The 72,089-nt window shown below is 43.6% G+C and overlaps 1 protein-coding gene and 1 long non-coding RNA gene across 3 annotated transcripts; one reads left to right on the top strand and one right to left on the bottom strand.

Moving 5' to 3' along the window:
• Positions 1–16,996: 16,996 nt before the first annotated feature.
• LOC134431995 (uncharacterized) lies at positions 16,997–49,493 on the bottom strand. The gene is made up of 3 exons (XR_010031180.1): positions 49,420–49,493; positions 24,554–24,680; positions 16,997–18,660 (listed from the first exon to the last, which is right to left on the bottom strand). It is a non-coding gene; the product is annotated as an uncharacterized LOC134431995 (long non-coding RNA).
• A 1,268-nt stretch (positions 49,494–50,761) lies between these two features.
• On the top strand, positions 50,762–71,094 carry GDNF (glial cell derived neurotrophic factor). Of its 2 annotated transcripts, none has more exons than XM_063180514.1 (3): positions 50,762–50,902; positions 52,111–52,209; positions 68,222–71,094. In XM_063180514.1, exons 2-3 carry the CDS (start codon positions 52,137–52,139, stop codon positions 68,704–68,706), a joined length of 558 nt encoding a protein of 185 aa, XP_063036584.1. In that variant the 5' UTR covers positions 50,762–50,902; positions 52,111–52,136; the 3' UTR covers positions 68,707–71,094. The 2 variants fall into 2 exon arrangements, with proteins under 2 accessions (XP_063036584.1, XP_063036583.1); XM_063180513.1 differs by having other exon boundaries at positions 52,111–52,308.
• Positions 71,095–72,089: the final 995 nt, after the last annotated feature.

The following is a 72,089-nucleotide window of genomic DNA, read 5'->3' as shown; positions in this document are numbered from 1 at the left end:
GCTGGCTTGGGCAGTGAGAATCATGCCTCAGGTGTGAAAAGTTATAATCAAGTTCAACCATCTTTTGTACATTTTTACCATATTGTGCTAAAATTATGTATTCATATTATTATGATATTTAATGTTGTTGCTTATTTGGAAGGGTACAAAAACTAATTTTCTAGCAAAAATACTGTTTTCAAATATAAAGAGATTGAAAATGAGACCTTATCCTTTATTCATGAGAGACAGATGTTATTTTTGGCTTCATAGTTTAATGAATACCATATCATGTTCTTTATAACCTTACACCAGAAATAACATACTTCTAGTCCTCATGAACTTCAAACTATTATCAGTAAAAGCTTCTATTAAAATCCAGAACTTCTCTCAGTTTTCACTGCAAATTCTTTAAGCTGTCAGCTACAGTCCCCATTATGGCAGGATTTTTTTACCCTGAAAAGACATAATCCTCAGCAGTGAGCTAGTTGAGATTGAAAGCTGCAATATTATTCCTATTGTCTTTACTGTATTTAATTTACTTATTTAATGCCTTGATGTATTTTTGTGTTTGCATTTTGGGTTATGGTCTTTTGAAAGTAAAAATACTGTCTGCTTTTAAAAATGCTGTTACACTTCTGTTTACTTTCACTGATTTGGAGCAATGCCCGCCAGTAAGTATGAGCTGAAACTAATTACCATCAGCACAAAATCTCCAAGCTGAACTGGGATGCTGTCAAAAATGCAACCAGAAAATGAATAAAATGCTTCTTGGGAATCACAGATCAGTTTCACCAGCCAGTGACTACAATGAAAAATAAAACCCTGCATACAGTTATTCTTAGCATTTCATTTCTGTATGGATAACTTTCTTCATACAGTAAAAGTTGTGGCCAAATCTGCTTGGTTTAAGCCAGCTACAAAAGATTTTGTAATGCCTGTGTCAGTGCGTACAATAGGATTTTTCCCACTGCATCTAATACAATGGCTTGAAACAAATAAGGCTGTTCTAAGAAAGATCCTTAAAATCTAAAGTTTCAGGCATCTGTCTCGGCTGCATATACCAGAATACAGCAGTATATCTCCCAAACAGAACCACAAAGCCACTCCAAGCTTCCTGGGCCTGAAGTACAAATCAACACAGCTCAGAATATAGGGCATGGAAAAGGTGAAATACCCATGTGGCCTAACACAGACTCAGGCTTTGTGAACAGATCATCTTTGGAGGCATTCAAATTATCACTCATGTTCTCACAGCCACAATAAAGCCATCCTAGCAATTGCAGATCCTGAACACTACAGCTTTCAGCTACAGCAACCTGCTGCTTTAGGCTTCACACAGGAACCCACCAAGAGTGTTGGGGTCAAATTTTACTAGGAAATATCAAGCTGGCAAGGGACATCAAGAAACAGAAGCAGCACTGGATTAAACCAAAAATCAAACTTATGAGCAGACCATGCCTCATATTGCACAACTGGGCAGAGCAGCATTTCCACAGCAGTGGGGGAAGACAAATATCTGGCACTGCAGCTCACGATCAGCCTGGTTACAGCACAAGTCAGCACAAGTCACAGAGCAAAGGGGACGTGATGAGAGCACATCCCATGTTGTTACTGCTCCCACAGAAGCCAACGCTGTTGAAATAAAAAAATAGAGTGCCCAAAACCACATTTCCTCACAGGGCAAACAGAGCTGCTCAATGTGTGGAGCACACCCAGTGACAAAAGCCATCTGCAAAGACTCACAGCAGCCCACATGTACCAAATTCTGGGAACAGTAAGGAGAGCCTCAGTTTACATGGACAAATATAAATTTATGGCAAAGTGTAGGATGACCATTTCTCCTGGGCATCTTACCCTCCTTTGCTTTTATTCTGAACAAAGGAATAGCCACAACTTCAGCCAAAAGTTCCTGCTGCTCTGTATCTCGTTTCTGGTGATAGCCCAACAATCAAGAAAAATAAAGGGTAGCAGTAATACCAGTGATTATTTGCATTTGCTGTACCATCAGTGGGAAAAGGGAGTCAAATGTAAAGTCTGACTTACCTTTAGGAAATCCACACACTTTGAATAATTGTTTGGCAAAACAACGTATCTCTGAATGCATACATGAAACCCAGCAAAGGAAATGAAAGTATTACTGGCAGCAAAAAACACAGGTTAAAGCTGTAGTCAAGTGACCTTAATGCAGCTGAAGAGAAGACAATTTATGATGTTTAGACTACACCAGTGCTGGCATTGACAAATTGTCTAAGTAGGCCAAAAAAACACTCAAAACTTGGGTAAATTTAAATACATCTGCACATGCACATGAACGACTTTGAATGTTTTATTATAATTCCTTTCTTTCCTTTTTTGATATATCATACATAATATAATTCATCCTTCCTGACCACTGACCTGGAAATTTAAATAATAAAATACCACAAAAGGCTTTGAAGTTGTAACATCAGTGAGAAGTGCTCATAAAATATCTTCAAGTTTTATTATTGTTTGTGCTCTTTTATCTTAAAATCATCAAACTGACTTTTTCAGATACCTTAAGACTTCCTTGTGTTTCCTGCACTCTGCTCCTGATGGTCAAGTTTTATCTGAAAAAATAAAAAACACTTTTACAGTTCCATTAAAATTAGATAAAAGAAGCATAGGGCTAAGGTATGCTGATACAGAATAGTTTTAAGTCTCATAAAAGGAAAAAACAACATATTTCTGTAGGTACTGACAAGGAAGAGCAAGATACTGAACAGGCAACACAGTACTGTTCCTTCACAGTGCTGATTTGCATCAGATGATCATTTGTCCCCCAGGTTTTTTTCCTATTACATATTTTCCTTTTATCATAGTGTTCAGAATGTTTGCCGGAAAAATGCAAGGTGCAGGAGCCAAAATACTGTCTGGAGAGCTGGCAATTCCTTAAAACATTTCATCACGCTGTCTCCACTTGGGAGACTTGGGATAAAATTCTTCCCTGGTTGACTGAGCTGATGCAAGGATTAATCTATCAGTATTTTAGGTATTTTCAAAAGGACAAGTTCCATACAGAGTACAGTCCTCCAGAAATCCAATTCCAGAGCCCGTGGCTTTTACTTTTTTAGGGGATATTTTGTAAATAGTATAATAGAGCTGCTCTGCAGACTTAGGTAACTAGACATTAGCAAGGCCTGCTGTGTAGTGCAAAAACTTGTTATGAATCAGTGAGAGGGATCCGTGCTCCTTCAGGACCAGGCTCTAACAGACGGGAGAACAGCTTCAGCAGAGAGAGATTCTGCACACAGTTAGGCACTTAATTCTCAGTCGATTCAGGAAAATGGGGATTACATTCACATGGTGCCACAGAGAGTGAGGCAGAGAGCTCAGAGTTAGAGCCAAATGTGCTAGCACACATTCACAGAATGGAGCAAAGCTGTGCAGAAACCTTGGACCCTCAAACCAGACATGTCCTCAGCATATCATGGGCCTGATAACAATTAAACTGTCTGTGAGGCTCATAAGCAGAATGTGCTGCATTGTGCCAGCCATATTGCTCCTGACTGCAAAGTTACACAGTTCACTGCCTGAGGCAGAACTTAAAAGATTCTACAAGTGCCTCTCAACATCTCTAAGCAGATCCATGTACCCAGGCTTAAGTAAAGGGTAGTTCCAGGACCTCTACTTATGCCGCTCCTTGAACTTGAGTCACTCCAACAATCTGATACAAAACAGCTGGAGCCAGGACTGAGGCTGAACGGAGAGGTAAGGATGGAAGATGGCTGACAAAAGGGGGAAAGCCAAGTCAGTTTTAGGATCTGGGAGAAATTGGGAACTGTATAACTCAGCCACCTGCATCTTTGGAGCAATAGTTCTAAACCCAGAAGCTGTCCTTGATGGATGGACAGTTACTGTGACTGGAAATGCATCCTATAACAGCAGTTTCATACCCTCCCTTGGCAGCTGTCTTTTTTGTTCTATTCCTCAAACAAACCCTTCCTCCTCAATTTATATTTTCGTTCCTGCTCCATCAATAATTACTTCTACCATCCTCATGGATTAACATGAACAATTATGCTGCTTCTACTTGTAAGACTGTTTTGATGTGAGATAGTCAGGTCCCATGTTCCCATCAGTCATCTCTGATTCTCACTTCTTTTCCACACAGGTCTTCATTTCCAAAACATCTATCACATTAGCTGTTCTCCTTTGATCTCTCTCCAGCTTGTCTGGGGCTTTTTTAAAACATGTTGCCCAGAATTGAACACAGGATTATAAATCATGTGTTGACTACAGAAAGCTAGGAAAACTTGCCTCACATGTAATACTCTTGGTAGTTCAATGACATACAAGAGGAGCTATTTTTCGCATTAGTACTACACTGTTTACCTATTCAAATCACCATCTGCTATAACCCCCAGATACTTCTCTAGGGGTTAAATACATATCCCAAAAGATTTCCCTGATTCTATATTTATCTTTACTTATGTGAAATGTGCTATTGTTTGCATTTAGAACTTCACTTGATTGATTCCAGTCTACTTCTACAGTTGTCTTTGATGTGGTATTTTTGACCTGTGTTCTACTGCATTCATGACTCTCTTCAGACTGTTTTTTTGAAAAGGTAATAATGAAGACTCTGAGAAACATTTAAATCCCCATGAGTACAGAATCCTCATACATCAGTATATCCTAGCAAAGAATAAATAGCAATTACTGGTTATATTTGTCCTAACTAACTTTAGTCAGAACACTATGGCACTATAGCTCTGCCACATACCTGAGCTTTTCCTCTAACCCACATTATCTTCTCTTCATTGTCTTATTTTTCTCTGTTAAGATTTCCCTGTTCTCTCTGTAACTGTGGTATTTAAGGACACCAGTAAGTGAGAAAAAAAAAAGTTTTTTTTAATTCTGTGCAAATCAACAGGAAGTGAGTTATTAACCCAAAACTTGGTGTCTTTCAGTACCTGAGCTAACACATGCAAAGCTACCTCCATATCTCTACATTGCAGTTGAGCTTGGAACACACACAAAGGAGCTCTTGTTATCCTTAAGTACAGACACAGAACACAGAATAAAGCAGATTTCTGGCAATCACTGATAGATAACTGAGCTCTCCTAAATTAAACACACCTCCTGCTTCTCTTTCCTCTCATTATGATCACCGCAAATTTAAAGCCTCCTCAAAATAAGAAATTTTGTAAAACATTTATAGTGTTTCATTCTGTATCTGCCAGCAGAGAGGTCCAGCAAAAGAGAGGCTTTGGAGTCCGGACTCTTCTAAAGCACTTGTCATGTTCAACAATTTTCATTTATTTCTGGCAGAGAAAGCTAACTATGAAACCAAGCTTAAAAAGTGAAAGGAGTACTAGCAGATAAAAACAAACATGAAAGATGTCTGCTGAAACAAAGTGTGGAAAGAAGGCCAACTGATTGAAGAGTTTGGGAGTGATGTAAAACTGAAGGACAAAATACTCATGTAGAAAAACCAAGAGGAGAAAGGAAAACAAGCTGGGTCAGTAACACAAACCAGACCTTCACTAGGATCAAAGTCCAAAGCTCTAGGAGACAGATTAAAACCTTTGACAAATAACCTTTAACAATGCTGGTATGACCTGCAATTTGAACAAAGCTGCTCATTCTGGAATGAGGTGGATATGGCTATTGAACAAGAGACATGATGAACAAAGACACTACAGCTGAACAGAGTCTGCACATCAAATTAGATGAGTGTGCTTGAGGTTCACCATGGTAGAAAACAAGATCACTAGCAAGAAACTCATCCTCATCAAGGTTTTGGGTTTTCAGCCCAGACAGGCATATGCTACTAGAGTTTAGGCAATATGCTGTTCACATCTTCAAATAAAGAAAGCACTAAAAATCTCTTTTTGTCCAAGAAGATGTCAGGCATGACATTGGTCATTAGAGACAAGAGAGTCTCAGGATACAAAATAATTCTCACAAATAAACTCCTTGTTTTCGGAAACCAGCAGTGCTGGGTGATTACATGTGTACTTCAGTCATATCCCATAAGAACCTAACTAAATTACAGGATGCTCTTTGTAAAGTTCTGGAAGAGTGAGAAATACTGAATTAATCTAATATACTGGCCTGAAAATGCTACCAAAGAGCTGCATCAAAATAAGTGCTAGGAAAGAAATGTGGGAATTGGACTAGAAACAAGTAAGCCCAAAAGGAAGCACTGGAAGTAATTAACGATGAATGAAATTACTGACTATATCTCTTTAGAAACCTTCCAGAAGAAAAGTCTTTGGCATCAAAGAATAACTGGAGCTGCCAGAACACATAACTTCCTTAATCTTCAAATGGCAGGAAGAGGGACCTCTGGGCATTACAGCTTTCAGTGACAGAAAAACCCTAGACCTCTTCTTAGATATGATATTTTCTTTTCTGTTGTTGCATTTACCCTGCCTACCACTCTCTTGACTACCTCTCCTTTACACCTTGCTCTGATTCACACCCTTTGCTATGTCTCATTTTTTAGCCATTTGCTTTGGAAAAGTCCAATTTAGATAGCCCAGAGTTGTGTCTTAACAATTTAGATAGCCTCATCCAGTGTCTTCAGAGGAAAATAAAAGTTGTGTTGAGTGAAATATTGAGTTTGCCAAGTTCTGTAGTGACTGTATCTCTGTTCCTCTGAGAGTCAGAAACTCAAGAGTCCATGTTTGTTATTTCTATGCTCATTTCTGCCTCCTTCACCTGCTTATCTTTCTTTACTTTTAGAAACAAAATTAGATTTTAATAACGGCAGAAGCATCAAGTCTAACCACAGAACCATATTGTGTGTTCTTTTTCCCAAAGTGTAAAGGTATTTCATGTCAGATTTGAAAGATTATTGAACAGAAGATTTCCTTATCAGTCATCCTTATCAATGAAATTCTATCATCCACAGTTTGAGGGGAAAATAATCTCAAGGAAAGCTTTCTTTAATCTCAACAAAGCTTTCTTCTACTTTCAAATAATCTATCTGTGTCCTTTTCTATCTTTTAAGGTTAAAAAGATTTTGAGAGGCTCTGAGGGATAGCATCCTCACACGACAGCCTTGTGGATTTTAGGCCTGTCCATCCTCAGCAGTGAAATACAGATGTGCCATGGATCCACATAGGTGTAGGCTAAAGGGAAGTGCAGCACCAGTGGTGCTAGCTCAGCCCAAGCACCCCAGGGTGCTGCTGCTAGCCAATAAACACATTAGCTAACCAGCCCTGGCTTTCAGCAGCATCAGGCTCACATGCCAGCGTGGGTTCACGTTAACCCTGTGCTGTAATTGGGGTCTGTCTGCTCTCCTGGGTGTCCCTGCAGTGTTGCAGATCTCTACAGAACAGAGGTGCACAAATTTCTTCCATATACCTGATGTTATCCAGAACCAGCTGCTGCTGTACCAAGAAAAGATCATTTTCCAAACATTGAGAAAGAAGAAAATGTGGGCATTTGCTGATGGGTCATCATGATTGCTACAAATAAGACTCAGCTTTTCTATGTCTCTTCTTTGGATAAATTAGGGGTTTTTTGTAATCAAGAGAGCGATTCTCTGAGGCTGTCCCCACTTTAAGTTAACCTTTAGTTCTGATTCTGTGGTCTTATGTAGTGGCTTTATCCCTGTAATGAAGGGAGCTGCTCAGAGAGGTAGACTGCAGAATCCTCATCCCCTTTTAATCTCAAATTTTATTTCAAAGCATTAATCAATTTCTGACTATCAGAAAAACATAAATTTTCATTTTTATTGCCCTTCTTTTACCAGTATCATCTGAAAGATAAATTCAAAATCCTTCCCTCCTACTTACTCCAAAATCATCTGGAATTAGCCCTCAGAATTAATATCTAAAAATTACAGTGCAGATCAGTGTTCTGCAACACAAGCAACTTTAGGCTGTCACGTATCCTGCACCCAACTCAAAATTCTGAACACCTCCTGACAATCAGGGCAGTTAATATGAAGAAAAAGTCTTTGTAAATGAGTTTATTACTATATTGCATGCATCTTCAATATACGTTGTAACTGTTGCAACCAAGTTATCTCCTGATTTTTTCACCAAAATATCTCATCTACTGCCATGGATCAGTAGACCAGAGGTTGTTACTGATGGTTTTATGTTTGTTTCGAAAGACTGGAATGGATACAGATTCTAATCGAAACCTCACTGAAGTTAAAGAGATTCTTTCCTTTTTTGCATTATTTCTGGAGCAGTGTCATTGCTGTGGCTTTTGTGCTAAGATTTCATCTTTACACAATAGGCCAACAATAAATCTGCTGCAAATAAGTACAATTCTTATGATTTTATGTTGGCAACAAGATTTAAAGCATTCCTTAACATCACAATAATCACTGAATATGATGCAAGCAAACGTGTTTATTGGTCAGGTTGAGTTTCCACAGACTTGTCAGATCCATGTTTTCCAACTTGTGAATCTTCTATCTTTTCAAATTAAAAGAAACAGGGGAAATTGCAGTTCAAGAAAAAAAGATTAGCAAAACAGCTTATGCAAATGTTTCTATGATGCACTTCAACCTACTGAAGGAAGGTTTAGATAGCTATCATTATCCAACTTCAGGAAATAAATCTAAATAGAAACTCAATAATTATATTGCATTATGTTGTACCGTAAGCTCTAAGCTAATCAGAAGATTTGGTTTTTAATGGAAAACATTCCACTGCTGCTTAGGATGTAAATAAGACCATGTGTAAAAAACAATCTCTTAGATGTCACATAAATAGTAAATGGTCTAACATAGGAGATGGAAGACTGAGTGAAGATTTCAGACTCTGCATGACAGTAACCATCTTGTGAAACCTTAAAAAAAACAGTTACCCAGTTAAATAAAAAATTCAGTAAAAGTCAAGGAACTTCTGTGGCATGCTCCCCAAATGGCTGAAAACAAAACCCTCTGTCTTCTTTATTTGTTATTATCTGCATTACATCTGCTGAAGCTATTTCTCTAGCAGAGATTATAAAATACATGAAAGATAGATATGTAGATAGATAGATAGATAGATAGATAGATAGATAGATAGATAGATAGATAGATAGATAGATAGATAGATAGATAGATAGATAGATAGAAAGATAGATAGATAGATAGATAGATAGATAGATAGATAGATAGATAGATAGATAGATAGATAGATAGATAGATAGATAGATAGATAGATAGATAATCACTTTGGAAAACAGCAGAATAATTATAAGCTTCTGCTGTGAATCTTTATGCAGTTACTTTGTTGGTATCCTGAGGATAAGGAGAACAAAAAGAAGAGAAAGAATTCAATTCCTTGATCATCTTTGTGTATACTGAATATTTATATGATGACATTCATTTAAGGCTTCTTCTAGCTGCCTGAAATGGTCATGAAAGTACTAGCTTCCACTTTTTTATAAAATTTGACATATTTATTCTTTTCCCTTAAGTCTCTCAAAAACAATATAGACCAAGGCATTTGAATGTGGTATTGATTTTGTACTGTTACAAGATATAATTCAGTACAGGGTGTGTGCCTTGTGGTCTCTGGTAGAGACAGAGATATGGACTAAAATGTCTTCTGGGCTAACCATTTCAGATGTGGTTCCCCAGCCCTGTGGAAGTCAAGAGTCAATGATACAACTAGTCCCTTTTGTCCATTCTGCATTCATGTCCTCCTGTGTCTGGGGATACTGAAGGACTTGTATTAATATAATAGATTCGCAGAATTATAGAATACACTGAATTGAAAGACAGTGATCACAATCATAGATTTCAACACCTGATTCTCCCCAGGACAGTCCAACAATCACAGCAAGTGCCTAAGAGTGTTGTCCAAATGCTTCTTAAACTTTGTCAGAGCTGTGACCATTTCTGTGGGGAGCCTGTTCCAAGGGCTCCCAAACACCCTCAGGGTGAAGAACCTTTTCTGGTATCCACTCTAAACCTGCCTTGATTCACCTTCGTGCCATTCCCTTGAGTCCTGTCACTGGTGTTAAAAGCAACAAAATGCAAAATGGAGGAAATATGTAAACAGAGTGAAAATAGTATTAAAAAATGCCTACTGGCTATGTGTGTATGTTCTGTGCAAGGCAGAACCTGGTGGTGCAAAACCAGCTCCAAATAATTTGGCCTGAGTTACAAATCCTATTGTGGTGCAGTTATATATAGCTTATTAGAAACCACAGTAGACAAAGTAACTCTGGGTACATATTGCATTGTCCAGTACAGCTATAATCTGAAAATCATTGTGCTGAACTTCACAAATAGCACTCACCCAACCAAAGATAACATTAGGAAACACAAAAAAAGGAGTGGAAAATAATGCTGAGTATATTGTAGTGCTGTAACATTTTCGTATGACATGCCCCTAGCTGGAATACTGTCTCACAGATTTATGTCTTTGGCTCAAGAGGATACCCAGGATTTTATAGCCCTAGAGTTCAGTTAATGAGACCTAGGTGACCTGGCTAACAAAACAAATCAGACAGTTCATTGCCCCACAGTCTGACACAGCCTCCCACACTCCTCCTTTGTTTGGGGTTGGAAGGTCGCAAACTGAGACTCCCATACCATCCATTTGATCACATCTACAAGCCTTAAAGTTGTTTCCAGAAGGTCTTAATCACAGTACATTTCAAACATTTAACCAAATGCTGCTTTACATTAAGCTGAACTTGTGAATCGCTTCAGTCATTTCATAACATCTCGCCTTGAAAAATACACACTGCAAATTGACATCATGTCTAGTTTTAAATAGAAATAATAATGGCAACATCTACATTTGTCAAGTCAAATGTCCAGTGTTCCCTGTTGAAAAAGTGAAGATCTTGTCTGTCTACCAAGAACAGAACTCCTGGGAACTCAAATTTCCTCTTTCCCAGGTTATTCCTCTGGACCCACCCAAAAGCCTAGGAAAAATTGTTCAAGACTGTCACTACAACTGCCTTATCTGACCTGGGCAGCAGATTTTTCACTGAGCATGAGGTGCTCAAGCAGGGTGCTCCTTTATCAACACCACGAGTGAGAAAGGAGGTTTCCAGGGACAGGACATCCACTGTATATGTGGGCAAGCTGTGTCAGGTTTTACCACACTCATTGTAAAAAACTTCTAATGAATAGCTAATATAAATTGACAATCCATCAATTTAAAGCCCTTACTTCTTATCCTAACACCACAGGCCCTGCTAAAAAATTGTCCTTGTCTTTGTTATCGGCCCCCCTCAAGGTGCTATCCAGTCTCCCCAGAATCTTCTCTTGAAGGTGCTATCCAGTCTCCCCAGAATCTTCTCTTCTACAGGCAGAACAACCTCAGTGCTCTCAGCCTGTCCCCAGAGAAGAGGTGCTCCAGCCTCCTGATCATCTCTGTAGCCCTGGACTCACTGCAAAAGGACCACATCCTTCTTATGCTAGCTACACCAGACCTCAATGCTGTGCTCCAGGTGGGGTCTCACAAGGGCAGAGCAGAATGGGAGAATCACCTTCTTCAATGCTGCTCTGGGAGCAGACCAGGACACATCTGACTTTCTAGACAGCAAGTTCACACTGCAAGTTCTGAACTTTCTAGACAGCAAGTTCACACTGCAAGTTCATATCCTCTCATCCACCATAGCCCCAAATTCATCTCCTCAGGGCAGCTCTTCAAACATTCACCCCCTGGTCTGCATGGATACCAGGGGATCCTCAAGTGTTCCATGGTGTCCCTCCACAGGACAACTTTACTTCTTTTGATGTGCTGTAGCCCAGACCAGCTCGTGCCTGGCCCTGTGCCTGGCACGGAGCCCTGCACGTTTGTCAGTACCAGCCATCCCAGCCCAGCACTCGTGTCAGGGGGTCGGTGTGCTCAGCTCAGAGCGGTGATGGTGACGGGAAGGCCTGTGCAGCCCTGCCCACCCTATGTGTGCCTCCTGTGTCAAGGACACTCTGCTGCAGGCTGTGCATTCCTTGGTGCCCTGGATGGGCGATCACCAAGTGAACTCCACAGGCTGGCTGCAGGCCCCAGAGAGCGCTCAGGCACTGTCCTCTCACCTCTCAGCCCCCAGTGAGCGGCTGGGGGGCTCCTGCATGGGGAAGTATCAGTGGGCATTTTCTAACGCCTCTAAGAGTATTAAAAAGCCGCCACAGGGCTGCATGCCTTCCTAGTGGGAATGGGACTTCTCGACCATTCTTCGTGTGCATGTGGGTCTCCTGCAGAAAAACCCACATCTCTCTTCCTCCCAGCAGTGAGGCAGAAATTCTGTTTCCTATTAACCTTGGAAAAGGCCTCAGGCCACAACCACCCTTCACTTTGGAAGGGGGCTTACAGAAAAATCAAAACTATCAGCCCCAATAACAGAGAGGAAACAGCACTCTGCCAAGTGCAAAAACGAGGAGCAATTTGACAGACTCTCATTTCTACAGTTGCCTCCAGGTGTGGGTGGATGAGCAGAAAGCCACGTGGTGATGTGAAGATTTTGCTGTTCTTCTCTCCCTATTAAAGTCACATTCTGTCAGCCCAATCCTCAGATCTTGGGGAAAAGTCTCATTAATTTCATTTTCAGAATATAAAAGAGCAGATAATCACAAAGCAAAACTCATTAGTGAAGTTTAAAAAGGGAGCTAATTTAAGCTGCATTTACTTCTCCACTATGCAACACAGTTCTTAGTCTTACTTGGTTCAGAATCAGGGACAAATGAGGAAAATATTTCCAGCGGTGAAGAGGAGTTTGCAGCATACCATTAAATTTGCCTCTGGCATTCCAAACCAAAATCTTTTGCTTGATGTATACAGCTTGCTGAGGGCTTATCACAGGAATCCCCATGCATGACTGTACAAAGAATTGCTGTGGACCTATATACGTAACTATTTAAAAATGCATGTGAGGGGGTTGTGCAGTTTTCCATTTCCTACGCTGTCTAATCGGAGCTGTGATCCTCGAGGTCAAATTATTGTAGGTAGATCCAATAAGAGAGTTAACCCCCGCAGATCAGGCATCAAATACCTGGCCTCTTAGCATCTGGCTCCTTCTGTGAAATTCAAAACCCAGGGCTGGGTGCTAAGCCTCCTTTCATTGAGCACATGCAGAGTTAGACCTCTCAGAAGGGCCATTCAAGAAAGCACATGTAGAGCGGGAGCCACTTGGAGCTGGAAATGTTAATTGCAGGAGCGTGGCCCGAATTCTTGTACCCTCTCCAGGGCTGCGGCATCCGCCCATGTCAGAGCTCCAAATAGAGCCTGACCCTGCTCCCTCCCACCAGCAGGCAGCTCTCTCAGGGTTCTGTTTTCTTTCTAAAACCCGGGCAGAGCGCTCAGGCAGTGTGGGCACTCCTGCATGTCATGCCTGGAGCTGGTAGCAGGGCGCCAGAGGGAGGCACGTGAGTTCATGGGCTCCTCCATCAGCTGGGGGAACATCTTCTGCCTCCCAAGCAAAGCTGCCTCACTGCAGGTGCCTTGGGTGATGTGAATTGCACTTCCAGAGCTTTCCCTGGAAGGCCCAACCTGTAGGAGGACTCTAGCAGCAGGCCTTGGCACTTTGGGTGTGTACGATGAATATGGGTAGAGTTCCAGCACTTCACAAGAACTGATTTCCTGTTTAAAAGTGCATGCAAGGGGGTTGTGCAGTTTTCCATTTCCTACACCATCTAATTGGAGCTGTGACCCTCGAGGTCAAATTATTGTAGGTAGATCCAATAAGAGAATTACGCTGATATTATCCAAGACTAGTGCAAAATTTCATTTATTCTTTTGGATATCAAATATGCTATCCTTGCAATGAGCTCTCTACCTGTAATGCAAGTTTCCCATGCTTGAAATCAAATGCCCTCTCTCTGAAGTTTGTTGCATAAAAGAATAGCATTTATTGATGATTTGGGACAATTTATCCAAACACTGTGATCCTTTTCATCCTATTGTTCATCCTAAGTTTCGTCCTTTTCAATTTTTTCTTGCCAGTTGTACAATTTTCCCTTTTGATCACATACACACACACACACACACCTGTGCAATAACTGTCACTGTTTTTAAACAGGAATATATTTTATTACATGTAACAGAGTTGAGTTACAGCTAACCTGTCATAAGATCTGAGTTAAAAAAAGGAAGACATATTTTATAGTGATATTTGCTGTTAAACGTATGTCCTTAAAACATATCATTTCTTATGAAGAAATGTTTCTTATAGCAGGGAAATTAATTTTCATCAATATTATCTCTGAATTTGAAATAAATAATAAAAGGACATGGTAATCTTTTTGCAAAAAGTGAACTACATGTCTATCAGAATTGATGACCGCAGACATTAGTGGTAAAATACTGCTCTGAATTGTGACTCCAACATGTATGTATGGTGACATCATATTTCTGGTTTTTACGTTTGCTTTGAGCACCTGCACCCAAATTCCCTACTGTGAAATCAGCCGAAGTTGATGTAACATAACAGATAATTATATTTAGGGTTAGAAGAAAAATGCTGAGATTCAGATTACATGGCAGAAAATAAGAACTCCCATTAGATCTGAATAATTAAAAAAAAAAAAAGTTGACTTTTAAAGTCTTAGGGCATGAAAGTAGATTACTGAGAGACCTTTTTTGCTTCAGAAAATACTACTTAAAATTTCTAAGTGTTGCTTCACTGGAAAAAAATCCTGGAAAGTTCGTGATGACTTACACCCTGCAGCATTTCTATAAAAGAGAAGCTCAAGAAGTTCCACGGAAACCTCAGATGCATAATTCCAAAATAAATTGCATTGAAATAGAATTTAGTAATATATGTTCCCTGACATGTGACAGGAGAGAGCACACTCCTTTAAACCCCATGCTACTTGCAAGTGAAGAGTCTTACTTGTCACAGAGAGGTACTGCAACCTCTTGCTATTAACAAAAAAAAAGGGGGGGGGGGGGGAAGTGAAATTAAAACCAGGGGCAGAATGTGAAGAAAGATATCATTGTTCAATTTGTTATAGCAAGCCCAAAAGGAAAATGCTGGAAAAATCCTGAAACTTTGGAGCACACTGAAAAGACTGCTGGGGCATGGACACAATAACCCTTTAGGCAGAGCAGCCATCTAGAGAGTGTTCCCTGGGGGAAAGATAGGAGACAGGACACAAAAGTTTTGGGTTTTCTCCATGAAGTGGCATAAAAACAAGCTTATAACAGTGGAGCAAATGAAACTATTACGGCCAGCACATCTTCCAGAATAGAAGAACCCATTTTGCCATTGTTCAACCCTTATGCCACTATGAAAAAATATCCAAGTCCTCTTTGCTAGGCAGCTTCCTGCTGAAGTCCTATCAGTTTAATGCTTTCCACTACTCATGTCTGCTAGACTTTCCTTATCTGAAGGCCCCCTTTGACTGAAATGGAATGAAAGAAGAAAGCCAAGATACACACAGGATGTTTCTATCTGAAAAAGTAGGAGCAGGTAGATAACTTCTATCACATACCCAGGCACTGAGCCAAATTTTCAATGCATGTAAACAAGCATAGCTTCACTGAAGCTTGTGGAATCTTGCCAGTAGAAAACTCACTTGAGCCTATCATTCTCTTTACCAGTGCACCAAATTGATATCCTAGGATGAAACCTGAATTGCTTTGGCCAAAAATAGATTTAAAAAAAAAAATCCCAGAAAGCAAAGCTGTTGAATCAATAAGTGCCTGAAAGAAAATCAGATTCCTGAAAGTGTGAGGTCTCATTGTAACTGTGATGTAATCTATTTAATGAATGTTACATTTACCTCCACAAGTTTTAGACAAGGTAACAGGCAATGTTTCTGGGACTGTTAACAAAGTCACAATGCTGTTAACAAAGTCACAATGCTTCCTTCATTCTGGATGAACTAAATGATTGATTCCTTAAAAGTAGGGTTGAATTTCTCGGGACAGCATGGCTAATGCGTTAAAATCACACTTGTGCACCAAAGGCTCACTTCAGATAAATGAGGACAGATCTTGTGTTGAAGTACATTGACCGTGCATCTTATTTCCAGAAAATGTAAGCACGTGTGCAACTCAAGCTTAAATATTGCGTGTCAAATGATCACATATGCTGACAAGATTGCTAAATAGCAAATAGATAAATATATTCGTAATATAAAGGAAAATCTGTTGCATGACTGTAAGCACACAAAGCTTAAAAACAAAGGAAGAATACAAAACTTTATATATATACTAGGTTTTACATATAAAATACGTGACTACCATAATTTCAAATGCTTGGAATTTAAGTCCAGCAGGTCATGATTCTCAGTAAGAAATTTCAATGTGAGGATTAATGGTATATATTATTTAATAATCCACTGTGAATCAGGATGGGAAAATTATACTTCTGGCTATATTATTATAAATTCTTTCAGCATTCATGGGAGCTTTTATTAAAAGAAATTAAATATTTGATGTCTCAGTCTGAATAGACTTTGAAGAACTGCAGTGGCTAAACTGAAATATACTTTATGATCGGTAAGATTTTGGGTTTTCCAGTGCATAGAATTCTGAATACACCTAATCACCTAATCCATACTTATTATATATTGTTGCCCCTATTGCAAATATTAAAACTTGACTTAGAGCAAATCAGTGTGGGAAAACACAAATCAAGTTGTAATGAACTTAAACTATCTTTTTTCATGTACAAGTATGCTATCTGAGCAATATTCATTAGCATCCCTTTCATCTATCTGATATCTGCCTGTTGAAGGTGCAGAAATAGATGCCTAATGGTCTAGCTCACCAGGTCTCCCAACAACTTCCATTCTGGCACAGGGAAGTTTATAGGAGCAAAGGCCTCATGTGTCTTTAGGTTTTGAGTCAGATTTCCAATACAAGGCAGACTGGACTGGGCAATTTTGAGAAATTTGTCCCGTTTTTTTTTTGTCCTCTTACATTGTTATTATTATTTTCATCATAGCAAATTTAACACTTTTTAATAATTTGTGGAATTAATGACACTTTAATTTACATCTCTCCAATCTCCTAAGTACAAAATAATGATCATACTCAGGCATAAAGCACAGGACTTTTCTGACTCTCCCTCCAAGTCCGTTTATACATGTTCTTTTTTCTACTGACATTTTTCACAGAAAATAAATTTCGACTGAATAACGATTGATACTGCAGTTTCCTAGAATAATCTTCAAAAAGGAAAAGGCATTTCCTCCCTCACAAATCCCCTCACTCCATGCACTCACAACATTGTGCTCTGGATAGGATGAAGAAAAATCAGAGAGGATATGATTACTTTACTAGAGAAAGCCTACTCCTACCATGCCAACAAGATATTATAGGTCAAGTCAAGTAAGGTCAAGTGAGTTCTTATCATACCCAAGATCCCTGATTTATTCTGTCAGCTGTTCACTGTCATGCAGCACGATGGGTTGAGTGTCAATATTGAGATAGTGCAAAGCGACTGGGCAGGTTGGTTTGGACTCGGTGGCTGATGTTAGTTTGAAACACACAGTGAGCCCTGCTGGGTGATTATGGACACCATGGGGAGTGTGGGATGAACAGTGCATTAGTACACATAATTTATGCGTGGCGCTTTCTTCGCCTTTAGGAGCACAGCTCCTGGGACAGAGAAGTCCCATGGGTTCCTCTATATGCTCACAGGTGAGGAAACATTAAGGAAGCAAATGAGGAAGAGCTGCAGCCAAACCCACCACTTCTCCTCTCAGTAAACCCAGCCAGGTCTGTCAGAAATACAGCTAGGATCCAAACCCATGAGTTCCTGTTTGCCAGCTTGATGGGGTGTCTTACTAACTCATTGAGGCTACATTTCCAAGGGCCAAATTTCAGCATTTCCATTGAAAAAGCAGACCGTATATGCAGCTTATAGGGGTGGTGTTATGCAAGTGAATGATGGCATCAAACCTGCAACTTTTTTCTTTATACTTTACCTTAATTGGTAGATTTTTATTTTGTCAGTACTATTATTAGCGGTTAGACATATTTGTTTATGCTGATCTTTCTCACTCCTTCTTTATTAATACACATTTTCCGTAGGCAGAACATAAAGCAGAACAGTTGCCAAAATGGATATGATGATTATTGGAACATCCTGAACTTTCTTTGAATCACTAGTTTTTGATAGCCTCAGACTTTATGGGCATGAGTTTCAGCAGTGCAGGAGTCAAGAGCCTCTCCTTGAGAGGCAGCTGCTGATGAATGCAGTCATTCATCAGACATGGAGGCAGAGGTACCACAGTTAGATGCAATAGTTGCATTGCTTTGTATTGCTGTCCAAAATTTCAATTCGTTATAGCATATGAGTACTGGATGTAGACACTTTTGTGTACATAATGCATTTTTGTGCATTAGATTATGCAAAACCAGAATTTTATACAGAGTTTCTTTAATAAATATGGTCACACTTTACTGTAAAACACCATTAACTAGATTATGTAGAAGTTAGGTTATGAAGAAACCTTATCTATTGTGGGCAGAACCATACTTCAGATGAATTAATTGGCAAAACTTCATTGACACCTCTGTATATAACATTCCTTGCTGTGAAAATGTTATGAAGCAGGATTTAAAAAACAGCAGTATGAAACAATCAACTTCTGTCAGTCATATGCCACACTTCTCTTTAAAGACTCTGGTCTGGAGCAATCCATAGCTTATTATGTTTCCACTTCCCACAGTGAATGCCTTTTTCACCAAATTCTTCGATGCCAAAGTTTACAGTTCTTTCTTTCCTCGGTAGCTGTGACAATCCATGAGGCTGGGCTGATGCTTTGATGAACACACCAAAAGAGCATCTGCTCTGTGGACCAAGGGAAAGGGAGAGGAGGTTAAAATAACTGCAAACAGTATGAAAAATTACTTTTGTTTATAGACCTTCATACTATTGTAGCCAAAGGAGCTGAATACTGTCAGGTAAAGCAGATAGGACTTCACAGTCAAGCTGTGTCTTTGGAGCCCTGCAAGTATTTCCACTAATTTCTCTTCAAAGAATTCAAATTCATTTTTAATTTCTGGTTTGGGAACGAATTTCCAGTTTCCATTTCTATTCACTTCCTGAAATACCCCACAATTCATTTTTTTCTGATATGAAACCTATGAAACAACCATGGAAAATCCTGTTTTCAGACCTGCTTTTATTGGTTAGGATTCTGAACAACAGAAACACAGGCACACACATAACTTCAAGCAAGTGAGTAATCCCAGCACTTTGGGCTACACCACTGAAGTGAGTGGGAGTCTTGCCATTGAATTTTATAGGAGCATTATCGGACTGTAAGTGCTTTGCTGGTTCAAGGCCAATATTTTCTCAGACTTTAGAGGAAGCCAGACTGGGCCCAAACTCTACACAGCTTCTCCTAGAAAGACCAAAATAAAAACAAATGATGCTAAGCAACAGGAATGCACATAGCATAGAAGAAAGGAGTGTTGAACACAAGACGAGGGAGCATTACTCATTGTATAGGAGAGAGTGGTGGCAGGTTGTTTGGTTCACAATATCCTTCCCTCCCAGTTTTGTAGACAGAGAGTTTATCCATTTAGCAAACAAGCATCTGTCTGACTGAGATCCAGAGAGACAAATAAGCCTGCCACAGAGCCAGGGATGCTGCACTGGTTAGAGAATAGGCTGTGCAAAACACTGTGTGCACTGTTCATCTGCTTCACTCACCTATGGCAGCAGTGAACAGCACAGACCCCACTACAGGCAGAGCAGACAGCTGCACCCTCCAGCAGAACAAGAATGGCCCTTTTGCTCCTTTAGTCTGTACCTGCAGATCTGAGAGCAGGAGGGGCAGGCACTGCCCTGCGGTCAGGCTCTCTCCTTGCAGCCAGCACCCTCACATCACTGCCACAGCAACCCAAACCACAGCCCAGAAACTCCCACATCTGCCACCGGCAGGAACAGCCTTTCTGGAGCAGCAGCAGCCAAGCTCGGAGCCAGTCATGCTCCAACACCTCTGAAACATTATTTCAGGGAAGTCACGGATTCCTTATTGCAGCGCCATTTGGCTTAATATAGCTCTGTTCAAACTGTGTTAGTGCTATGACACTCCCTTCACATTAAGAATTTCTTCCATATTAGGAGCTGTGTAGACACCTATTTTGTCCAACGTGTTTATTATTTATGTGCACTCAGAGATTGAGATATTAGGTGCATGACCCACTGTGTGCTGTAATGTGTCATCCACCACACGGACACACAGCCATGGCCAGGGATCACACGGCTTCTCTAAACCAGCAGAATCCTGCAAGAACAGTCTCTCAGGCCAGACTCTTGAATTTGGAATAGAGCGACTTCAGGGGGTATTACTTGTTCTAGGAAGTGAGGGGCTTTTTCCCCTCCAGTGGCTGCATTAGAGAATGCCTCCTTCAACAAAACTAGCAGGTATGCCCTTCGGTCCTGTTCTCTTACTCTTTTAGGAATAATTCAGTGACGTGCTGTTACTCCCAATGAAGTCTGTGTGATTATTTTTGTGGGTAAGATTTATTCTTCTAAAGCCACAAAACCTAGACTCTTGGTTTTCTGCTATATTTTCTTCAGTAGGAGAACATTTATTTACTCCACTCATTCCATTCAACCACACAATTAGTCAACTCTTTCAGGCATGTGTATCTTTTTATGAAATAGAAACCAAGTACCAAATGCTGTGTTGTTCCAAGCCAACTGAAATCTATGCTCTAGAGAGCACACGAACAACTCAGCTCCTTTAAAGGCACATACCTTGAATTGCTAACCAGCTCTGGTTAGACCAGAGCATTTTAAATGACAATGTCACATGCAACTTGTGAGTGAGTAAGAAGCTATGCCACTGTGATGTCTCTGGAAATAAGTGCTACTGTTTTCCCTAGGCACTTCATGACCTTGTGTGTTGATCTGAGTCCATTTTCCAGGACTGTAAATAAGAGCGCTTGGAAAAGCTTTTCTGTTCACACATTTGTAGTTACGAGGGAGAACTCCTGAATGGAAGCATGGCATCCATCAGGCAGGCACAGCAGGTGGCACAGGACAGACTGCATTAAGCAGATGCCACAACTGGAACTTCGACAGAATTTTATTACGGCAACAACTGAATATATATTTATCAAAAAAAATTAAATAGAAAAAAGTCATTCCCTTGCACAGTAGTAATCTGGCAAGCTTCCAGCTGGCAATTTTACTGTTGGCGACACAAAGAAGTCACTTTCTGGGGTCACCAAATTTCTGGGAGTCTGCAATTACTTTTATCATTTTATATCATATATGTTATTTTATCATATTATTATATATTATATTATATTATATCATATTATTGTAAGGAATTTTGTTTTAGCTGCTATATGCATCTGGAAGAACTCTTATTAGGTGAAAATGTTTAAGTTGAACTGCTTCATTCATACTATTGTAAAGGCTATAAAGGTTACTTTCTCCCCTTTTTGAGTTTCACAGGTGGTGATATTTTCTGCTATCTCTATTAGCTTCTATTTTTATTATTCTGTTCAGGGTTATCCATACTGAATGATTAAGGAGCAAGTAAGACTACAAATTGGCTTTTATGTTGTCCATCCTGGAATGCATAGAAAAAATGTTGCCAGCAAAGCCTCTGGGCACTGATATGAACTAACTCTAACCCTAAATTCAGAAAAGAAGCCTGGGGAAACTTGGGAAACCACAGACATTCTACCACTTTCACACAAGGAAAAGAAAACCCCAAGATGGAAAATGACATCTGCAGGATAACATATGTGCTAAACATGCTGCCAAAATGAGGAAGTACTAAGTCATCAACACCTGTACTTACCAAAAGCACTAATGCAATTATAGTGAGTGCCTCGCTATTTTAAAAGAAAAACCTGTTTCCCATTTCCCAGAATCACCTTTAGTAATTTCAGACACATAGAAAAGAAGAAAAAATAGAAGCAGAAATAAGTAAATGGGAGACAGCCATGGTTACTGACAGCTTCTGCTGCTTCCATCCTGCCATCTTTATAGATTACATCACCTGCACATCGTTCTCTATGTATTCTATATATAGAATATATACTATAGATACATATCTGCATTTGCAAGGCCAGACACTGACTGGCACAACCTGCCTGGGGAGCTCCCACCCGATATTTGAGAGGACAAATGAAACACAGGAGATGGGCCCATTTCAATGGCCCCATTTCCAGCTGTGATAATCTATTACTAGATTTTCAAACAAATACCTTCTGTTTTTACCAAGTTGGTGCTTGCACTTGGGAGCAGCTGCCTGAAAGCAACTACAAAGATGCCTCGCTGTTGTCTTTCAAATTCCTTCTTAAAATTTATTTTGCTAGTGATGTCAACCAAGAGCTGACAACAGCAAAGTGCTGAGACTGTGGCTTAGCCTCCTCTTCACTCTCCAGGTGCAGCCAGATTTTGTCCTCTGTACTTTTATACTGATCCTCTTCAACGAGGGGCCCTTACTCTGATGGTCAGTAGAACTGAGAAATTAGGATATCTCTTCCTTTCACAATATCCATTTCTCTTCACAAAATATTCGGGGGTTTAATTAAACAGATTCTAGCCTGTCAATGGTTTTTATAATTGCAGAAAGCTCCCTGATTACCACAGCCCTTACAAAAGGGAAAAACTTCTCAGACAGGAATAAGAGGAATAAGACTGAAAACTCACAGATTTCTGACCTGCTAAACAGAGTACTAAAAACTGGATCTACTAAACTATGGGGTCTTCATATAACAAAAGTTAATTTGATTTAATGCAAGATCTATTAATTATATTTTATAAGATTCCTTCTTATAAAAAATAAAGAAAAGAAAAAATATCAAAGGTTTTACCAGTAATTACTCGTTCTCTGAAACTGAAGAAGAGAACCTGTGCGAGGAGGAGGAGGAGGAAGAGAAATTGGAGAGATAAGCCAGGGAAAATCTTGGAAAAAAAATGCAAAGGAAGTGGTAAAGAAAGAGTTTTCAAAAGGATCCTTACACACTTCCCTGTAAACATCTTCCTCTTTGTTATTATTGGCTAAAAACTGATTCCAGCCCTGTAGTACAGCATGAAAAGTTTATGAAGAATTATAAGTCAAAAATTGCAGCGAAGAAAATGCAGAATTTCAAGTAGGATTCAGTCTAAATAGAAACATTTTCCTCTCTGATAGGTTTAAAATTTTGTCATTCCATGGCCTTACTAACACTTCAGCAATGTGGCATTTTGTGCCATACTTAGTAACAGGGCAGGAAGAAGGAGGCTGCCAGTAACAACACTGAAGAAAGGACATGTCTTCTCTCAAAGCATCTGGTGTTCAGAGTTTGTTTAGGACCTCCAGCCAAAGTCCCTTGTGGCACTGAGGCCTTGTCCATCAATGCCATTAGGTTTCTGATCTCTTTGGGGAAGGGAGACTGGCAGTCATGTCTAATCCCTCCCAAAGACATGTTTTCCTATGCAGCCTTTTGAGCCGTCAAGCCCCGAGCCAGACCTTTCTATAGCAACAAAGCACAGTGGGAGTCATGCCTTCTGGAGGCTTGGAAGGGCAGGAAGGGAGACATGCCAGTGTCTCTCTATTTATACCCCCAGAGCCTGTGAGGAGACTGGCGGGGCACGAGGGCCAGGGCCAGCGAGGGATTCCGTGCAGAGCTGGTGTTGCTGGCAGCTCCGGGCCCGGAGTGCTCTGCCCGAGCTAACTGCAGCTCCGTGCAAACTACAGCTCGCGCACTTTGCCAGGGTTTTAAGGCAGATAAATTAAGATATACGGGAAGCGAAGGGATCATGTGTTTTGTTAATCAATACGGACCACATGGTGTTTTCAATGGCTTAGTGAAGCAACACAAAATAATCCAATAATTGCGCAGTTTAAAAAATTCCACATGTTCCAGCCTGAAACAACCGGAAACCCACTGAAGAGGCTACCAAAACTGCCCACAGAAATGGACAACTAAAGGATGACCAGCTGTGTGCAATAAAGGCATGTATTTTATACTAACAAAACCAATTTATTATACAAGGGAAAATATTTATTTGATCTAGATCTGCATAACATCTGATAAATATTTCTTAGTACATCAAGTTTTTCCCAAATGAGTCAATGTTAAGTGTTATTAATGTGCATAAATACCATTTAAAAAATCAGATTTGTTTCTGGAAGCCAGGAAGGGAAAAAAAACCAAACCAAGAACAATCCTTTATAAAGAGAAGAATAACCTGTTTAAAGCATGGCTCAAGATCCAAGAAAAAGAAAATACATTTAATGACAAGACAAATCTGTTAGCATTTTATTGAGATAAAGCAAAATTTACTCCTATACCTTCCAAAATGTGAATATCTGTTAGGTAGGTCACTAGAAACACAGAAAAGTGGTTCTAACTTTACTTTTGGGGCATTTCTTAATTTTCCCCATGGAAAAATATAACCTTTCCATTTCTGAGATGTTTTCAGCAGATTATTTAATTTATATTTCTCTTCTTTAATGCAGCCCAGAGCAGTCAAACCTAATTTTGACTGTCCCATTTCTGGGAGCTTGACTCAAAGAGCTCTGCAGCACCTCAGAACCACTGTATTGCCACACCTCAAAACAGTCATGGATCATGCCCTCATCCTCGACTGCCCTCTGGAGAAAGGCAGGGTAGTGAAAGGTGAAGTCAAATCTGGGTTTACGCCTTTGTGTTGACAAATTTCAGAGAGCTCTGAATTAAGCCCTTAACTGAAATATATTTCTGATTAATTATTACTAACTTACATTCTTCCTTCATGTGCTCATATTTTAGATATTCTCTGGCAGAAACTTGGTATCTCTGATCAGTTGATTCATGAAGTTCATTTTAGTTTTCATTTTTCAAATCTGGCTGAGGGCTGCAGAGTTTTTCCTAGGAAAGAAAACAAAAAGCACTGTCTCTAAAGGGGACCTAGAAAAGTTGCCAATGGATGAGTATGTTGGCCCCATGAGCAGCCCTTATCCTCATGAACAGCTCTTGAAGTTTGGTCCTACCCATCATGCTCCCTGCTCGGCCTTGAACAAGTCCAGAACTACTTGCTGTAAATGCAAGAGTAATAGCACAGCAGTAGACAGATGGAGGCATGATCTACTCCTTATGAGAGGTCTTATTCCAGTCCATAATTGTTAGCAGAAATAATAAATATGAAGCTATTTATTACACAATGTAGCATTTTGTCAACCTAAATCTTTTTCTTTCTTTTTTTTTTTCCTGCTTCATCTTAATTAGTACCTGGCCTTTACCATCTGCTGAAGAGAGATATGACAGCAAACACCAGATTATCTTCACAAGTATCTGATACAGCTAACTGCTTCATGTCAGAATTGCCTAAAATGTTTTTTCTCCGAAGGAAATGATAAATCACAGCTCCTCGTTTTTCAGTACACGTTCCAAGGCAATGGTTTCCAAACTGTTTTGGACCTTGCCCCACTGCTAACTCTCAGCATTGCTTACACGCCATCAATCGCCATTACTGTCAAGCACCCCGCCGAGCTCCCAGGGAGCGTGTGCCAGCTTCGCTCCGTGCCCTCGCCGGCCACCGCGGGCACAACCTCCCACAAACCTGCTGGGAAACAGGCTCACATGCGCACGCCACAGGACAGACACAATCTCCCCTCACATCTTAAGAGGGAGATCTGAGGCACAAGAAAATTTCTATCTACCCTTAAGTCCCAAAAGAGGACAAGGAATAAATGACAGCCCAGTGTTCAGGTGACAGCTCATTGATACTTCCTCTTCTCATGCTGAAAGATTCATGACAAAATGCTTTTGTTTCTGCAGAGCACAGTACAGAGTCATAGAATTATCAAGGTTGGAAAAGCCCTATATTATCAGTGAACCATTAACCTATCAGTACCAGGGCCACCACTAAACTGTTCCCCACCTAGACATTTTTTGAACACTTCCAGGAATGGTGATTCCACTGGCCTGTTCCAATGTCTGACCATCTTCACAGTGAAAAAATTTTTCATAACATCCAATCTAAACCTCCTCTAGTACAGCTTGAGACCATCTTATCTCAACCTGCCCCTTATTATCTCAGAGGAGAGACTGACCCTCCCCTCATTAGACCCTCCTTTCAGTGAGTTATTGAGTGATAAGGTCTCCCCTGAGTCTCTTCTTCTCCAGGCTAAACATCCCCATCTCCCTCATCTCTCCTCACCAGACTTGGTCTCCAGACCTTCCCCAGCTCCATTGTCTTTCTCTGGACTCTCCAGCCCCTCAGTGTCTTTCATGCAGTGAGGGACAGAACTGGACAGGGCTCAAGATGTGACCTCTCCAGTACTCAGCACAGAGGGACAGTCACTGGTGCCCTGCTCCTGCTGCCGACACCATTGCTGATCCAGGCCAGGTGCCTTTGGCTTTCCTGGCCACCTGGCTCATTCCTGGCTCATGTGTGCCACTCTCAGCCAGCACTCCCAGGTCCTTTCCCAACAGGCTGCTTTCCAACTGCTCTGGCAGTACTTTAGTACTGCACGGAGTTGTTGTGACCCACAACAAGCAAAAGTTCAAAAATTGGAAAGCCTCTGGTAGGAGGAGTCTACTGAGGTAGTCAAAACAAGGGTTGAGGTGCATGGAAGGGACATAAAGAGTACAAGTTTATACACCTTTCTCACATCTCCCTGCATGCTTGCAAAGCTCATGCTGAATGTGTACTTTTTTAAACCAACAGGAAGTTTCCAAAGGTGCTGGTTTGTCCCAGATACTCAGCCACTTCAATAAAGCATCATCCCCATCACAGCACTGGCCCCAGCTGTCCCACTCCTGCACACTGTCCCTCGTAGGACTGCACTTTCCCTTCATGGGTCAGTGCCAGCAGCTCCAAAGAGCTGAACAAGACACTTGATTCCCTTGATTCAGTGACCATGAATGTCCTCAAACACCTGGACTCGACTCTCCTGTCCTGGAAATCAAGGGGTTGGTGCTTGAATTCTGTGAAAACAACACTGAAGTCTGCTCAAGAGTCTCAAACCCTCCTGACTGGACTCGTGGAAAGATGAAGGGTTTGCATTATGTGCCTGCTTTATGGCTAAAACCCAATGTTTTTTTTCTATGGTCAATGTCAAAACTTGAAAATTATGTATATGCTCAAAGAGAGGAGACACAGGGAGTTTCTTTACAGCTGGCTGACTGAGGATTTTAACTTTCTGGCCTACAGTCAACAGAGCATCTACCCGTCCTTGTGAAGCTATAAGTGTGTCATCAGGATACCACATGCTTTGATAATTACTCTAGTGGGTATTAAAGTTAATCCTGGGCTGTATAGATCACTTACAAAACACAATAAGTGAACCAGAAATCCTTATGTGAGACAGTAATGAAATCAACGTCTCAAAGTGCCAGCACGTCTTTGACACGTCCGGCGTAAACTGGAACCCAAAATTCCTGCCTAGAGCAGCCAGTCAGGAATCCAACTGTTCTGCGATTATGAAATCTGAGGCATGGCAGAGCAGCTTATGTCAGATCTACTGCACACCCATAAGCCTTAAACCAAGACTTGTGAATATAACCCATGCCTTTCCAGGATTGTGAGAAGGGTCATGAGCAACTGGTGAAATTTCAGACTGAAATAGCTAATGCATCATTCAGTGGACCCAGCTCTTCTTCCTTTAAAGACCAGACACCCATCCCAGATGCACTGGTCCTACCCAGTTATTTTCCCAGCCTGAAATCTCTTGTTCTGCAGAAAGCCTAGAGAAAAAACATTTTAGGTTTTCTGAAACTTGGACTAAGTTAAAGCCACCTCTGTGAGAATGGTGGAGAGGAAAAGTTATCCATCCTTCACACCTTACTGCTCTCCTTTGCTCTGTCCCTGCAACAGCTGGTATATTATCGTGTTCTCACAATAACTTCTCAATATATTTTCCCTGTTTTACTGGTGAAAGTGCCAAGTGAACAAAATAGTAGTTCTCAGTTTAGTCCTCAGTCAATTTAGTCCTCAGTGAACTAAATAATAATAGCAAACAGCTTGTTCCTTTAACACCTCCTTTGGATCAGTATTTTCTCTATCTTCCCCACATCTGTGTATTATTCTGCACTGGATATTATACTCAATACAGAAGGTGGCCTCTAGCACTGGCTAACAGAAGGCACCAAGTATCAATACTAAATATGAGCACCTACTGCCACCACAGCTCTCTAGTGCTGGAACAACACTTAATTTAAAATTGCTTTAAAACTGAAGAACTTTAATAATTAGGTAGCAATACTAGAAAGTAGTTTTATGCATCCTGAGTCATCTGCAGACATGTAATTATCATCTTTGCTTAAAGATCTCCAAGCAGCTGCCTCTGCTGTGCAGGATTCACCATGTGCTCTGGAAACAGTATTCAGTAATAATCCTTTCTGTATCCCCGGTTAGGTGCAAGAACCTTCTCTTATTTTCACATGAAACTTTTAAGTAACAGTGGGTAGCCCAAAGTAGCAGAAGATGTTTGGAGGGTATCAGTTCTATCTGTGTTTAAACTGGCTCAAATCAGCTCCAACATCTTGACCACTGTCTTTGGGGTATTAGTTTTGCCTAAGTCCAGGAAATATAAAATGCTATGACTTAAAGGTAGGTAGGTGAAATTTCCTCAAAGACCAGGAGTAAAATCCTGGGTGCCTCAATATTCCCTACTCCACACGTATGGCTCTTTCTCTGGTCTTATTCTCCCCATAATTAAGCACACAGAAAGATCCACATCTTAAAAAAAAATACATCTCCTTGCTCAAATAAGGTATTTTACAAGAAGAGTGTCTCACCAAGCAAATAAAGAAAACATAGCAGAATCTAATTTCAGGAAAATTATGAGACTTCCTGGGCAACACAAGATGGAACAGAGTTCACCTACCATAAACTCTCTTAGAACCACAGGAGGCAAAGGTCTGTAGGTTTCTGGGCTGTTTAGGTGGCCTGGAAAGGCCCAGGGTGGCCTTGGACAGCCCGCGCTTCAAAGGACGAGAAGAGGCTTCAGATCTTTTCTCGGTCTCGGTGTTTATTAATTGTTTATCTAAAAGATTTTCTCTTGGCCCGACAGAGGTCTGCCCAGCAGCCAGCCATGAGCACACTGAGAGCCCCCGGGGGGGTCACCTATCTTTATACTCGAAATTACGTATACAATATTTATCATTTTTCCCCGATACCTTTTACCCTTATTAACCAGTGCACTTTTAGTAATAACCAATCCCAAAGTGCCAACATCACCACAGAAGATGGAGGCCAAGAAGAAGAAGAAGAAGGACAGGACACGCCCCAATTCCTCCATCTTACTTCTTTAGACCCCCCTGTACAGAAATCCTAAACCCTGTGTTTCATACTATAATTAACTTATCCCTTCACCATTCACCCCAGTGAAATCCTCCCATCCTCATACAGGTGTCGTCTCCCGTGCAGGATCAAAGTCCAGCCACCAGACACTTCTGGCAACATTCCAGGACTCCCGAGCCCCCCAAGGGTGGTCTCGGTCACTCTGCACATCAGTCCTGAGGCGCTGAGATCCCACAAAGGTCAAGCCCAAGCCCAGACTGTGGAAAAGGTGAGAATTTGGAGAGGACACAGCTGTCTGGGCATCAGCTGGGGTGGCTGAAGCAGGCAGTGGCCTTTGGGAGCAGAAGAGGAGATGCATCATCCCAGTGGTGCACCCTGTTGCTGTAGGAGCTAGTAAGGAATTACAATTTCCACCCTAGATTATATACAATGGGTGCATCCACCCTTATCTAGCAAGCAGAAGATGTGTTCTTTCAAAAGTGATACATTCATTAGGCACCCAAGAAGGTAGACCTCTGTTTTTAATGTTTAAATTCTTTTTAAAAAGGAGTGTGATTCCTGATTTCAGACATGGCTCTAAGAATTTAGAAGGTTTGGAGTTTTATTTCTTGTATTTCATATGCAAACAGGAGTTGGAACAGGCTTAAAATTTTCTGTTTGGTTAAGCCTAAGAGTCTTTTAAACCATGTCCCCTGACAGTGTTATTTCCACTGCCTTTAATAATTTTAATCAGGCTGATTATCCTATTCTTTAGGTTTGAAGGGGAGGTAATTCTCAGTGATCTCTGAGTTTCAGTGCCACTAAGACTAAACAGTTATTAATATTAATCCAAACAAGCCCTAAAGCCCCTTCAAACTAAGCTTAAAACCACAGCAAATAGACAAATTAGCAGGAACATTGGAATTAAATGGCTATTTTGGTTAGAATGTCAAACTGAGAGGACAGGAAATAAATCTTCATAAATCCTTAAACGGGAAGTTAAAAGAGTTATGTAGGTAGTTACAAATCATATGAGCAAATTTTTGCCTGCAGCAGTAAAATCAAATTTCAGTTGGATATACATTTTAGTAGTGAAGCAAATTACTGTTTATGTCTAGATCACAATCTCAAGGCTAGCAAAGGCTTCCTCCCTACATTTCTGTTGCATGAACACTAATCGGTTTCCTTCTGCCTCCCCACAGAAATTATAGACTCCAAGTCAATCTTTGACAGAAATGTCTAGCAGTTTGCTCACCCAGATGTACGTGTATGTGTGTATATATATATATATATATATATATGTATATATATATATATATATATATCACAGCTTAATTTCTCTGAAACTTGTCACAAAATGGAACACAAAAATTTCAGTCTGAAGTTAGGCCTGTAGAAACTAAAGAGATTAACCTTGCTCCCCATGCAAGGCTTTTGCAGGAATTTGTAGGCTCAGGACAGCACCAAGACAGATAGCTTTATTTCCCTTCCCAAGAAAACGTATTGTCCTAAATATCAGGCCTTCAGCTTGGTGTTTGCCCTCAGCTGTGCTCTCCACAGTATCTCTGCTGGAGGCTCCTGAAGTGTGAAATATACCTTGGATTTGTACAAGAATTGTACCATCCAGGCAGTTTCCTAAAAACTGCTGAGCCAGAAGTTACTCTAAAATAGTACATGTGATCACAATAAATGCAGTCAAAGCAATAGAAAGGAATTTGTGAAGCCATCTCTGAATCTTCCCCTCTGGAACAGGTGATCAGAGCATACATTTGCTATTACTAACACCTGGTAGAACCTCTAAAAATCCATAATCCACAATTCCCTTGGCAACCACATTCACACATCCACTTTCTCTGGGCTACCTGTGCCAGCGTCTCACCAACCCCACTGCAAAACAATTTGTTCCATATGTCCAATCTAAACCTACCCTCTTTCACTTTAAAACTATCAGACCTTGTGCTGTCACTTCAGGCCCTGATAAAAAGCCTGTCTTTCTTATATGCCCACTGTGTTGGCTGAAGATCCTCTCAGCCTGTCCACTTTTGCCCTTGCCTGTGCACCCTTAGATTACTTTGAGGAAATTATTATTCCCCTCCTAGCTACAACTGTTCTCCTGCGTAGATGTGACTGCGTGTATCCCATCCCTCTCACGCACCACCCCAAAAGTCAAACTCTGATTCATATCCTTTCCCAGGGGCTACTTTAAAAATTCCTGGCCATGATTGCCATGGGAAGACTGTTTGCCTTCAGGCCATGAAAAAAAGTTTTGTTACCCTGTGTATTTTTACATGGTCTGCCTGCCTGACTTTCAGAAATAATAGCAATCATTCACTTTGGGGCTGCTTCATAGGAAAATAGTTTGGCAAAAGTAAGTGCCAAGTGGAAAACAGATGCTAAAATTAGTTGGCTGGTTCCCCAGCCACCTATGGCTCCGTTAGAAGGTGCACATAGCTGGTGTGGTCATCCTTGCAGCACTGGGGCTCTGTATCAGTCCAGCGTAGCCAGCTGCTTCCCTATTTTCTACACTTGTCAAATCAGGGTGCAAATTTGTCTTTCTCAGGGCTAAATAGACAGTGTCCTGAGTTACTGATGACTGAGATCTCTTTCTCCAGTTTTCTGTAAAGGGATGAGTTGTAAAGATCCAAGCAAGACTGGCTCATTTTAAATGAGCCACTCTCCACACGTACACACTTCAATGGGCAACCATGAACTTTAGAGGGATTTTTGGGCAGGCCTGGAACATTATTACTGTATGAAAATTATTTCATAAAAGTGAAATCACACTTGAAAGTACTCACGTCCTCCTTCTCCAGCTCTCGCTCCATTCAGTTGAGTTTTGCGCACAGCAGGAAGTGATTCAGAAAATAATGGTTTTCTGCGGTGACGCGATCTGGAAAAGCACCAACTAAATTGTACCACATCAGTCAGTGCTCACTTACAACCTCCCCAAAGCAGATGCAGGCAGAGGCAAAGCACTCTGCTCTGGAGGAGTTCCTGGTACAAGACTTCACAGGAAAGCAGTAGCATTGATCCCATCGTCTGAAGCCATCTACTCTGGACAATTTTAGTTTTACCCTCTTTATTTAGTGAGGGAGAAAAGACACTCAGCTGACCTCTCGGTAAGCCAGGGAGAGGCTCTTTCTTACCCCTGCAGGAAGGATAAAGCTTTGCAGCATGAGAAACACTGCTTTACTTATGTCCTTCTGCATAAATCAAAAGAAAAATGTTATGCAAATACATCCTACACTACCACAGATATAACCAAAATATAACTTACTATTGGAAGATATAATTTTAGGTCTTGTACTCAGCATATATTAGAACATACAGTTCTGCATATTTTCATCATTTTCTTGATTCACAGATGAACAGCAAACTTCAGAAATGTTATTTTTAGGGGGAAGAGACGCAGACAGACAATTTCACATTGATCTGTAGAAGACAAAAATACATTCATGGCTTTTTAAATAATTATCTAAGTATTACATCTGCTCTAAGTCCACAGTTAAAAGTTAAGGGACAGAACTGCAGTTACCAGTGGCTTCCCAGTAACTGAGGTGACTTACACGGCTTATGCAGGGAGAAGAACTTAACATTTCTTTGTGTTTAGGTATAAGGAAGGAAGGATGCAGGCTCTGGCAGTTCTTTGTACTCATCTACTGCTAAGATCTAGCCCAACAGCCAGCAGCTGGGGCAGACAAGGTAAAAAATCTTCAAGAGTGCCACACATGCAAGCACTGGGTGCCCAGACTGGGATACCACAAGAAAATTACTTTTTCAGCTCATACAGGTCTTTCGTCTGTCTTTGCTCCTCAAGCTACTCTTGGCTGCAATCATAAAGATTATGTCATTGTAGATTTTCATGGAGTTGTCTTTTTCCTCCCAGCCCATTTTTTCATTAGCCTTGTTCGTTATCTACCATCTGTCTCTTCTTTTTCCTCCTGATCTGACTGTTGTGGTTATTACTAGAAAACTTCTTCATTCCATAACAGGCATTTGAACAATTGTCTGCATTATTTACTTTGGGAATTCCAGTAGTCCAAAAATAAAAGGATCAGATTCTGATACTGGCTAAGCTTATGTAAGCCTGGAATAACTCCACTGATTTGAGGAGAATTTGCCTGGATTTACATTGGTATGAGTAAGATCGAAACCTGGCCCAGAGTTTCTATTTCTTCAGTCACATTAGAATTCAACAATCAGGCAACCCTGGATGCTAATAGTTTGACTAAAACTGCAGACGGGGTTTTTCAGAGAGGCTGGCACTTTATGGTCTTTTCCAGCTATGGAATATCAGCTGTCTCTCCCAGGACACTTCTGTTGTGTGAAGAAATTTAAACTTTCAACTTAAATTCCTATTCAAAAGTTAAAGCTGCTACTAAAGAGTTGCTATAATTTTTTAATCAGCAGCCTACTAGTGGTTTGGGCTCCAAATCTCGTGTGTAACAGCTATACACTGGCTGTAGGTTTTGCTGAACTTGCCCTTTGAGGATCACTTGCAAACACCCAAGGGGTGTTTATATCCCAAGGGACACAAACTGGCTTTGCTGTAAATAAGAATTGGGCATTTCACATGTAGCGTTTATTTTGCTGTTTATTGTCAGCAATTCTCTGCACAACACTGAATTCATCTTCTGCATGCAGTTTCTGGCTTCTGCTATTGAGACTTTTGTCCTGTGTTGGCTTTGCTTGTCTCAGGGCGTGCTACCCTGGCAGTGGCACCAGGGGTGCATCACCAGCCTTGCCTTGTGGCTCTTCATCACACACAATTTCCCTGAGGGCAGCAGCAATTTTCCTGCAAGTGCTGGCTGTGGACATCAAGGGCTCTCACACTGCGGGGTCACTATGCACAGCAGGCTCTAACACTGCACAATTGAATGCCACGGAAGCCACTGGAGCACCATCAGACTGTAGGTCAGCAGAGTTTGGGTAGCAGCTCATTCATCCCATTGCATTATGTAAGGCATGGTGGCTGCCCATCATTGTAGCACTGGGTGATAGCCCCCGTAAGAAAATTCTTTTTCTCCCTGCTGGTTTATTCAAAGCACTTTGAAATCAGTGGAAAGCCAATGACACCCTGCAATTTTTATTTTAGCTGACTGGCACAGCCATCTTCAGAGTTTAAATCAAGAAACTTACTGTAGCTGAAACTATCTAAACCGAGATCCATCAACATGGTAATATCATTTTTAGCTTGCTGCCTGAGGGCACATAACTGACATTTTGTCTATATAAAGTATTGGCGTTCCTCATATGTCAGAGTTTAAACCACAGAAAGAATCTTCTGGCAGATTCTAACAGAAGTTCCCAGAGGCAGCTGAAACAGTCTATTATCTGTGCGTGCCTGTGTTGACTAAAAGTTACACACGGGCTGCACTCCACTGTCCAGCAAGCAAGACACAATGCCAGCCTTATCCCTGCAGCACTTCAGAGCAGGAGCATCAGGGCTGCTTTCCCACATCCATCACAGGAGCAGCTGCCCTCTGCCAAGCCCAGCAGGAGCTGCACAGGGAGCATACCCTCACCACAGCTCTGGAAGTTCACCACACCGCTCCAGCCACTTGACAAAAGGAGCTAGGATTGTATGGAGATGGGAGAACACCGTGACAGGTCACCTACCAAATTATTTTAAAATGTTAGGGACTGGTAGAAAATCCATGAAGCAGCTTGTGCTGGAAGTACCAAGTATGCTCCTAACATCTTACACTTGTTTTTTTTTTTATTTTCCATTCAAAGACAGCCTAAGGCCTGGGAGGAGTGGAATTTTTCATCTATACTGGTTTCTTAGGGCTGCTTGAATGAGCTCTTTTTAGAGTTTGGAGCTTGTTTTTCAAATCCTCACTTTCATACTTGTAAAGTTAGGATGTAAATAATAAAAGCCATGCTCTGCTCTCACCAGAGAGAGCAGTGTTTATCCTTGCGCTAGTTTTTATAGGAAGAGCTTGAACGTCTGTTTGCACTAGTAAGTTCTGTGATTTTAATTATGAGAAAACTAGTCAATGTAATGGCTCGTTTTGGCTCTTCCATTTAGAACCCCATGAGATTAAAATGAGCAGAAAGTGTCTGTTTAATTAAGCCTTTCTCCCCAAGTCAAAACAGCAATGTTTTAGAACAAATGGATCTCTGTTATTAAGACCAGGGTTTCATTAAGGTTTTTTGTGTACAACACTTTAAGTCATACCAGAGCTCTAGCTACTGTTCTTCTGGCATTAAAAACAAACAACAAAACAGTCTTACAGTTACCCTGAATTTAATTTAGATACATAATAAATTGTATGTGTGTTCTCAGTGAGGTTTAATGCCAAGAAAGATTTGCCACCACTTAGTCCCTGGCTCATGGTTGCAATCAGTCCCTACAGATAAAGCAGTTAAGAATGTGGAAAGCTTAGCTATATTCACTGGGAGGAGACTAATGCTTGTTTGTGCTTTGCTCCATTTCTTTATATTCATCAGATTCATACCTCTTAGTAGATATCTTGTTTCAAGTTTTAGGCAAACTTGGCGCTGAGAAATTCCTGTTTTACCAGGCAGTTTTCCATATTCTGGTCAAACACCACAGAACAGTGCGATAACTTTTTCTGTAGGTGTATATCCTCACGTGCAATAAAATACTTAGTTGAGATGCACAGCATTTTTCCCATTGTTCAGAGCTGTGGCTCTGTTTTCTGCCTGTTCCAGTATTACATAGCTGCTGCCCTTCCTCCGCAAACATTAAGTTCATCTTGAGGGTAGGCTCAAGTGGTTGACCTATAACAAAGTAAACACACGTAGCTCAATCAGATGAGCTCAACGCATGCTTGTGTGAGGTTGCTTGACAGTCTGGGGTCTGTGAAACAAAATGTGTAGCTGCAGCAGTGCAAGCTGCTCCAGAGGAGAATAGTTTACATGAAGGCAAAGCAGAATTTAGATTAATATCCTCCGGGGTACATTGATGTTGCAACCTAGTCAGGGATCACTCACCTCGCAGAGCTTCAATTCACAGCCCCCAGGGTGGTGAAAACCACGCTGTCTGCTCGCTTGAGCACTCCTTCCTTGCCCATCTTTAGGAACTATCCTGGGCTATTTCCTGCTCTAGTCATGTTCTCAGCAGCACCAAGGCTGGGCACATAAGAGAGGGAAGAAATGAAAGTTCTAGAGGCTGTCCACAGCCCCATCCACAATAAAGGGGAGGTCATCTCCCAGGGTCTAGTAGGAAACACTCAAGTGTAGTTCCACTTTTCTCTCCAAAGCCACTGACTCACGAGCAAAAAAACAAATATAAAAAACTGTAGTAGAATGGATCCACGAGTCACACTAACAGTTCTGTGGCAAGGCTGGAAGTCCCCTGCCCAACCCAGCTTGGCCCTGTGCTCCAGTCCCACCTCACACCCATTCCAGCTGTACCAACCATGTGCCCCTTCTCAGACATTCCCTTCTCCCCCTCCCAGACACCCCAGGTCTGGCTTTGCTCATGCCAAGGGGACTGAAACATCATGGTATTTGCAGCCATGGTAGTGTTCTCCCCACTCCTGTGTCCTCTCCTTTTTCCCTTTCTAACTGTATTCACCTGCAGCATCTGTGCCATGTTGCAAAACTCAGTATACATTTTGGTGCTTTTAGCATATGAAAGTAAAAATTAAAAATTCCTGCACACACAATGGGACAGTTTGAAGAGACAAAATTCAAATTCCGCCTGCATTTAATAGAGAGCCAAATTTTCAAGCACCAGTTTCCTCTGCAATTCCTTGGGTAGGAAACCAAGCACACATGTCACTGTCTGCAAGGCAGCACCATGTCTAAGCACATCAAGCTTAGATGCAGATAAGAATTTACTCCAAGATAGTTGCAAATGAAAGTGGAAATCTCTCATGACAAAACTAATTCCATTTTTTATACGGCATAAGCGATCACATCAGGCTCAAAATTTGTTCACAGTAATTCAACATCCCGTATACTGAGTGATGACTGTACTTCTGGTAAACTTCAAAAGGAAAAGGTCAGTAACTTGTATGGAATAATTATTCCCTGCATGCAGAAAACAGCTGTTTTCACCATCTAGAGTCAGTACATGTCACTGGTCCCTTGTCTGCAGAAGGGTTCCTTCTGTATATAGAGTTGATCAAAATGCAGATGTGAACACCATTCATATCTAAACGGAGCTTCTTTTTACTTTTCATTTCTCTTTTCCTTCAAGAATTTCCCATCACAGTGTAAAATTACTACGATGTGATTGTTGGTGGTATAATATTTCAAACCCACCAGAAGTTAAGATTCCAGCTCAAAAGCGAATCTAAGTTAACTCATTTTTGAAACAGAGCTTTTCTGGCAGGAAACCTTGGGGTAAACCACGGGCTAATGACCACAGCCAACAATCAAGGACTCCAGCTTCTCTAGCACACTCCTCAGGCCTAGCATTCAAGGTCTGACTGAAACGCCTAAAAGAGAACGAATCCTCTCTTCAAACACACAAAACATATTGTTAAGTTCAATACATAAAATAGACAATATCCTAATAGCAGCTATATTGTCTATCTCATCTGCTTCCTATGTCTTTGTGTAGTAAGAGAAGCCTGGCCCAGGATGAGAACTCCAGGGCTCACCCTGCAAAGGGGCAGAGGGTCCTGCTCCCACAGCAGTGGGGCAGAGCAGCCTCTCTCGTGCCCTTCAGGTGCTGTTTATTCCTGCTCTCAACAGCAGCAGTGGTGTGCCGACAGTGTTACCAAAACTGTTTTGACTTGCTGCAGAAGGAATAAACAAACTCACTGGATTGGGAACTACACCTCTCAACAAAATCCATCCTGCAACTCCTGTGGCATTACCAGGCTCCTCTCTGCACTCCTCTGTATTTTAGAGGGAGGGGGGGAACATGGGAACACATGTGTGAGCATGTGCATTATTCTGGAATTTAGGTTCAGAGCATTCAGCAATTCACATTGTCACTGGAAACATAACTGTTGAATTTCTAACAGCTTGGAATCAACTGAGAGTTAAAGGTCAGTTTGTATCAGGTTTTCTCTTTAATGAGTAAAACTTAAGTGCTCAAAAATATGTCTCATCCAAATGAATGTATTAAATCCAGCAGGTTTATTTCAGAGCAGCCATGCTTTGAAAACTGTAAGCATGATAGTTACTGTCCTATCATAAGGAAAACAAAACCCAAGTACTGTCCTGAGGGGTTTTCAGGATTTTATCACCTACACATAAGTCAAACATTCTTTTAAAGGAATTGCCTTAAAAATAGAAAAGTTATTTTAATCAAACTCCTGGACTGCAATATCTTGTCACCTGTGCCCAGCAATAGAACTCTTTTTTCCTTTAATAGCCATTTTTTCTTAAAACATCCTGATCACAAACGACCTTTGGTTTTTTAATAAAAACACAATGGAACAACTTAGTCCTGCTCCTCCTCAGGTCAGTGGGAAACCTGCCCCTCCTTGCAGCACAGAGCATCTCAGCCTGTGCATGCACAGGCTCTGCTCTGCAAAGCCACTCATTTCACCCCCCAAAAGGAGTTCATGGACAAGGGGGGGCTCTCAGCCCCTCTGAGGACCAGGGCCAAGAGATGCTTTCCAAATGATCCACAATAGAACGGCTCGGCATGCAGCAGCCAGCTGACAGACGAGAGTCCTGTGGGAACGGAGCTCTGGGCTCTGATTTACAGAGTGAAAGGGCAGCAGTATCTCTGGCATCTTTGGGCAGAGACTTTCAGGGATGAGGCAGCAGCTGCCCAGTCTGCATAAATTTATGAACGGGTGAGACAAGCAGGCTACTATCTGCTGGCCCTTTGGAGAATGAAAGGTGTGACCAGATTGCACAAAGAGCTCAGGTTCACACCCTGAAGGGCTGCATAGAGTCTGTGGAAAGCAAACTACCTCAAAGGATATACTGAAACCAAATGTAAGCAAAGATGCACAGTAGTGTTCAGTAGTGGCTGGTGGAGCCCTGGAAGCATGTGCAAAACAAATTATGGCAATTTTTTTCTATGCAATAAACCAGCATGAAAGGCATTACAGTTTAAAGTGTCTATAAACAAACTGTTGTCAGGGAAAGGTGCACAGGCAAAATAGCTTTTTGTTAATCCACCTTAGTCTAGAGAATATCTCAACTAAATCTAAAGATACTTTGTGTAAATAGCTATGAGATCTCTTTACTTTTGTTTTGGAGTTTATTTTACTTGCTTTGATATTTATGTTTTACCATGGCACTTTTGTACAAAAATTACTAATTAAATCACCTCAGGCAATAGCTAGGAGATGCAACACTTACTTGACTTGCAAAAATTATCAGATGCTGAATATAATTTAAAAATATCTAATCAAAGAATTTACAATTATGTTGTAAGGAAGACACTTCAGCCAGCTTAATTTATTACAAGATACCCAGACAAGATAAATACGGAATATAGTATTTCAAATGGCAGGGCTGCAGGAAAGACAGTGCTGATACTTCTGAAAAGGTTAAAGTTAGAGCTCATCCCAGGAAAAAACAATGACATTGGTTTTTCAGTGGTTTTCATTGGTTTTTCAATGATTTCATTGGTTTTCTCAACCATTTACTCTTGCCCCTGCAACTATGCTTCTCTGGCAAAGTTTCTTAAGAAACACAACCTAAGAGAGAAGATGGGCAGAAGAGTGAAGATTCCCAAGCAATTGCTGGAAGTGTAATCAAGAGTAGGTTTCCAGATCATCTAGTCACTGATACAGCGTAGAGGAAGAATAAGAATTTTAAAACAAAGCAGCTTACGAATAACACCTAGTACCACACCAAAACACAAAACATTCCTCTGAAAAGCATGAAGAGATGTAAAAGCAGAAGCCCAAAAGACACACAATAACCTGAAGTGTGACTCCCAAAGGAGAACCTGAAAGGCATCAAGGGGATGAAGGGGCTCAGGTGAGCAAGGATCCTTGAGCAAGTCAAGGGGCTTCAAGAGTTTCCACACTCAGGGCAGCAAAAAATTACATTCCAACCCAGAGGAAGTCCTAGACCACAGAGAAAAAAATGTAACTCACAACAAACAAGAGCCAGCTCGTCTGAACACTGTCCCAGGGTCCTTGTGCTGTCAGTCTAAAAAGAGTCATTAGAGACTTAACAATTTTCTACATTTCAGGGACTTAATTACAGTCTTATTCTCTATGCAGAAGTCTAGGATTAGGTGTCTTCCCAAACAAAATACCACGAATACAGCTGCTTACAAAACATACCGTGTTTTACACTAGGGTTTAATATTACCATTAATGACCACAGATGACAGTAAAACTTGCCTATTAACCAAACTTTCAGATAATTTCCAGAAACTAATCAGCCATTTCAGACAGATCATTATCTTTGCAGTCACTCTCCCTCTTCACAGATTGCAAGTCACAGAAAAACTCTTGCATGGAGGACTGCTCAAATTGTGTGTGCCAAGTTAACTCTAAATCTTTCAGGAAAACAGATATAGCTGTGATGAAGCCAAGGGGGTGAACTACTCCCATGTGTTTCTCATTTCCTAGTCAGCACAATCTGCAGTAGAAACACAGAGAGCAGACTGAAAAATGCAGAGTTTGTTTCAGCTTTGGTGCTTGTACAGACACTTATGGGGAGTGCAGCTGCTGAAAAATGAAGGCATTTCTCTTCCCTTTGCCTGTCAGACAGGTGATGACATCCCAAGGAACCTTACCTGAGAGATTGCACACTCACAACACCACTGTTAGCATTTGTCTTCTCTGGTGTCATCGGCTCTGCAATAATTCATTAAACTTGGTGATCATTAAATGCTTTCTGCTACGCTCAGGGCCTTTGCCCTTGCCTTTTCCCATGCACCTGTGCTGCCTTTCCCCTGGAGCCAGGGAGCAAGCCAAGATCCACGTTTCTCCTTAGGCTGTATCTTCTTCTGTGAGGAGCTGCCTGCAAATTTCTGCCAAGAAAACCTGGCAGAACTGAGACCAGAAGAAGCACAACTAAGTCCCTCAGGCCTTTGTACTGTGGGGAACTATGGAGGAAGGAATATCTGTGTCTATATGCGTGTGCAGGGTAGGCACAGAGCAAGGGCTGGACAAGAGGAGCATTTATCCCAGGGCACTGCTCAGAGGCAAACCCTTAGGCCAGAACCCCCTCAGAAATTAGGACAGCAAGTCATTCCCAGCAGTGGAAGTTTTGGGGAGGGAGCGGCTCTCTAAAGCAGAGGGCACTGAGAGTCAAGTGTGTGTGTTTCTGCAGGGATGCAAGTGTTTACAGCAGCCAGCCCAGAATGCAGAACCCATGCTGTGTGTGAAAAACAAGCCCCTGAGGACTCTGCCAACGTCTGTCCAAGCACGGGGAAACAGGTCCTCTCTAGCCTGCCCTCACCCAAGCCTGCTCAGCCGAGATGCCTCCTTCATGAGGCATCTCAGGTCACGTCTGGTTTCCTCCAACACCAGTGACGACACACAAACTGGTGCTCATCTCTCAGGCAGGCCAGATTGCTCCCTGCAGAGGCTGTACCCTTCATGAAATACTGAAAAGGCATCTGGCAAACTGGTTTCTCACTTGGGCATCTAAACTGCCTGACAAAAATTAGGCAGAGGGGAATTAACTCACAGTACCTCTCCTAACGTCTTTGAGTGGGAATTTCCCAAAATAAAGCAACATCAAAAGGGTGAGAGGGTTCAAGAAGATCAGCGTTAAGCATCTGTGTGTATTTACCCTAATTCCATTCCTCTGGTCCCTATCTCTCATCAAAAAACAAAAAAACACTAACAAAAAAAAAAAAAAAACAAAAAAAAAAAAACAAAAAACCTCACTGCAGAGGAAACTCATTAAGGTCTGTACCTTGTTACAAAGTGGGGAATGTGCTAAGGACTATTGGAATTTCCATAAAGGCAACAGAGATGAAATTTTGCGTTCAGGAGATTCAGTACCAAACAGTTATTTGAGTTTGGGGTTTTTTTCTGCGCCTTTTTGTTTTGGAGGAGCATGTAAATGTCACGGATTTGGCTTTGCTCTTTAATTGAAAGGTGGGGGAGGGCAACAGTGCGAGTGTTGGGGTTTTGTTTTTGTTCAGATTAGTGCTTTGTCTTACACTGCCAGCACAGAGGTAAGCGCTGGAGCTGTGAGCAGAGAGGAGTGGCACCTGCACCTTCCATTCCCATGATCCAAGGAGCAGCAACAGCCCTGCTGGCACCTGGGCACGAGCCCTCCCTGTCTCTGATGGAGGCATCATTGAAGAACAAAGGCTGGCAGAGGAGGGGACAGCAGGTTTTAAACACAGAAGGGAAGTTATTAAGCACAGAAGGGAGAAGCAGTGGATGGAAGGGGCACTCAGAGTGGGTGGCAGGGGCTGCTTGCAGCACATGGAGAGAGTGAAACAGGGAAAGCTGCAGGATGGGAAAGTGAGAGCTGCTGTGGCCATCCCAACACTGTCAAGTGTCAAGGAGCATTGAAAGAGCAAAACATCACTGAAATTTTGACAAGGTACTGGGACCAGAATTGGGCTTGTGTCCTGGGTTGTCGGGAAGAGAAGGCCCCTTCACTTCAGGAGCAGATGGTTTGGTACCCTGGATTGTTTCTGAATTAAGGATTCTGTTGATGTTTTGGGATGAACTGGCTTGATGTCAAAAACTACCTTGATCAACTCTTCCCCAGATTTTCCTCATATGTTATACTGTTCTGAAACAAGACTCCTGCTCCTATAGCAAAAGATGATTCTGATGTTTTTTCCTGAACAAACAAAGCAAGTGTTCATTTCCACTTTACAAATTCAAGTCTGGCTTTGAAAATTCCAAGAAAAGAAATTAATGGATCTGAATTAACAGCCTTTAACAGCCCCCACCATAATATCACACGTTCTCCCTGAGGAGACCTGCCAGTTTTTCCCCAGGTCCTTTCTAAAGGTCCTAGAAGAAAAATGCAAAGGGAAACATAATTAAGGAAAGCTGTGGGGAAATTACCCTTTTACTGATTTCCAGCAAAATTAATTCCTTGGGATGTGACCTAATAATTATATAATCTTTATTCTTGCACTAGAGTGAACACATTCCTATAAAAATAAAGGATTTATCTTTGTTTCCATTTCTCATTTCCATTCCCCCAGGCAAACCATAAGTTCTGGAAAGCCTGATACAGACTCTCAGGTGAGATTCTTTATGGAAAGAGTGATGTTGGGAGAGGATCTGAAAACAGGCAGATGGGAAGAAAGGGGTTGACTTGACCAAAGGCAATAATAATTTTGCACAGGAAATAGTTTGTGTGCAAACTGGAGCCATCTCTCATCCAGCAGCACCACGCTGACTCTGGAAGCAACCAATCACTCAGGAAATTGTCACAATGAAGTCAAGGAAGTACTGCTGGAGTAAGAAGAGCAGACAGAGCTCCCAGTATTGATTTTGTATTAACTTTTATGGGAGAAGATACCTCGAAAACTTTGAGGGAAATTTACCAACAGTTATCCAAGAAGCCTTGTAGCATCCTACCATCCCAAGACAGACAATATAATTTTGGGGTTTCTTGCAAATTTTAATGTTTCTGCCAGTTTTTTGGACTGACCACATCTTTCTGGTAAAAATGGCTAATCATACTTGGGATTCTTTCGTACCTTCTCGCATTTTCCACCTTCCACCATGACTCACCTCTACATTTCTCTATTTCAGTTTTCTGTCTCTTCACTTCCCCTGCACAAAAGCAGTGAAAATCTAACTTCAAACTGAGACACGCAGAGATTCAGGAACCAATTCTGCAAGAAGCTTCAACGTGTCTAAGTATGTGTGCTAGCCATCCTTGGCTCAAAGTCAACCCTTCACCTCAGTGCTGAGCTGAGATCCTGACCCTGACCTCCAGACTGACTTCTCTGAAGCTCACACACATCATTGCAGCTCTGACTCTCACTAACTGTGGGGAGCTCAGGGGTGTGGGCAAGATCATGCAGGTACAGTTCCCCCACACTTTTCCTTGCTATGGGAGAGAGGTCTATGTCAAATTCATGCAGAGATTTCATGAAAAACAAGGCAAGAGTGCTCTTACTGAGGGATTGTAAAAGTACCCTGGAATAAATAAAATGTGCCAGTTTGCATTTTCATCCCAGACTACAGCCCCGAGAAATTTTAAGGACTTTTTTTGCTAGCTGCTGAAGATTTTCATATGGGTAAGTTCACAACTTCATAAATCATTGTTATGCTTATTTTGCCCGTGAGCTATTTTCTCTGAATTTGCAACAAGACGTAAAGTTTCTGCTCTGTTATAGTGTAATCATAATTGTATCTTTCTGAACACAGAGACCAAATAAATGCTTCTAGTTTCAGCAGTAGCAAAGTTTTCCCAACATAAGCCAGTATGTTGAAGAAATACAAGCTCATAACTAGCACACAATATAATCAGTTTATTTTAAAAATGAAAAAAACACTACCATAACTCCACATTTGCAAGGAGAAGAAAAAGTATCCATTAATTGTCACTACATGGTGATTCACATATAAGCAAGAAGCTGAAGATTTATAGCCCAGTTGTTCTCATAACCAACCCTAGTGACAATGTCTCTCTGCTCATCCTATCAGAAACATCTGCCTAGCCACCAGAGCTAGGGATAACCACTGCTATCTGACATTCCAGTGGTTTACAAGGACAATGCACTCACAGCTGTAAAACTGCTACAAGCAAACAGCTAAATACTCTGCTGGATGCACCACAGCCATTCAGACTACTCAGATGTTTCCTTCTATCCTTAGTAACAAGCTAACATGGATCTTGATCCAAAAGGATCAAGCTTCTGCTGCTTATCTCATAACATTTGATGGAGTTTGGTGTATGGGTTTTTGAGGCTTTTTTTGGTTTTTTTTTTTTTTTTGACAGCTTTTCCTGGCAGAACTTACAAGCTAAGGAATACTTCTAAAAAACCTTCCTTGTGCCTTGTGCCAGCGCCTGACAGCAGAGCTCAAATACAGAAATACAGAAAAAGCCCTTGGGAGAGAGAATCCAAAGAGTAAAGCTCACCACTTTTGCAAAGTGTCACTGCTGGTTCCACTTCTCCCCCTGCATGGCTTGCTCCTCTTGGCTGCTTTCAGCACAGATTAGTAACCTTCAACCCTGACAAATATGTTGCCCTCATGCTTTTATGATCTCATAATCTCTCAGAAGGTGCCACATTCTGAGATTAAATACACCAGAATCCCAGTAGCAGCATAATAGAGATGCAGCTGTGATTAATGCCAATTAAAACAGTAGCAGCATGTGACAGCTGTTACAATTACCGTTAATTAGCAAGTTTTAAACCCTCTCTTATCAGGCTCCACTTCAAAAGCATGCGACTACAATAGGTCATGAGTTCATGATTCCTTAGTCCTTTGAATGACTTTCTGCCAGAGAACTACTACATGAAAGGCTTTACCAGTAAAGCTTTGCATGATCTGTTGGTATTTCCCTGGAAAATGGCTCGTAAAGAATAAAGGAACTTCAGCTATGGGGCGAATTTGGGCACAGGACACTGCCCAGATGAACTCTTAACCACAGTTTGCTTACAGTGTTGCCCACAGCATGTTAAATTCCACCTATAAATATACAAGTTAAACAATCCGAGTAGGTCTCTACAATAAAGTTGCACAAATATCAGTAGAAAGAGAAGGTTGCTCTTAAACCCTGCTTGCCACATCTCACAGCAATTTTAGAAACTGGGTATCTTCTCCCCTTCTCCCACCACAACAAGAAGTGAGGCCCTGCTTAGGACTTGTTTCCATTGCACTGGGAGGTCTGCCTGAAGCACGTGCAGACACACTGGCTGCACCTATCCCAGGAAAATAAACATTGCAGGGATGCTGCCAGGCCCAACCATTGATGCTATCACCCTGGTAGAACAGTCACTGGCATGCTGGGACCAGGAAACATCATTCCACATAGGTGCAGGAGTCGGCAGGGGCCAGGAGGCACACCCTGCAGCCACCCCCTGTGGCAGGAGTGAGGAGGATGTGGGCAAAAGGCAGCAGTTAGCCCCCAGGCCAAAGCACAGACCTTGGCACTGCTCACAATAATAATTTCAATAAACACTGCAATTAGGGATGGCTTTAACTATATTGCTTGAGCAGGCTATCTGGGCTCCAGCACAAGGTGGGCACGTCTCAGGCCCCAACAAACCTGCTCTAGCCAGGCAGCTGCCACATTTTCACTCCAGTTGTTACCTAAATCAGTGTCTCACCCCTTGCCCACCAGTTAAGTCATGATAATACACATCCCATGGGATGCAGGAAAGGCAGGTCCAGTGTTGGATGTCAGTGCAGACCAGAACAGCCACCCATGTCCCCAGAATGATGAATTCACTACAAGCCTTAATCATCTTAAATAAAAAAGAAAGGGAATTAATCCTCAAAGCTCTTTCAGGCAATGGCCAGAGGCTGCAGGGATCTCCTGCAGGCCTAGGGATGGCCAAGGGCATTGACATCGCACAGGAGCAGGCAGATGTGGCCCACGGCACAGCTGCTTCCCCAGCCTGCAGCCCTTGGTGCCTGTTCCTGGCACTTGGATGACTTCCCAGGGCACTTGCTTCAACAACAGCACCGTCTCCTCTGTTACCAATACCAAAGAAGCCACCTCTTACTGCCTGAGCAGTCATACCGCGACTAGGAAATCATGTTTCATACTTCAAAGGTAACTTAGAAATTACAGTATGGAGCGCTTGACATCTTAAGAGATCTATACATCATGTTGACACATATAAACAAAAAATGAGACCATACTGCATAATATCAAGCAGCTTTTTAGCTTGTTTTAAAAGAGGCAACATTTACAATGTAAAGACACACTTTATTTAGGTCTGAATGGGTCATTTTTCTCTTCCTGCTTTTTTTTTTCCTGACAGCAGACATTCTTTTTTTTTTTTCTTCACCAAAAAGAGTTTTATCTCAAGCAGCTCCAAAACTTTCATGATCTGTATAGAAAAAATAATCAATTCTGAAGTTTTTGTAGTTTTTGTTAGCTTTTAATAGAACTATGGAAATCTTTCAGCAGCTACTTTACTTTCCATCAAGAAAGAGTGCCCAGGGCTCTCAGTAACACTTCTTACCAAGAGATTTGTGCCGGCAGCACAGGGAGAGGCAGGTACATTATTTTGTGATTAAGAACTAGCAGGTTTGCTCTCCATTTATTTCAACCATCCTATTAGTGCAGCGAAGACATCTGCCTAACATTTCCTTTCACTCTGGTTCACGTGAGCTAAATAACACACAAGCTAAAAGAATGGGCTTTCAGCAGCTTTTAATAGCAAGGAAAAATAAACTCCTGCAGTATAATAGATGGACAATCTCTGTCTTGGCTTCATTACCTTCTGTTATTTAAAGAAAATTAGTGGCTTTGCACTGACAAAACCCATGCAAAAGAATAATGTGTTGAGCTCATTTTGTCCAGTATGTGCAGTAAAGTTTCAGTTAATGATCTTCCACTTAAAATATTAGGACTCTGCGTCACCACAAACAGCGTAACCAAGACGTTCATTTCAGCGTGCCAGAGTCCCCAACATTTAATGGAGGCACCACGTTGTTTCCATCCCTGTGCTCCGCTCAGGGTGGGAGCCAGGGAAAGCTTTCTGTGCACAGAGCAGTGGGTGCACACTGCGCTTCCATCCAGCGCCCATCTCACAACCGCACATGGATAATTTTGTGGCAGAGGTAGCACAACCTGAAACAGTATCACTGACCCAAACCAAGCACTGCTTCTTGAAAGGCCTTCTCCTTCTCCTTCTCCCGTCCCCTCTGGGGTGCACACACAGAAACAGAGAAACAGATGCATTTATCAGACTCCTGTGTCCTTATTGTACAGATACCATATACCCTTTTCAATCTGTTTCTTCTCAACAGATTGTTCTCTCATTGTCCCATTTGCTGCCTGCAAAGAGGCTGTACTTCAGGAACTTTTATTCCAGGCACCTATCACTAGATTGTCTGTACTTAAAAAAGTTAAGATTACTTTTAAGTGAACATTTACATTTATGTATAATGCTGTTTAATATTTCTAAAGCAGATCACTTTGGGGAGTATTTTACTCTCCTATACTAAGAAGAAATCTCTTTCATGCAAATTACTCTTTCTTCAAGTGGCACAGCTAGGAAAAAAAATATCCTGAAGTTAAAACAAAATCTAATTCTTTCAGACATTATTTCTGAGTCACAAATCTGTTGCCTCTGCAGATATGGGAACATGGTCCCAAGAAAGGCTGACCACTTCATCACAAATGCCTCATTTAATGGAAGATAGTTGTGAAATTTCCCCTCAGCAGGCAGATGACTGCAGTGATGGAAAAGCCATGCTGCACAAAGGCCCTCACAAGAAATTTTGTGTTTGTCTCTTTGTCTTGTCACCCAACAGAAATTTAGAAGATGCCTTCTTCAGAAATATTTGTCCTGGCAGCCCATCCAGACAACATTCAGCAGACCCCTCCAAATTTCCAATGAACATCTCAAAAACCTTCACTAGTCCCCTGGAGGTCACAGGGATTTGCGCTCATTCCCATTCTACCTGGTGAGTTGATTGCGACCCCTTCTACTGTGCTACAGCCCCTGGCCTGAGATCTCCTTCACCGCTAAGAGCTTGGAGGGTTATGTGCATTTCAGACTGATGGAGAGCAAACAAGTGTTTGTTGGCGTGCCCACGCTTGGCTCTGGAGCCCGCACGCACGGTCCTCACCCCATTCCCTGGACAGGAGAGCAGGGAGGGTGCAAGCGGCGCGGATGGGCTGTGCACGAAGCCTAGAACATGCACCAGGAGCTGGTCTCACTTGCCTTCTGCCTCCTCTCCCTGCAGGGCCTGGGACTTAGGCGGGGGACTGGGAAGAGCGAAAGTCGCGTTCAGCAGACGAGGCGGCGACTGGGAGAGCCGGGGTAAGCACCCTGACGGTGGCAGGGTCCGGACGGGGCTCGGCGCCCCTCTCCCCCTTTCCCCGCCCTGCCGGACCCTCCCTCGCCCTGGGATGCCGCTCTGGCCGCCGTCGCTGCTTCAGGCAGCCATCCATGCCCGCGGGGTCCGGGACGGGCGGCGGCCCCCGAAGGGACGGCCTGGGGGCCGCTGCCCTTCCCGGGAGAGAGAGCCGAGCGGGTGCGCACACGTGTGAACGCACAGCCGTACCCACACACATCCGCACACCCGGGCTGGAGGGCGTACGGAACAAACCCGCAGCCAGGTGTCAGCTTTGGGGGCGGCCCGGCACGGCCCGGCCATGCCCGGCGCGGGTCCCTCCGTCCCGCAGCTCCGGTGCTCGGGACCGACCTGGTCTCCTGCGGGTTTCGCTCCTCCATCCCACACCCGAGAGCCTTCCCCCCACAACAATTAAATACCCAGAAGCAAAGACTGTTTTAAATGAGAAGCCGCGCGAGGCGGAGACAGCGGTCTCCGGACCGCCCGCACAAACCCTGCGCTGCCCAGCCGCCCGCCGCGCTAATTCCGCAGCACCGGAGACATGAGGATCTCATACCTCCGGACAACTGCGTGAGTCATAAATACACGGCGCACGGCTGAAAGTCGACACTGTTTACAGCGACTTTGCCGCGGCCTTCGGCGAGTCCGACCGGCACCGCCACCCCCCGCGCCGGGGCCGGGCTGCGCGGAGGCTCCGCATCCCGCGCCCCGCACTGCGGCTTCCGCGGGGGACTCGCGGCGGTGGCGGCACCTGCGGCCGGCGAGGGGCGAGGAGGGGGCGGCCTCCCCGCCGCCGCCAGCCGTCGGTCGGTCCGTCAGTCCGTCCGTGCGAGCGCGGCGAGCGGCGCTGGGGAGGGACGCGGTGTTGGGTTACCCCGGCCCGGCCCCGCCGCCGCCGCGGGGCCAGCGGGTGCCGCGGGGCTGCGCCGGCGGCCGCGCAGCCCACGGTATGTCGGGCCGGTGACTTCAGCCGGGAGATATTTGGAGGCTCCGCGGGGTCCGGTGCGGGGGGCCAGCGTGTGTTTGGGTCTGAAAGCGAATCAGCGGAGGGCGCGTCACTGCCAAAGGGCCCTATAAATCCATCTGCCGCGCCGAGTCGCCCTGGCAAAGCCCCCGCGTCCGCACGTTCGGCTCCGCGCTCGCTCCGTCCGCGGGTGCGGCGCCCCCCGCGCCTCGCCCAGCCCCGCGCCCCCACCCAGCCCCGCCGGCGCCCGGGGAGCCCGGCGCGCCCAGGCCCAGCCGGAGCGGGCGCTCCCGCACCGGCCCAGCTTCCCGCCGCGCTCCCGCTTGGATCTAAGCTTTCGCCGCGACGGGACCCCGCTCGGGAGGAGGAAGCCTCGCTGCTGCTGCTGCTGCTGCTGCTACCGGCTCTACAAATCCCAGTGCCGGCCTCTGATTCTTACAGCAGGCTGAGGGGGGGGTGGTTCGATTTTTATTTTTTTTAATCATTTTCCCCTTCCTTCCTCCGCTGGGGTGGGGTTTTTCTTGGTATTCTTTTTTTTTTTCTTTTTTTTTTTTTTCTTTTTCTCCCGCCGTGGTGTGCGCGTCCGAGCGGTGCGCGGCTCCCGGCAGTGCTGGACGAGCTGGCGTTACAGGAGCGCTGATGTCTTCATCTGACTCCCCGCAGTTGTTGATGGAGTGTCTTTCTCAGATTTCCAGGCAGGGTCCCAAGCGCAGCACCCAGCGCCAGCTCCCGCTGCCAGGCGGCGCTCCCCGCGGCTCGGGCCGCTCCCGCCGCTGCTGAGCGCGGCCGCGGGGCCGGGGCGGGCAGAGAGCCCGGGGCGCCGCTCCTGCCGCGGGCCCAGCACCTGCGGCGGCGGCGGGGGAGCCGCCGGGACTGCGCTGCCGGCTGCCCGCTGCCTGCATCCAGACCCGCGACCTCGCACCTCCTCCTCCTCCGTGCGAGTCCCCCTTCCCCCTCCTCTGAGCAAAGAGGGCGCCGGCGGTCGGACCCCGAGCTGCCCACATGAACCGTCCGGCCGGCTGGTCGACTCCGCGGCGTTAATGTCCATCTCGGGTCCGACGAGACCAGCTCAGAGGTGAGGGCGAGGACGGGAGCGCGGGGCAGGGCGGGGCGGGCGGGCGCTGTCCCGGGGGCGCCCCGCAGCTCCCCGGACACGGCGAGGTGCGAAGGCAGCGGCCGGCGGGGAAGCGCGCACCGAGCGGCAGCCGCGCCCTAAGCCCGCGGCCGGACCGGCACCTCCGCGGGTCCTCCCGGCGGGGCTGCGCCTCCCGGGCCCGACGCTGCCCTGGGCCGGCCGAACCGGGCCGGCCGAACCGGGCCGGGGGCAGCTGCAAGCCCCGGCGGCGGGCAGAGGGCAGCGGGTACGTGCCGTGGCAGACTTGGGGCAGGGCGGCTGGAGAACGAGGAGAAGAAAAGGAAAAGGCGCAAGGGAAGGGAAGGGGAGAAGGGAAAAGAAGGAGGATCGGCGAAAATAAAAAGAAAGAGAAAGACTAGGGGAGGAGAAGAATACAAGGAGTGGGAAATGGGAAGAGGAAAATTAAAGGGAGATGAAAACAAAGAGGAAAATGAAAGTGGAAGGAAAAAAAGGAAATCTTGAAGTAAGGGGGAAGGGAAATAGGAAGAGAAGAGGAAGACAATAGGGAGAGAGGAAAGAATGGGGAAAGGGAGGTGTATAAGGAAAAAAGGTAGCAAGTGAAGATGAAAGGAAAAAGGAGAGAAAAAATTAAGAGCAAAGGGAAGACTGGATAGTGGAAGGGAAAGGGTGGGGGGAAGAAGAAAGAGAATAAGGAAGGGGGTGAGGTAAAGGGGAAGAGAGGGAAAGGGAAAAGAAGCTTTGCTTGTAGCACATCAAGTCTGCACAGACCAGCACCCCAGATGAGCCCAGTTCTACCCGGGCCAGCCTGAGAACAAGTGCCCTGGTGCTGCCCAGGTGCTGGACAAGCACAAGGTGACCTGCCTGCCAGTGAGCACAGGGCAGAGCACATGGTCACACTCCTGTCAGACAGACTTGTGGGGCCTGCATGCCTGCCTTCCCCAGTGCAGCTTTCTCAGGCATAAAGGGACTGGAGGCCATCCTGTGCCTCCCTCTCCCACACCACTCACTGACTGGGGAGAGCCCACCTCACTCCTCTGGCTGCAAGGAGCAGTTGTTGTTCCATCCAGGCCTGGCCTGGGTGACCCAGTGTGATCTGGGCTGCAAGACTGCTCAACTTTGTCTCAGGGCTGGGGCAGGACTGGGGAACAGAGCAGCTGGGAGCTAACCCTGCCTCTCCTTTCTGCCAGGGGCCCGTGTTGGAAGGAGATCTAAGATGAAGTTATGGGATGTTGTGGCTGTCTGCGTGGTGCTGCTCAACACGGTCTCCACCTTGCCCCTGCCCACCGGTAAGACGCCTTCCAAGGGGTCCCCTTCAGTGGTAGAGGGACCTGAAGATGATCTCTCCCCCATCAGCCTGCTGCCTCCCTATGCTGTGCACAGTGACTGTAAGAAACATTCCCCTTTGTAGCAACTGCTGTCTGTCTTGCTAAACTCGCTTCCCTTTGCTCAGGCATCAGGGTGAGGAGAGGATCCTCCCGTTTTGTGCCCCTGTTTCTCCACATGCAGTGTCATTGGCTTTGGTCTTGCTCGAGCAGCTCCAAGCTTAGTCACTCTCCAAAGCTGGGGGTTGACGATTGCACTTGCAATGCCCCCTGCCCACTCCAGCCCTGCCTTCCTGGCAGTCTTAGGATCCCTCTGGTTGAGGAACGTGGGGAGGTGGGTGGTACAAGCCTGTTGTATGCAGAGGAGCCGAGAGGAGGATCTGGCTCACACCCCTCGCAGCACAGAAACGCCTTCTGCAGCGCCTCAGCCTCCTCTCCCCGCTCAGACCTGCCAATGCAATTATTCTCTGCCTGTAGTGGGCGCAAGTCCCGATGGAGGTTTGGCTCCGTGATGGGAGGCGCGGTACACATCCTGGAGTACTGCTGAGCTTCATTAAATCCTCCTTGGATTCTGATCTCGAAATTAGTGTGTCCACATGGAAATTTACGGAAGAGTAGCTGTGGCAGGGTTAGGGGCCTGATGCAGAGCAATCCACATGAGCTAGCTCACAGTAAGACAGTTTACAATCCAAATGGCAGATAATAATGCCTTGCTAATAATAGGTCCTGTGTCTACAATAGCAGGTACAGGATTTTCACAGTGGTATGTGAGTGCTATGTTAACTCTGGTGGCTTTCTAAAGAGAGAGGTAATATGACTCAGTAAGAAGCAGTGAATACTCACATGAATAGTGGAGACGTTCGCTTAGCAAAGGCGCAGACGCAGTTTGAAGGTTGCTTCTTTTGCCCTTGCTCATCCCCCTCTCTGTTTAGCTCGTTACAGGATACAGACAGTATCCAGTAATTGGGATTCATTTCTATCTCCTTTTCTGGAGGCATGTCCTTTCCCTGCGCCTGCACAGCTCCAGTCGCAGGCAGCCACACTCTGGTTTCTCTGGGAGCAGCCAGGCTAACGCAGCGAGGAGGCACCGAGCATTTGCTGTGACTTCACTTTGACCCCTCCCAAACACCCATCTCTTCCATACACACACATTTATGCCCTTGCCTGTTTAGTCTTCTCTCTTCCCTTCTCTTGCTAGTGTTTCCCCCCTGCTGGAATCTTGCCTGGGCTCTCGCCTCTGCGTGTCCCAGCCTGGGCTCCTGCTGCTCACAGACTGGCAACCCTGACATCCTTTCAGCCCCTCCACTCAGGGAGATTGGCCAGAAGTGTTTCCTCAGAGGGCTACAGCCTGCCAGGATCATGGGGCTGTCACACATGGTGATCTTCTTCTCCATGGCAAGCCATGTGGTGGATAAGTGCTGTCCTGCAAAAGGCAGGGATCAGCTTTTCAGGCCACCATGCTGCTCCCCTCTGCACAAGCTGGCTGAGGTGCTGGTGCAAGAAAGCATCATGAGTCAGTTTGTGACTCTTGCATAAACTTCAGGGTGGGAGAGCATTAATGCTCCATCTTTCCAGAGTGATTGTATTTGTACAATGCCTGCTTTTATCTTGAAACTGCCCTCTGGGAATATGGTCCGTGGTAAACTGATTCCTCTACAGCAGCTCAAGGGGATAGGCAGAAGTTGTGGTTCTCTCAGTTCCTAGTATGCAAAACTTCTCATCATTGCATCTTCTTTTTTTCCTTTCCTGTGGATTGGATAAACAAGAAGCAGGAAGAAAGACAACCTGTGTTTTACCTGAGCTGTGGCAGTATCAATATTATCTCTTTTTCCAGGGTACAGACATGGGCTTAGCCATGCAGAGCTGGGTGGAAGGTTATTGCCCAGGATAGTCATTTGAGAAAGGGCTGATAGTTTGGTCTCGATTTTTTAACTCTGTGTATCACTAACAAATGGGCCTGACTGCAAGAGCAAAGGAAGCAGTACTGTTCTTCACATCAGAAATTGAGGGAAACCCAGGGCGTTTCTGTGATCTTTGTAGGGCTGCAGTTAACACGACAATCGAGTGTGAAGGTTAGAAATTAATCTCTATGTAGCCAAGTCAGATGAGTCAGGGGAGACCTGCAGAAAGGTGACTGCAAGAGAGCAGTGAAATACTCTGGTGCACTTTTATGCTCTTTGTTGATTTAAAAGTGTGCAGTGTCTGGCAAACAGTCTGCAAACAGGCTGTGAGGCTGATCCTTCCCAGGCACATCGCTGCCTTCCTGCTGCAGCAGCACTTTGCTCAGGTCACCCCCATCAGTGCCTTTGACATCTTTGTTCTCTCCGCTTACAATCTGGTGCATGGCTTCAGCACAGCCATGCATTTGCTTCAGCACAGCAAAGACATGGAACTAAGCACACAAGAGCAATCAGTGTCTACACCATGTACATTTCCCTTTCCACTTGAAGGCTTCTCTTGCCATCAGGGCACAATGTGCCACAAGCACAGAGGTGTGCTTGCAGCCCCCATGTATTCCCATCTCTGTGGCTGCTGTTGGTCAGCTGCTTTGCTAAGGGCTTTGGCAGGGGACAGCTCACAAAGTGGTGGGAGCACCATCATCCCTGTGTTGCCTCACATGCATAGGGCAGTGTGTGGGCCCTGGGTGCTGTGTGCGTTCAGAGAGGTGCATTGCTGTCCCCTAAAGCAATCCCTTTGTAGCCATTTGCTCCAAGGTCCATTACTCTTACTCCAGAGTAGTTGTGTCTCCCACACACCACCTGCATCAGGGCTTAGCAGGATTGTGAGATCAAGTCCAGCCCTAAGGGCAGGCCAAACATCTTGCTGGGGAACACATCTGTTTCCCAGGCCCCTGACACCTTTTTGTGTTCTTGTTTGATAGGATTGCTTTCTCTGCAAAGTACTCTGAGGTCACCTGATGTTGCCCCATGCCTTTCAGGTTGGCTTGAAACCTCCCTTCATTTCAGGCTCCAGGCAGGGTTCTAACCTCCTGGGCTGATCAGGTGTAATGTGCTGACCTTTGCTGTTCAGGGCAGTAATCAGAGATGGCAGAGGGTGCTAGCAATTGCAATCTTCTGCATTTTTAATTGGACTGGAGGCTGGAGTATCCTCTGCAAATGCAGTGCATTGGAGATGAATCCAGTATTTGTAGGTGTTTTAGCATCAATATTCATGGGATAGCTTATTTCACACCCACAAAACCCAGAATAGATGTAGAGTTTGTAACTGCTTCATTGTTTCCCTTATGCTACAATCCTCTGGAGGAAGAACACTATTAGCTTAAATACCAAATGCAAGTAGAACAAATATAAACCACATTATTATAAACTAAATACAAAATCAGCAGCCTCAGAAGCATGACAGTGCAGAGGGAGCCAAACACTTGTTTGCATTATACACAGTCGCCAGTGAATACATCTTGTAACTGCTTGCTGTTGGATGAACATAATCAACATGTACGTGAGGACTGGAGGGTCCTAAAATCCATGGTATGATGGGTATTCTCTTGATCAAGTGAGAGCCTTTACTAAGAGCTAGTGGTAAGCAGGTAGAATTAAATGAAACATCTCCCCATAGGATTTTCCCTCCTGGTAAGAGGAAAAAATAGATTTTGCATCATGGTGTCTGGGTTACTCTATAGCTACTGAATGGTCATTCACTGTGGGAGCTCCTTTGGTATATGCTGTGACACACCATGGTGTGTGTTTGTGTTATACCTCTGTTAAAAATTCTCCTTACTCCTTCGCAGGTGTATTTAATGTTGAGCTACTAGTTTTAGATGCAACTTTATTAACTAATATGGAAAGTATCTAGAAAAAAAACAGTGGTATTGTAGGGCTCTTTGAGTCAAAACCAGTATTTAACTATGTTTCCAGCTGAATTCATTTCCTTCCCTACAATATTTATTAGGCCCATTCAATGTCACAAACTGCAGCTCTCATATTCCTGCCCAGGCTTTCCTGCTCAGCACACCTACGGTGTGGCGTGTGTGCTTTACCCAGGAGCTGCAGGGGTAACCTGCCCTGCACAGTAAACCCATCAGGGAGGCATCAGCCACCCCGAGCAGGTGCCACCCTGTGCCATCTGATCTGTGTGTGCCCAGCTCAGCCCGTGCATCCAGCACAGCCGGCATGTCTGTGTATGTCCTAAAGTTTGTTTGCACAGGGACACCCAGGTTATCTAGGCTTTCAGAAATCCCAAGCATTCAGATTGGTCCATTCATGGGCAAAATTCTAGAAGAATAAAGAAACCAGTCAGATGTGGTTAAATCCACAGGCATGTAGCCCTAAAAGCAAATTCCTCTGCAGTCGCAGGTATAAATGCTGAATATACTCCAGTGAAGAGCACTCTGTGACTTAAGGAAAAAAAAAGTTCTGAATTGCAGGATAATAAAGTTCTGTTTCTCATTTTGAGTTATCCTTTGCTGCAAGTGTTAGTTTTTTGCTGCTTTTCAATTTAGGAACCTCAAAAGATTGCCAGTGAAACTGTGGGTGCTGTTGGATGCTTTGCAGGTGTTTATTGACAGATAACATACCTTCACATACTTTTCTTTGTTATCTTTCATAAGACTCTTCAGTATATTTTAGAAATATCCTTGTTCAGGATTTGCAGAGCTTCATAACATTCCTTGAAAACCTGAAGAATTCGGTTGTGTTAAATATTCATTAGACTGTCACTGAATTCAGTGGAGGAGTCATTGTCCACCAGTAGAAGATCCTCTGACTGATAGGTTGTAATGTCTTCGTAAATTATGCTGTTCCTAGTTAGTACTGCAAAAAGCTGTTTTAAAATAATTAAAGTTACAAAAGCTTTGAGAAGCCATTTGGATTATTAAGTCCCACCATGCCACAATTGCAGGTGTTCAGAGGTGAATATTACGTGCAAATACCCAGCTTTCATCCCTCCCCCCACCACTATCTAGAGATTGAAACATAAAACTTGTAGTACATAGGCCAAACCCTACATAACCACATTTGTTGTGGATTCCCATATTTCTGAGGCAGTAAGAAATAAGTGCAAATAAGTAAAAATAAACAAGCAATACAAAATACTGCAGCATAACCATGTCCAGGATCATCTGAGATCTAAATAGGCCACTGACACATTAGTGCTGGTAGAGTGGTTAGTACTGCAGAGTGGTCATTTTTTTACAAAACCAGCTCAGTTTCTGATCAAGAAATATCCTTTGGTAAAGAGAACCACAGGAAAGATTTCAGTTGTTCTTGGAATTTCAGTCATGATTGCAAAGAGAAGAAAGAAAATAGGATCAAAAACACAGCTGCAAATAAAATGTTGTGACAAAAATATATATTAGAATATGTTTTAAGACCAAGGACTTAAAATTAATTTTGTGAGGTATTTCATGTAGCAGCATTTTTTTTAAGGAATAAAGCCACTCGAATGACCTAGCAGAAGTTTAGGCTCTATTTTACATCACTTCGACTGAAACCTGCAGGTACATTTCTTTGAAGTCTTTGGAACTTGTGCAAATACTTTAAAGATTATTGCACAGGAATATTCTTCAAAATAAGCAAACACATGTATTTATTTTCCTATGTTGTGGCTGGGCAGGGTTATAGCAGTATGCCAAAAATTCTCTGGTGGCCACACTTTTAGAGGCAAGCTGGTCATATCTCCTTTGAATAAACTGTGTACAAATAGCTGGACTATCTCTGCTTCCATCCAAAGCATTTGTGATTTCTTTGGCAAAATCAGCCATTACTTAGGATATTTCTGAAGGGATGTAGCACCCAGTGTAGCAGTTAGGAAGGACCTTGCTCTTTGAGCACACACCAGCTTTATCTGGCAAAGTGCCACCCCACACTTCCCAGCAGAGCCCTTCTGCAGTGGAGCACATGCACCTGCCCTAGAGCCAGGGACTGATTTCTGTAGCAATAACAATTTTCAACCAGCAATATTAAAACCTTCCATATTGTTCCTTTTGTAAACACATTGAAATGCAGGCAATTGAAAGGCAACAATGAAAGATCATGTGTTATTTATAGACCAGATCACATCTGATAGCAGCAGAGATTGCCACAAGAGAAACATCAGCCAGGATTTTGCCCAGACTGCTCTGCCAGTCTATGGCCACAGGGAATAAACTGGGTTAGGGTCCCTTTAGAGTCTGTTCTTCCTGCTTTGCTGCATGTTTTTGTTCCTTGGGGATGCTCTAAAACCCAAAGGGAGATGCAGCATAAGAGCACAGGCATTCCAGCAATAGCTGATGTTATTGATTTAAGCGTGCTCTTTCCCTTCAGTGAACTGTTATTAAAGAGGGGCTGGTTAGCATCGTGGGCTTCTACTGATGTCATAAGAGAGCTGGGCTGGTTCATTTCTGCATCAGGGATGGTGAAGAAAGTACCACCAGTATTTCCTCCATTAAAACCTGCATGCTTGCCTATTAACTGGCTGCATGTGTTCATGCTAACAGAGGTTGCAGGTTTCGGGTCTCCCTCATATATACTCAGGATTTGAGGTTCTAGCTTAACAAAATATTGGGAGTAAACCTAGGTTTTACTGGGAAACTGGGTATTTACTCAGCATGGTATGGATGTGGGAGGGTACCAGATCTTATGGAGGAGTCAACAGGTATGTGTCTTGCCCAGGTTTGGTTCCTACTTGGTCGGTGGCTTCAGGCAGGATACTGACACTTTTTCTATTTTCCCCTTTTACACTCTTGTGCTGTAAATTCTGATGCAGGGATGCTCTGAGGGTGCTCACATCCCTTAGGATAAGGTCCTAGCACAGATGGGCTCCTGGCAGCATCTGCAGGAGATGCCACAAAATCTCAGGTGCAGCTGCTGAAATGCCAACTGCTGTGTGGTGCTCAGAGCTGGTGAGCCAAAGCTCTGTGCCAGAGGCAAGATTGCATCCTCCTGTTGCTCCTCTGCTGCCTGACTGCTGGGTGAGGTGTTCCTTTGCCCACCCCAGAGAGGCAGAGGTGGGGGTGAGCAAAGGAGGGTAGCCCAGCATTGGGCACTGTGAGCAACCTGGACCAGGTGAGGAGCAATAAACTCCGTGAGCAGGTCTGCTCATGACTTCCCCTGCCTCACACAGTCCATCTGACCTGGATGCTTCCCCCTGTGCTTAGGGCCTTCCCACACTGGCAACAGCTGCAGTGGTCCCATTGTCTCCCCACTCTCTGCCTCTGTTGAGAACCAGCATTTCTGCCTGCAAGAAGGCAAGCAGAGTACAGAAAGGGAGGCACTGCCGAGCATTGCAGAGTGAAAATACAAAGGACTCTGTACAAAGGACTCAAATCCACAGACAAATCTGTGGATTTGTCATTATGATCGACGTGGGAAGCTGCAGGGTTAGGTAGTGAGCTACAAACACAGAATTGACTGCTCCATCAGGAGCAAAAACACCAGGAAGGTCAATCCTGTGCCTTTTACCAGCATTGTCTCATTGTACCTGAGCGGTGTGAGTGGCCCTGGCATCACCCACCAGGTTCTTTAGCACTTGCCTTGATGAGAGACAGGTGACACCAGGGAGAGGCTCCATTTCTGAGTCTGAGGGGAGTCACAGCATGGGCTGGGAGCGAGGTAATACAGAACTCTATTAAACATTTAAGGATGAGCTGACCCTGGTTTGTTTGATGCTCTATTTCCTAATGCATGCAACCAATGAGTTTCCATTTCACTCTTGGTCCCATGGATTTTCAGGCAAGGCATGAAAGAAAGTCATGCCTCAGAGAGATGGTATTTTAATTGTTTAAATACCAAAAACGTTTAGGCATACTATTTTTAACGCCTGCCTTCACTTAGATATGTTCATATAATATTGTCTTTTTATACCAAATATTTCATTTTCAATAAAACAAATGTTTTATCCCCACCACAGTTGCTACTTTCTCAGTTTGTAAAGCAGAATGATCATCACATTAGTATTTTTAATCTGAATAAGGTTGCACTTCCACAAAAAAATTGCTTCAAATCTCTCCTAAAATACATCCCTGTGGTGTGAGATGGAGGCATTCTGTGTTCAGACAGGCCATGTCCTCTATAATAAGCACCTGAAAACAATACTGCAAAGCAGCTAAATATTTTTAAAAAAATTAAATCATGATTATGAAGTCAAGTAATCTTTTTTAATTTGATTGATTAGGTTTGATTATGAAGGTCCCAGATTAAATACCAGAACTGTTTTTGAAAAGGGGCCATTTAATCCTAATGCAGATCTGGATCTACATTTTCGAAGTATTCCTTACCATTTCAATGAGCTGGACTAAATCCCTAGAACTTTGAAATCATCCTTCAGGGTCTGATCCTGTTGTTTGAACTTCTCTAATTCTCAGGTGAAATAATTCAGTTAAGTGTTTGGTCTAATGTTTTTGTGTGATAGCTATACACTGTCACAAAAGCAGGCATTAAAACTGCAATCTAAAAGCAAAACCTAATTTTGTAATGTTTAATATACCTTTTGTGACTTCTGTTACCTCACTTCAGCTCCGGGTTTGTGAAGTGCCAAATAATGTGGCAGTTTTATGAGGTTGAAAAAAAAAGGAAAACCCACCTATATAAATCATTCTTCTGCAATCTACAAGGTTTAACATTTTCTTGTATGCCATGAGAGAGAGCATGGTTAGAAGAGACGGTAGTTAGTCTTTTAAATCCATACCCAGGCATCAAAAGAAAAAATTGGATGTTTGTCTCAAAAACTGAAGATCCAAACCATCAGTTTGTAATCAGGTACAGCCTGAGGATTTCTTGCTTTATCATGCTAGGTTGCTGCCATTGCACATAGGGGACTATTCAGCTTTAAAATGAATCTGTTGATAGCAAAATCAAATTAATAGATTTTTTAAATGTAATTGTGATCACATTTGAACAGGTAGAAATAAATTGTGCATTTTTACTTAATGGAGACTGTTTTTTGATAATGGGATGCATTTGGTGTGAGTTTCCATTTAGACCTGTTTCGTGTAGAAGTCTATTGGAACACTTTATAATTTATCCTTCTAAGAAGCACAGGGACCAGATCCCAGTCTTGGTGTCACATGCTGTCTCTAATTAAATAAGAAGGCAAGGACAGGTTGTGGGGGTTGCAGTGGGGAGGCTGCCCGCAGGAAGGCACATTTCCCTGCACTCCCAAAGCAGAACTGAGGGCTGGATTTCCCCGGGGCTGATGGGGAGTGCCGTGGCTGTTTGGCTGCAGGACCCTTCCCTCGTGTGTGCTGCCAGCTCTGCCTGTGCCCAGGGGACAGAGACTGTGCTTGGGGGGGACAGGCAAGTCAAAGCTTCAGGTTCCAGAGAACGTCAGTGAGGCAAGAATTTCGGTTTGCATTATAGAAGGATGTTCCAAACCTGGGAGTCTGGGTCAAAGCTATGATCTGACTGTGCCCTAAGTGTTTAGGAAACAAGCAAACAGCCTGCAAACAGCAAGAAGATGAGGCAAATATTCTTGTGTTTGGTTTTAGGGGTTTTTTTTTTGGTTTTTGGTTGTTTGGTTGGTTTGTTTTTTAAATTAGTATTTTAAGTGAGTCTCACTCTGTTGAAGGTGTTCACCAGCTGTGCCCCCAGCCTGATCACTCTGCTAGATTCCTATTTGCATGAGTCTTATGACATTTCTCTTTCTTTCTTTCCTTCTTTCTTTCTTTCTTTCTTTCTTTCTTTCTTTCTTTCTTTTCTTTCTTTCTTTCTTTCTTTCTTTCTTTCTTTCTTTCTTTCTTTCTTTCTTTCTTTCTTTCTTTCTTTCTTTCTTTCTTTCTTTCTTTCTTTCTTTCTTTCTTTCTTTCTTTCTTTCTTTCTTCCTTCCTTCCTTCCTTCCTTCCTTCCTTCCTTCCTTCCTTCCTTCCTTCCTTCCTTCCTTCCTTCCTTCCTTCCTTCCTTCCTTCCTTCCTTCCTTCCTTCCTTCCTTCCTTCCTTCCTTCCTTCCTTCCTTCCTTCCTTCCTTCCTTCCTTCCTTCCTTCCTTCCTTCCTTCCTTCCTTCCTTCCTTCCTTCCTTCCTTCCTTCCTTCCTTCCTTCCTTCCTTCCTTCCTTCCTTCCTTCCTTCCTTCCTTCCTTCCTTCCTTCCTTCCTTCCTTCCTTCCTTCCTTCCTTCCTTCCTTCCTTCCTTCCTTCCTTCCTTCCTTCCTTCCTTCCTTCCTTCCTTCCTTCCTTCCTTCCTTCCTTTACTTTTTTATTAATTTTTCTGGTTATATGAGAAAATCTTCACAAATCAAGAGCCCTTGCTCAGCTGGACAAGGATACAGAGAAGGTGCTCAGAGGCACAGTAGCACATGGACTGTCATCAATACCCAACAGTCTCGTGCTCTTTTTGCAGCCATAGGAAAAGGCTCTGCCTGTTCCTGCCTGGGTGGCAGGGTAATGAAAGAGGGAGCATGGAAAGGAGCTGCAGGAGAGTGAGCTGAGCACAGCAGGACACAGGTGGTGGATGCAGCTCCCACAGGCCCTGCTGCCTGCCCAGGTTCCTGCTGCAGGGACACCAGGCAGGGATGGTGCATAAACACCTGCAGGTGCCTGCAGACAGGCTGCCTCCAAGGGACTTCCTCAGGGAGCTGGGCAGTCAGAAACAGCTTTGAGAACTGTGACATAAAACCCAAACTAAACCTCATGACTTCACACCAGTCTATGGCACCATGGTTTAAGTGGTGGGGCTCAGCCCATCGCACCCAACCAGAGGGGTCTGTGAGCCTTTCTCCCACCCTCTGAGCAAGACCCCATGCTCCCTAAGGGAGGATTTTACTTTTGTAGGACATGCATTCCTTTCCTTTGGGAAACACATGTTTTGAGGTGCATCACACAGCAAGACAACCTTGGCCAACCTGTATTATGCTGCTCTGGCTGTCCTATCCTATCCTGTCCTATCCTATCCTGTCCCATCCTGTCCTGTCCTAGATAGCTTTCAAAAAAAGGGGCAGACAGTGTCCAGGATCAGTTTTTAAATTCTAATTCCTTCACACCCCAGAGCTTGAGACTGGGGACTACTCCTCAGAGATCTTTGCTGCTTTAATGCCATTATCCCATCATTTTCTGCTGGCACACTGCACAACATGACAGGCATCTGTTATGTGTTTGTTCTCTCAGCTTTTCCGGCAGAAGGCAAGTGTTGTCAGTAAACTAGTTTGTTTTGAAAAAATGTGTGCGTGTGTGTGTATAATTAGTTGTGTTTGTGTGTGTGTATGTGTAAACGAAGCACACATACACACATATGCAAAATGTGTATCTGCTCCTTGCAGGGGTGTGAAATCCCCCCAGCAAACTCTGCTGCACAGTCAAGTCAGTGCAGTCCATGCAGTGTGAGAGAAGCTAAGATGCTGTGAGACTATAAACATTTTCTAAACAGAAGGGTAACAAAGTACCCCTCTACCAAAAACTTTATTCAGCTTACAAACCATGGCTGCTCCCTAAGGCAGCCCCCATGAGTGCTGATGCTCCCTGGCCACAGCTCTGCTCAGCACCCCCACTGCCCCCAGTAGAACTTAAAACACTGCACAGACCAAACAAGTGCACAGAGTGTGATGTCTGTGGTGTAGAGAGGTCTCAGCATCCCTGGAGCACATCTACCACGTGCCCATCAGGATGGGGATATCCCGCAGTCAGTCTTCTCCACCTTCCCTTCTGTCTGTTAGCCTTTTACGGAGTTTAGTCACAGCGGTTATTGCTTATCCATGTATGATGTCTGATGGAAGCTTCCTCAGCATTTCCCTCTGGTTTCAACCCATTGTGCCTGGTGTCAGTGCTGGTGTTTCCACTGGATTGCTCTGGGTCCCATTTCAGCAGCTTTTCACAGAGTTTTGTTTCAGGCTCTAGGTCTTCACACCCATGCTTGTTGGAAAGATGAATATCCCTACGGAGCCATGGCTGGCACATCAGCACAGGGCTAGGACAAGTCTCCCTCCACTCCTGGTTGTCAATCTTTCTTCCAGACCCCTGTGACCCATTCCCAGTGACTGCTTGTAGTCACACTGATGACTGATTTATTAAGAGGTAGAAAATTATCTGATTGCAGGGATTGGAGCTGTTGCCAAGACTGTTAAATTATGGAAGCAAACCTGGGATACCTTGGCACTGTGTTGAAGCTGCCAAAAGAGCATTGCTGCATTGCTCACAGCCAGTTTGAGGCTCCACAGGCAGAGGAGAGTGTTGCTTACAGAAACTTGCAAGGTCTCACTGAGTAGCCCAGAAATGCAGCTGCACTGTGTTGATTTGATGTATCTATATAACCTGTACCAGCACATGAATTTTAGGTGGGCAGACAGTGACCAGGATGACCTGCACATTTTCTCAAGGGGACCTCTGTGCCCACTGTTTCCACCAGTTTCCTTTTATCACCCACAGGCCTTTTGTCTCCTCCAGTGATGTAATCTCCAAATATTGGGGGCCACTGCAGGAGTCTTACTGGTAGATTTGGATACCTGCATGGTATAGTTTCCAGTTCCCTGGACTGAAGAGAAAGTCCACACTGGAGGCAGGAAATTGGAATTCATCTTACTAATAGTACTGGCATTCCTCCCAGTGAGTCTCCAAAATATTTCCTGGTGTTGCAGTAGGGCATGAGCAGAGCAGGGATCCTCAGCTCCATTAGGCACTTGGAACACTTCTTGAACAGTTCATGTTAGAGCCTTAATGACATTAGCAGGACCAGTCTTGCTGCCAGTGACCCCATTTTCTGGGTGCAGCTTGTCTGTGTGTGTAGGTAGGATTTCTCTAGTTGAATGCTGTTGAGTTGATTATTTGATCTACTTTTTGCCCTACTGCTCGCACCTTCTGCAGGGTTGACAGTGCATGTCTGTGTCACCAGCATTGCGTGGGGCTCTTTAGTTGCATTTAGTTTCCTCAACCTGAAATATCACAGGCCACTTGCAGTGCAGAAAGCTCTCAGTGGCATCACCTCCCTTGGTGCAGCTGGGGTAGGAATCACACATGAACCAGGATGGATCTCAGTGTGCACTTTTATCAGGAACACAGTCCACCACATGGGTCTGCCCTCCTCCTATCTACTACCCTCCAGGATATAGTTGCCAGAACAGTGCTACCCTGTAGCTGTCTGACTGGTATTTAGCCAAAGTACACTCCTGCCTATGGCGCTCTCACAGGGCTAGGTGGTATTTTTGCCTCTCAATTGCAAGCCATTTACAAGTGATGTGCCAAGCTGGATTGTCTCTTCAGTTAATCCATAGTTTTGTTTCCCCCTTCTTGGGAGAGGGAGCTCTCACTACCCTGTCAGCGTGCCAGGCTCGAGATAAGCATAAGGCTGAATGTTGCAAACAATAATATCTACATATAGGTTGGCTTTTGCTGTAGCTGTCTCTTGTCCCCTTCCTGATGGTTGATCACTGCACTAATTTTGTTAAGCCCTCGTATGTTTCCCTACAGTTGTGTTTCACTCTCCATAGCCAAGGTCTCGTTGCATCATACTGTTGGTAGAAAGGTTGTGCTAAAGAATACATGAAAGAGGTGTGGGCTGGTGTAGTCACAGTGGTATGAGAGGAGGGCAGTTGGAGTTTAGGAGGGAGAAGGGCAGTTCTAGAGCCATCTCCTCAGGGCTACATCCTTCTCTAATTTGGTTATAGACTAAGAAAACTAGTTTCTGTGTAGGAAATCTAGAAACTACTCAGTCTCAAGCAATAATTGCCTTCTGCCAGCTACTTTCCATCTGTATCTGTGTCAAGGCCAAATTTGTACTTCAGCAATGGGGGTTATGTGAGCTCCATGTGGGTCATCTTTTTTAACTGAGTCTAGAAAGATGTCTAGCCCTTGTTGCTTTAAAGGAACATAGCCCACCTATTGCCTGGACCTGGTTCTTGCTCGGCCGGGCAGTACTTGTACAGAGTAGGCAGACCAGCCTGTTCGGCAAAGGAGCTGGTTGGTGCATCCAGTGGACACACCCATCCAAGCAACTCCCCTCACAGTGTGTATTTGTTACCTGCTGCAGAGATAGAAGAATGCAAGAAAAGTGTATTTACCACTGATGTTGCAGAGATATGGAGCCGGGTCCTGCCTTGTTCAGGTTCCACCTAACTGTATAGATAGCAGCCATCCATCCTTTGTGTGTTAGAACATGAACACTGCTCTCTGGGATTGTTGTTTTTAGCATGGATAAAACAAAGTGTAATTCACTTTTTTTCAGTTCCAGACTCTACATCTTATAGCACCCTGTTTGCCTTGTATCACCCTCATTACATGGAGGTACAAGGTTTCCAGCCTCCATTACTCTTTTACCAGTCTAAACTATTTTGCTGGATACATCCAACAGAAAACCTCTGATCCCTCACTATTGATGGACGGAGGCCTCTAGGATGTGGCTACTTCAGGCAGCAGTCCCCATTCCTGATCATGTGCAGATGCTCTCTGTTCCAGCAGGTTTTTGCACTGGCAGAGTTGGGGTCCTGCTGCCCCCCATCTCCTCTGTATTTGGTGCTTCTACTGAGGATATGAGGGTGCACTTTTGCTAGGTAGTGGGGGCAGCCTCATGCCTTCCTGCCTCCTGTTAACAGAGTCAGTGCTATCCTGTTTGACCTGGGTGCCTGTGCTCAGGTCGCCCATTGGGATTCCTGTCTTGCTGAGCTTATTAGGGAAATGTGAGTAAATGGAAGTAATGGAATGGAGTAAGTGGAAATGCTGAGCCTTTGCCTGAGGAGCCATTCCAATCTCAGCACCTCTCTGAGTGGGAGCCTTTGTGTAGGTACCAGCTCCTGACCAGGTGCACTGCACTGGATATCGCCTCTCCCAATGTTCGGCGTTCCTGCAGTATTTGTAGGAGTACTGGAGATGGATATTCCCTTATATGCAAGACCAGTGTGACACAGTCTGTTGTGTGTTGGGCTTTAGGAGTTTGACATAGTCTGTTGCGTGTTGGGTTTTAGGAGTTAAGTACAGAAAGGAGCATTCTCTTAGGACTTACTTGAAAGGAAGAAGTCTCAATTTTTGGGGCAATAAATCTGAAAAAAAGATCTCAATATTGCAATATAGTTTAAGATGTGGTCATTAATAATGCAAGGTAAGGGCATCCACACACAGAGTCCTGGCAGCCTGGCCCTCCCTTAGTTCTCTGAATTCACTAAAGCAGGTAATTTTGAGGGATTTAGTCCATGGAAAGATTAAGGATCTCAATGCTTTTTTTTTTTTCCCAAATCATGATGAAATGGCAAAATTTATAAGCATTTCAGAATACATTTAATTTCACCCTTCCTGAAGAGGTTCATTCTGCTAGTATTGAAACATTTAATTGACTTCATAGTACAATTTACTTGAATAATTCATCAATGATATACCAAGTGATAAATTAAATAGAATAAAAATTAAATTTTCATAAAAGGAAAATGTATTCATAACTTTTCCCTAAAAAATTAACATAATACTACTATTCTGACCTATTTTTACTCAGTGTGATCAGCATCTTGTGATACAAAACACTTACATGAGAAATTATTCAAAAGCTATGAAAATAATTATCCCCTAGAAGCAGTAAAAACCCAGGCATTCATCCAGGAATAATATCTCAGTCTGGTACCCCAGGAAATCCTCCTTCTGTCATGCCCAAAAACCTTATTGACAGGTGGCTTTGGCAATACTAACTGCTGCTGGTGTGAAAAGAAAATAATTAACAACTATAATGGAAAAATTGCTTTAAAGAAACCTCTTCCTGTTGCTACTTTGCTGGGAAGAGTCTGTATAACCTCTTTACTGGTGGCTTCATCCACCTCTTAACTAATATTCATACTATGATATGTTTTTCCTTCCCTCTATTTCCACAGGGCTCATTCAGTGTTAAAAGATGTGCTGAAACGCTACCAAGCATCAGCAGACACACACAGAAATACAAATACGTCTCATTTATCTTTCCCCAAATGAGTTTCTGTGATGACCTAAACCATTCCAGATTCTCCTTGATTTCTGAGGGTCTGGGCATGTGTTCTGAAGTCATGGGCAGAAAAGCTTGCATGCGCGTAATATTTTTGAGTTGTGAATGGACAAACTTTGTGATAACTGATGGGTGACAAAGCCTTTTCTCTCTTTCCCAAACAGCTAATATGCCAGAGGATTATCCAGATCAGTTTGATGAAGTAGTGGACTTTATTCAAGCCACTATTAAAAGACTGAGGAGGTCACCAGATAAACAGACTCCGATTTTTTCTAGGCGGGAGAGAAACCGTCAAAATGCAGCCACAAACATAGAGAATTCCAACAAAAAAGGAAGGAGGAATCAAAAGGGCAAAAATCGAGGATGTGTCTTAACAGAAATACATTTAAATGTGACCGACTTGGATTTGGGATATGAAACCAAAGAAGAGCTAATTTTCCGGTATTGCAGTGGATCTTGTGATGCAGCTGAGACCACCTATGACAAAATTTTAAAAAACTTAACCAGAAAGAAAAAACTGGTCACTGACAAAGTGAGGCAAGCCTGTTGCAGACCCACAGCCTTTGATGACGACCTGTCCTTTTTGGATGATAACCTGGTTTACCACATACTGAAAAAACATTCCGCAAAAAGGTGTGGATGCGTCTGACGGCTGCATGTCGAGGCGGCACAGTTTTCCATTCCTGCTATGCTGCAAAGAGAGGGACCAAGGTTCCCAGGGAAGTGTCTGCTCCAGGTGGAGGAAAAAGGACCAAGAACACAGACTAAGGAGCCGTGAGAGCCTGGGGATAAGGAGGCATGCGGCAGAGTAGAAGGATGGAGACTTCTGGCGTCCTATGGGGATTTAGATAAAAGCTCAGGTGGAGATGACGATGGATGGATGATGTGCACGCTACCTTTCCTGTTTGACTCAATCCACCATCAGTGAGACTCAGTCCATGAGGAACGTGCTTAAAAACACAACCCTGCCATACCACGCTGTGTTGTAGTTATGCCATGATATACCAGTTATACCAAGAAGCTTAGCTAAGAAGTAGCTTAGGAGTCCCTTACTAATCCCCTGTGCCCCCAGCTCTACTGAAAGACACATTGTGCTGCTGCTCACTGGAGGGCAGTTCCTGAGTGCTTAGGACAACTCCTAAGCTATAAGATTACCCCTGTAAGTAAGATGATATTGGGCAAATATCAAAATGACCAGGCTCAAGTTCTTATGAAGCAAAACAGTTCTGCTTACTGGCTAAGTTTGGTTATTTCCATCTTTTGTTTCTTCAAATTGAGTGCAGGATTTTGTTCTTCTGATACCTGTGAAAACAAGTTGAGTTTTTAAGCACTTCTTCCTAGTATAGTAAGAGAAATAACAAGCCCAGCCTACACAAAATGCGTTTCTTTAGGTTTACAAAGGACTAACGTCACTTGCATAACTACATTTCTATTTGGTCATTGTGATTGAGAGAGACTACTTGATGCAATGCATCCCTTCAGAGACATAAGTATACAGAAGATATTTATTGAGATTAAGTTATTGTTATTTATTACAGTTCAGTAATGAGTCTCCTTATTTATTAAAGTGTCTTTCAAAGGTGCCAAAGTAGATGGCACTTGGGGATATAGAGAGACAAAGACGTTGGGAACAACGGTCCATGCTTTTGATTGAAGGTGTTAACTTGAATGCAAAAAATCACTTACTTTACCTTTTTTTCTTTTAAACAAAACCTTGATTATGCTCACAAAAGGTAGTGCTGAAGCCTGCAGCCCTTATTCCTGTCACTAAGCCTTTTGAAAATTTCTGCAGTCGTGAACGTGCAGGAGCAGCAATGGCTCTGGACGAGTGAGGGTCGCAGGACTTGGCTCAACATTAGCAATTTGTTAGAAAAACTAATTTTAGTCATATTTTAAATGTAGCCACATTTTTTTCTCACACTTTATGCCAACTGACCTCATATAACTATTGACAAATGGAAAATAATCACATTTAGCCTTATAATTTCTAGTTATATTTATTTAAGCTTTTCCTTCCATACTTCCGTATAGAAGAGGTTAAATCCCTCTTACTAGTTGTTAGCCCTGGATTTAATATAGCCTGCAAGTAAACAGTTGTGTTAAATAACCAGAGTGTTTTGTATAATTTGCTGAAACATTACAGGATCATACCCATGCAGCAGAACAGTCCAAGTTTCCTTAGGAGGAGGGAGGTTGTACAACAAAGGTGTTTGTACGTGACCGCTAACACAAGCTCTCATTCTGGAGACATTTTTCCCAAAAGAGCAGGAGTGCAGGTCACTAGACATGCCTGACAACCAGTGAAGCATCAACTCCCACAAAAGCAACATGAAAAAAAATCCTTATTGAAAACCATGGTCCAGCCTTTTATCTCACGCATGTAATGGCTCTCCATACTCATTTTGCCCTGGGCCCCTTGGGGCACCACTGAAGAAGGGTCTAGAGGTCAAGAAGGTCCAGACCAGGCATAGAAAGGTGTTCCAGGTGCCATGGCATGTAACCCATCCCAGCTTCCGCCACTTTCCTGGGTGGATAGTCCTGGAGAGCCAGCCGCAGGGCCTGTTCTCACACTGCCACGGGGACACTGCCAGCCCCTCCGCGCTGCTCGGGGGCGGTGGCACCCCCACGGTGGCACGAGGTGGCACCGAGCGCCTGCCGGGCACCGAGGCTCAGCTGCGCTGCCGGAGCTGATCGGCGACAGCGCTCAGGGCTGAGCCTTCTCCTGCCCCAGCTGGTGAAACCTTGCCCCAAAGCATTTTCTGTGCAGCTTGAAGGGGCTGCAACCAAAGCAAATCTCTATGTTCAAAATACAAAAGGGTAAAGTTTGTGATTTTTTTTTTAGGGTTTTGGTTGTTTTTTTTTTTTAGTTTTTAGACCTTACTGAAGACAGGAGTGTGCTTCTCTGGATTTTTTTACTTCACCTGCAATTATATGTCTCAGTCATTTGTGTTAATCAACCAAAGTTCTCTACAGACTTTATTTTTGTACAATATTCATTTTATAACTTTTTACAAAATAAAATTCATTTCTATTGTTACATGGTTGTTGTTTGTGCTTCCCCACCATACAGTTTCCAAGTTACAGTGTTGTCCAGTTTCCCAATCTGCATGAGACAATGCTGTGGGGCCAGAAAATCTTCCATGGAGTGAAGCCCTCCTTTCCTGTCTCACCAACACCTTTAATGTGGATCAGAGGTGTCTGTAGCTTCTTAGTGAAACATAACTGAGTCACTGCAATGACTGACTTGAAAATGCATGGTGAACAGTGACAGTAGTCTACACAGGGGCAGGCTTCAATCCTGGGGTTACTGAAGCTGCGCCTTGTCCAAGTGGCCTTGGCCACTCATGGCCACAATTCCTGCACTCAGAGGAGATTGCATTTTGCTTTTCTAATCCAGGTGTCACACCAGTTGGACTAAATTCCATCTACTTTGTCCTTTTTTTTTTCATCTTCAAACAGGAAAATAAAACTCAAGGAATTTTCTTTTCTGCCATGATTATGGAACAGATGAGGACAGGTTTTGTGGCTGTGGCCAGCAACATTTTCTCAACTGTTTCGTGTTAAGCTTTGCAGTTCCCATCGCAGGGCCCATAAACACACGCAGACTCACAGGTTTCACCGCCGCACTCCGTTCTGCTGCAGAGAGGAAGAGGGAGCGTCTGACGGCGAGCCAGAGTGCAGGAGATCAAACACTGCTAATGCACAGCACATGGATGCCTTGGTTTCATTTGTGCTGGCGGGGACCCTGCACGCAGCCCTGCCCCAGCTGCTGGAGCGCACAGCAGAGCTCGCAGGCCCGGCTTTGGAAGCGCACACCACCAAAGGCATTCCTCCTCACATGCCACTGCCTCCACCTCTTGCAGCACAAGCCCATCCATCACATGCAAAAGCTGGACACATTCAGCGTTTGGCGTGGGAATGACCTGCAGTTCCACATTCAGAGGAGATTGTGCACTTTCCCAAGAGTTGGAGGGAGTGTCTATGTCAGACACAGCTGTGAGGTGCTCCCAAGTTTAATCTCTGTTCTTACAG

This window comes from Melospiza melodia, chromosome Z (assembly GCF_035770615.1).
Source record: "Melospiza melodia melodia isolate bMelMel2 chromosome Z, bMelMel2.pri, whole genome shotgun sequence".
NCBI classification, from domain to species: Eukaryota; Metazoa; Chordata; class Aves; order Passeriformes; family Passerellidae; genus Melospiza; species Melospiza melodia.
This window is presented reverse-complemented; position numbering and strand designations above follow the sequence as displayed.

Coding starts and splice junctions, on each gene's coding strand:
- GDNF (XM_063180513.1), top strand. CDS start 52,137: ATGAAGTTATGGGATGTTGTGGCTGTCTGCGTGGTGCTGCTCAACACG. Junction 52,309..68,221: donor CTATGCTGTGCACAGTGACT/GTAAGAAACATT, acceptor TTTCCCAAACAG/CTAATATGCCAGAGGATTAT.